At 38.0% G+C, this 72,089-nt stretch overlaps 3 protein-coding genes across 5 annotated transcripts; all 3 read left to right on the top strand.

The window, feature by feature from the left end:
* Nucleotides 1-49,081: 49,081 nt before the first annotated feature.
* On the top strand, nt 49,082-55,500 carry LOC104093877 (tRNA dimethylallyltransferase 2). 3 transcript variants are annotated; one of them, XM_009599707.4, is made up of 11 exons: nt 49,082-49,398; nt 49,478-49,532; nt 50,131-50,210; nt 51,324-51,392; nt 51,843-51,915; nt 52,008-52,129; nt 52,887-52,961; nt 53,736-54,134; nt 54,661-54,736; nt 54,870-55,027; nt 55,230-55,500. In XM_009599707.4, the coding sequence occupies exons 1-11, from the start codon at nt 49,195-49,197 to the stop codon at nt 55,341-55,343; spliced, it is 1,425 nt and encodes a 474-aa protein (XP_009598002.1). In that variant the 5' UTR covers nt 49,082-49,194; the 3' UTR covers nt 55,344-55,500. The 3 variants fall into 3 exon arrangements, with proteins under 3 accessions (XP_009598002.1, XP_009598004.1, XP_009598005.1); XM_009599709.4 differs by having other exon boundaries at nt 49,150-49,398; nt 52,011-52,129; XM_009599710.3 differs by lacking the exons at nt 49,082-49,398; nt 49,478-49,532; nt 50,131-50,210 and adding an exon at nt 50,931-51,228.
* A 7,264-nt stretch (nt 55,501-62,764) lies between these two features.
* Nucleotides 62,765-63,853, top strand: LOC104093876 (stress-response A/B barrel domain-containing protein At5g22580). Its single transcript, XM_009599706.4, has 2 exons — nt 62,765-62,996; nt 63,413-63,853. The coding sequence occupies exons 1-2, from the start codon at nt 62,875-62,877 to the stop codon at nt 63,615-63,617; spliced, it is 327 nt and encodes a 108-aa protein (XP_009598001.1). The 5' UTR covers nt 62,765-62,874; the 3' UTR covers nt 63,618-63,853.
* A 3,871-nt stretch (nt 63,854-67,724) lies between these two features.
* Nucleotides 67,725-69,214, top strand: LOC104093875 (uncharacterized). Its single transcript, XM_009599705.4, has 2 exons — nt 67,725-68,588; nt 68,692-69,214. The coding sequence occupies exons 1-2, from the start codon at nt 67,871-67,873 to the stop codon at nt 68,796-68,798; spliced, it is 825 nt and encodes a 274-aa protein (XP_009598000.1). The 5' UTR covers nt 67,725-67,870; the 3' UTR covers nt 68,799-69,214.
* The last annotated feature ends 2,875 nt before the right edge of the window (nt 69,215-72,089 follow it).

The following is a 72,089-nucleotide window of genomic DNA, read 5'->3' as shown; positions in this document are numbered from 1 at the left end:
GATTCTTGCCATATACAAATCCGCTAAAAATTCTCAGTTGCTACATATTAATCTTAAATCAATTAGAACTTACTCGATAGTCATCCACTCTCCTCAAATCTCAATTTCACCGTCCAAACGAGCCGAACTGCCTATGCTCAATTAGCACAACACCCCAAAAAAGTAAACCTGCCTTAACACCACCGATCAAGTTCATACTTCGTGTACACTACATCCTTCACAGATAACAACTTAATCATTTCATAATTTTTATATTTTCATAAAGTGCAATGTAACCCGTATCCAGGAATTTCTTTACTCGACTCATTCTCCATCTCAGCCTCTGCAAGTCATAACTAATCCACAAGTATACCTCAGACCAAAACCAATATAACACATAATCGTGCAATCAAATCGCAGATAGAAGACTCCCCCACTTGGCTCAAAGCCATTTAAAAAAAACACCTAATAACCCATCATACCCATACTCTACTATTGTCATACTCCCGCAGTCATTTCAACGAAAATTCTTCACAAGCTCAGGTAACGCAAATCATAAAATACCTTAAATCATCTGCTAAGCTCGCCTTCATCCTCGTGACGGTCAAATCAACTTTCTCAACCAATCCAAACTCGAATCTCAACACATATACCCCACTGTTAGAAAAGAAACTCCCCACACAACATTATAAGGAACACACCAACGTAGATTACTCCGTAGGAGATAACCCACCTGCTTAGTCTCAAAATGGCATCTTGCTATACCCTTTCGCAGCAACAATTTCTATGCAATCACTTAATCTTTATGAGTCCAAGCTCATTATCAAGACATGAGAATTTAATTTGTCCCCAATTTCACATCGTGAAAGACCCTTCAACACACTCATAACCCGAGACTATACGTCACATCAAGACAGAAATTAAACACCCAATAGTCCTTTTCACATCCCAAACAAACTCATCCCGTCATATTCAAACCATCTGGACACATTCTATAGTCACGTCATGATCATCATAAAGCTATCCAACCGCTCATCAAGCGACAAATTCCACTCATAGGGATACTACCTGACATATGAGTCCAAATGTATAAGTTAACACAAATGAAGCTACTGAGCCTAAGCTGCGGTCTAAATCTGGCCTCAAGTCCTCCAGACTGGCCTATCACCAAAACACAGAATACACATCTCGTACATCATGCCTGAAATCACAAGCCAGCGATACACAACTGATACCGAGCGCTCATATGCACTCACGGATGTGTGGAAGGAATTCAAAGAGTTATATTTCAAACTGAATCAATTTCGCACGATAAGGAAAGAAAGATGGAAATTATCCTAAATGCCTTGTAGCCTCTCGAAGATAAGTATGGATGTCATCATACCGATCCACAAAACTCTACAAGACACTTGCTCATGACTTGTAGAACCTATAAACCTAGAGCTCTGATACCAACTTGTCACGACCCAAAATTTAACTAGTCGTGATGGCACCTAACCTCACCCGCTAGGTAAGCCAAATAACACAATTTGATTCAATTAATAATTAACTGACTATAATATACTCCCCAAGGACTAGTAGTACAAATCATGAGCTTCTAAGAATAGAATTTACAAAGCTGATATGAAATAAATACATCTTCTGTTTGAAAAGTACATAAACAGAGTTTTTATAATCTAAGGCTACCATGAACAAGAGACAACTACCATAAGAACACAGGTACATCTTCAAATCCGGCAACCATCGAGCACAGCAACAACAACAACCAACATTTTGCACGTAATGTGCAGAAGTATAGTATCAGTACAACCGACCCTATGTACTGAGTAAGTAACATACCTAACCTTAGGTTGAAAACAGTGATGAGCTTTTACCAAGGTCGGATCCAAAACCAATAGTCCACCACAGTCCATAACAACGTAAAACAAATAGTACAAGAAGTAATTCAGAGGAAAATGCTCAGCTAAATCATAATTTCAAAAAAATAGTTCTTCCTTTCAAGTATATCAGTAAAACCCAAAATCGTTTACCGAAGTTGCCAAAATGTGAATAAGTTTGAAAATAATAATTTTCTCAAAATCCTTTCAATAATAAACAAGATGTTTCATTTTTCTTTCTAGATAACCAGTTTAAAACAAATGCATCACTATGCCCATCTGCCAACATGTGTGAGAAATCATGAATGATGTAATATCGTACAACATGAGAAGAAATACATCTCTATGCCTGTATATCATGTGTGCATGTCAATGCAATGTATCTAAGAGATGAACTCATATACATACTCTCAGAGTATCAATTCACTCAGTCCTCCCCATCACTCAGTCCTCACAGTCACTCAATCATCACAGTCACTCAATCCTCCCAATCACTCGGCACTCGCACTCGGCACTCGTACTCAGTAGGTACCGTGCGCTCACTGGGGGTGTGTACAGACTCCAGAGGGGCTCCTTTATCTCAAGCGCTATATATCGCACGGACAACTCACGTGTTGCATGGACAACTCACGTGCTATAGTATAAATATCTGGATCTGCACGGACAACTCACGTGCTATAGTATTAATATCTGGATCCACACGGACAACTCACGTGCTGCACGAACAACTCACGTGCTGCATGGACAATGCACGTGCTATAATAAGCTAATCTGGCCTGCAGCGGCGTGCATCCCGATCCCATAATTATCCTCACAATCAGGCCCTCGGCCTCGCTCAGTCATCAATCTCTCCAGTCTCTCGGGCTCATAATGTCATGAAAATCAGCCCAAAATGATAATACGATGAATCAATAAATAGCAACAGAGACTGAGAGATGATATAAAATGATTGAACATGACTGAGTTTTGAAATTTCAATTTAAATAAATTCAACAATAATATGACCTCCGTGGGTCTCAATAATACTGGCATATAGCCTCAACATGATTTTAACATGATTCTCAGCTCAATAGCTTTAGTACGTAGAGATTTCCATGATTTCAGATAAGTTTGGGCAACTACACAGTACCACAGGAATAACGGAATCACAGTTCACACAGTGCACACCCACATGCCCGTCAACTAACATGTGTGTCACCTCAACACCAAACACATAATACATATAATTCAGGGTTTATACCCTTAGCTCCAAGATTAGAAGAGTTACTTACCTCGAACAAGCCAAATCCAATACCGAGCAAGCTGTACAATACTCCAAAAATTCTATTCTGCACGTATCAACCTCCATATGCCTCCCTATCTCTGCTCTAAAAATTGACAGTGGGGCCCACATCTAGGAATCCGATGAAACTCATAAAATCCGAACACCCATTCCGATACGAGTCCAACCATACAAAAATTATCAAATTCCAACATCGGATTGACCTTCAAATCTTCATTTTACAGTTTTGAAAGATTTTATAAAAATCTGATTTTTCTTCCATATATTCACGGATTCATGATGTAAATGAATGTGGAATCATGAAATATAATCAATATAGGATAAGGAACACTTAACCCATTGTTTTCCAATGAAAATCTCCAAAAATTCGCCTAAACCGAGCTCCATAAACTCAAATATGAGTAAAAATGGCAAAAACCCCGTTTTACAGACCCTCTATTGTTTTCGAGCGCCACAGGTAGCGTGGGGCGCTGCCTATGGTGCAGTTTCCAGTATCCCAATAATTCCAAGCGCCAGGGCTAGCGCCCCATGCTGCCCTGGGCGCTGGCGGCGATGGAAAATCGTTTGTGACACGGAAATAGGCATAACTCTCTCATACAATGTCCGGATTCGACGATTCCTTTTGCTATGGATCCATAATTTCAATATGTATCTAATGCTTCCATCCGAACCGAATTTGTAGCTCATTTGCTTAATGTGATACCATAATACTCGAAGAAGTGACGTCGAAACATCCTGGGAATATCCAACTTAAGCTTTCCATTTAAGAGACTAAGTGTCTCATTTCACTTTAAATTCTCTCCGACCCGAACTAACTAACCCGATAAGTCATACAATAGCTATAAAGCACAAATAGAGCAGGAAATGGGGAAACGAGGATTAAATGCTCAAAACGATCGGCCGGGTCATTACAGATCCAAATACAATGAAAGGAAGGATAAGGAAGGATAAACAAGGACTGTGAACGCCAGGCAGCTATCTCGGTATCTCCAACGGTCAGCTACGCGAAATATAAACACTCTCCGCATCCAAAAACTCCTGGATCTGCACACGAAGTGTAGGGTGTAACGTGAGTACAACCAACTCATTAAGTAACAATAATAAATAAGGAACTGAAAGATAATGACGAGCTACACAGTTATAATTCATTTTCAGTAGTCTCAACAAGAAAAGTAAGCATGCTTTCAAATTCAGCAAATTAAGTCAAATCAGTTTATTTGTGCCAAATTCAAGTAAAAACCAAATAAAAGTATCCTTCAGAAGTTTTCCAAAATCAGTGATATATGGCAACTATGTGGAACAACAATGAAATCATATACAGCCTCTCAGGGGCAACAATCACTCATTCCTCTCAGCCACACAGTCACTCAGCACTTTCACTGAGTAGGTTCCTACGCTCACTGGGGGTGAATAACAGACTCCAGAGGGGCTCCTTCAACACAAGCGCTATATCAAGCCAAATCATGGCATAAATCAATGAAAACATGTTGCGGCGTGTAGCCCGATCCCATAAATATCCTCACAATCAGTCCCTTGGCCCCACTCAGTCAGCAATCTCTCCAGTCTCTCAGGCTCTCAAAAATCGGGAAAATCAGCCCAAACAACAATAATATGATGTATCAACAAGAATAATAGAGACTGAGATATGATATGTGAATAACACTGAGACTGAGTACAAATAGCATTTAGCAGGTAATCCAACTTGTAACACGGCCTCTGTGGGTCCCAACAGTACCAACACATAGCCTAATTATCGTCTTTAACATGATTCACAGTCAAATTTCTATAACACATGAAGAGCATATAGTTAATAACAAGTTTATTCAACTTCTCAATTTCACGGAATAAACCAAGTCACAATTCTTACGGTGCTCGCCCACATGCCCGTCACCTCGCATGTGCGTCGCCTCCAAAACAATCATATAACACCAAAATTCGGGGTTTCATACCCTCAGGACCAGATTTAAAATTATTACTTACCTCGATCCGAGAAAAACTCTACTCCAATATGCCTTTACCTCGCGAATCGGCCTCCAAACATCTCAAATCTATCCACAAGCAGTACAATACAATCAATACGGACTAAAAGAATCAACTCCATAAGAAAAATACGAAATTATAGGCCAAAATTCGAAATTGGTCAAAAGCCGATCTCGAGCCCACGTCTCGAAATTCGACAAAAGTCACAAAACCCGAAAGCTCCTTCACTCACGAGTCTAACCATACCGAATTTATCAAAATCCGACATCAAATGGCCATTCAGTTCCCCAAAATTAACTCTCCAAATCCCTAACCTCAAACCCCTAAATTTCACCTTAACACCACACCATCTACGTGGGAACAATAATGGGGAACAAGATTATTGATCAAAAACGAGTACAAGAAGCTTACCTAAAAAAACCCCTCGAAAAGTTCGAGTTCAAAATGTTAAAATGAGACTAAAATCGCGAACCCTTGTTTTTAAACATTCTGCCCAGGCTTTTCGCACCTGCGGCCACTTATCCGCACATGCGAGACCGCTTCTGCGGTTATTACTCCGCTTCTGTGGAAACCACTTAAGTCACTAGGCTCGCACCTGCGCTCCAGGTTTCGCACCTGAGGAGGCGCTTCTGCGGCCCTTTGTCCGCTTCTGCGGAAATAGCCAAACCTTCAAACTTCGCACCTGCGCCCTTCTCGCCGCATCTGCGTCCTCGCAGGTGCGGAAGGAACATTGCACCTGCAACCACTGGCTTCTCCACCTAGCCCGCTTCTGCGTCTCTCTTCCCACTTCTGCGGGCTCGCACCTGCGGTGCCGACTCCGCATGTGTGGTTACACCAGTAGCAACAATACTTCAGCTGCTTCACCAACTCGAAACCAAGTTCGTTGACCACCCGAAATAAACCCGAGGCCTTCGGGACCTCAACCAAACATACCAACAAGTCCTAAATCATGATAAGAACTTAGTCGAATCCTCAATTCACCTCAGACAACATAAAAACATGAATTACACACAGATTCAAGCCTAATAAACTTTGAAAATTTCAAATTCTACAAACGACACTGAAACCTATCAAATCATGTCCGATTGACCTCAAATTTAGCACACAAGTCACAAATGACCCCACGAACCTACTGCGACTTCCGGAATCAGAATTCGACCCCGATATCAAAAAGTCAACCCCCCGATCAAACTTCCCAAAAATTCGACTTTCGCCATTTCAAGCCTAGTTATACTCCCGACCTCCAAATCACAATCCGGACATGCTCCTAAGCCTAGAATCATCCCACGGAGCTAACGGAACCATCAAAATTCCAATCCAATGTCGTTTACATATAAGTTGACTGTCACGACCCGTAATTTTCACCGTCGGTACCGTGATGGCGCCTAATATTTCACTTGCTAGGTAAGCCAACGTTAGCCTCTCTGCTGCTGGAAGATATACTAAGCTCCCCAAACTCTCCACCCGGTGACTCAAGACATCAACCACCACATTAGCCTTTCCGGGATGGTACAAAATAGTGATATCATAGTCCTTAAGAAGCTCCAACCACCTCCGGTGATGCAAGTTAAGATCCTTCTGTTTGAACAGATGCTGCAAACTCCGGTGATCAGTGTAAATCTCACAATGGGCACTGAACAATAGCTGCTAACTCAAGGTCGTAGACATGATAGTTCTTTTCATGGGGCTTCAGCTGGCGCGAAGTATAAACAATCACTATGCCCTCCTGCATCAGAACAAACCCAATACCGATTCGAGAAGCATCACAATACACTGTGTAAGAACCAGAAGTTGATGGTATAACTAGAACTGGAGTCGTGGTCAAAGCAGTCTTGAGCTTCTAAAAGCTCTCCTCGCACTTATCCGACCACCTGAAAGGAGCACCATTTTGGGTCAATTTGGTCAAGGGCGATGCGATAGATGAGAAATCCTTTACAAAACGACGGTAATAACCAGCCAAACCAAGAAAACTTCGAATCTCCGTGGCTGAGGACGGTCTGGGCTAACTCTGAACCGCCTTTATCTTCTTCGGATCTACCTGAATAACCTCACTAGAGACCACGTTCCCCAAGAACGCCACTGAACTGAGCCAAAACTCACACTTGGAGAACTTTGTATAAAGCTTCTCCTCCCTCAACCGCTGCAACACGATCCGCAAATACTAGGCATGTTTTTACTGGCTACGAGAGTACACCAGGATATCATCAATAAATACAATAACGAACGAGTCAAGATAAGGCTGAAATACATTGTTCATCATATGCATGAACATTGCTGGGGCGTTGGTCAACCTAAAAGACATCACAAGGAACTCATAATGACCATAACGGTTCCTGGAAATTGTCTTAAGAATATCCGAGTCTCGAATCTTCAACTGGAGATATCCTGACCTCAAATCAATCTTGGAGAACACCCTCGCTCCCTGAAGCTGCTCAAATAGATCATCAATACACGGAAAATGATACTTGTTCTTGATTGTGACCTTGTTCAACTGCTTGTAATCAATGCACATTCTCATTGTACCATCCTTCTTCTTCATAAATAGAACTGGTGCACCCCAAGGTGACACGCTAGACTGAATAAACCCCTTATCAAGGAGTTCCAACAGCTGCTCCTTCAATTCCTTAAACTCCGCCGGTGCCATACGATACGGTGGAATAGAAATGGGCTGAGTACCCGGCACCAAATCAATACCGAAGTCAATATCCCTGTCAAGCGGCATGCCCGACAGGTCTGCACGAAATGCATCCGGAAAATCTCGTACCATCGGAACAGAATCAATAGCAGGGGTCTCTGCACTAACATCCCCCGCAAAGGCCAGATAAGATAGATAACCCTTCTTAACCATCCGATGAGCCTTCAAGTATGAAATCACTCTACTGGGAACATAGTCTATAGAGCCGCTCCACTCATCCCTCGGCAACCCCGGCATTGCCAATGTCACGGTCTTAGCATGACAATCCAGAATAGCATGACATGGAGACAACCAGTCCATACCCAAGATCACATCGAAATAAACCATACTAAGTAACAAGAGGTCAACTCTGGTATCCAATCCCCCAATAGTCACTACACACAACCGGTATACTCGGTCAACAATAATAGTATCGCCCACCGGCGTAGATATATGAATAGATGAAACTAGAGACTCACATGGCATATCCAGATAATGAGCAAAATACGATGACACATATGAATAAGTAGAACCAGGGTCAAATAATACAAAGGCATCTCTGTGGAAGACTGAGACAATACCTGTGATCACTACATCGAAAGCATGGCATCTAGTCTGGCGGGAAGAGAATATAATTGGGCACGACCGCCACCTGATCGGCCTCCCCCTCTACAACGACTTCTAGTTGGCTAGGCCCCACCCCGAGCTGGCTGAGCAGGTGGTGTTGCAACTAGTGCAGAAGATGTAGCCTGACTCCTCTACTGCGCTGGACCTCCCTGACGATGAGGACACTGCCTCCACACATGCCCAAACTCCCCTCACTCAAAACAACTCCCTAGTGCGGGTGATGAGGACTAAAGGGAGCACCGAGCACCGAGCACCAGGATAACTGGTAGAAGGACCTGGCATAGACGAGCCCTGACCCGATAGAGCACGGGGCAAACTCTGAGCTGGAAGGGCACTAAGAGATGAGTGACCCTGCTGATAACTGTGTAAACTAGGTGAGCCGTCTGAGCATGCCTGTAAGGACGACCTCTGTTTTGGTAGAACTGACCCCCAGAAGGAACACCGCTGAATCCACCTTGTTCACGAGGCCTCTTGTCCTCCCTCTCACCCCGCTCCTGGTTGCAAACCATCTCAATCTGACGAGCAATGTCGACAATCTCATCAAAAGTAGCACCAGACACTCTCTCTCTAGTCATAAGCAATCGCAGCTGAAAAGTGAGACCATCTATGAACCTCCTGATCCTCTCATGTCTGTGGGAACCAAGCAGGCAGCATGACGGACCAGCTTAGAAAATCTTATCTCATATTGTGTCATAGACATATTACCCTGACAAAGCTGCTCGAACTATCTGCGTAGCTCCTCTCTGCGGGATTGAGGCACGAACTTCTACAGGAAAAGAACGAAGAACTGCTGCCATGTAAGGGGTGCTGCGCCGACCGGCCTACACCTCTCATAAGCCTCCCACCAACTGAAGGCAGTCCCAGAGAACTAAAAAGTAGTGAACGAGACCCCACTGGTCTCTAGAATACCTGCTGTACAGAGTATCCTCTGGCACTTATCCAAGAAACCCTGTGCATCCTCTCCCTCTGTACCACTGAAAAATGGAGGCTGGAGTCTCCCAAACCTCTCCAATCTACGCTGCTCATCATCAGGCATGATAGGAACCACATAGTCCTGAACGACTGCAATAGGCTGGGCTGGTGGTACCCTCGGTGTCTGGAGTCCCTGTACCACCTGCTCTAGTGTGCGGCCAACGGGAGTCTGAGCACCTCCCTCGGCCTGAGAAGGGGTTGCTGCGGCCAGAACAAAGACTGTCTGAGCAAGACTGGTGCACGCGGTCTGAATCTAAGCTAAGGCCTCCTGAAGGCCTGGAATCACAATGGGCACAGGTAGTGCGTGAGCTGGTCCCACAGGCTCATCCACAACTGGAGCCTGCTATTGAACTGGGGCAACTGGTGTATCTGCAGGTGCTTCCCAAGATGTTGTACGAGCTGCACCTCTGCCCCTACAACAGCCCCTACTGCGACCTCGGCCTCTCGTGGCCCCGACTGGTGGTACTGGTGGATGTCCATCCTGTCCCGTAGTACGTGTCATCACCATCTGTGAGAGAATAGAGCAACAGAAGTTTAATTACCAAAATCAAAAGATTCACACGACAAGAATTCAAGAATGTGGAATTTCCTAAGGGTTCGACTGCCTATCGAAGATAAGTACAAACGTCTCTGTACCGATCCGTAAGACTCTACTAAACTGGCTCATAACTCATGGGACCTATGTAACCTAGGCTCTAATACCAACTTGTCACGACCCAAATCCTAACATGTCGTGATGGCGTCTATCGATGGTACTAGGCAAGCCGTCATTTCCAAATACTCCAAATATTTAACAGAAAAATAATTCAAGACATTTGAAATAGGCAAAGTTTTCATAAACAAGGGGGTAAAACCCAAAACACAAGTGTGGAAATATCTCCCAATATCGGGGTGTCACTAAGCCACGAGCATCTATACATGATCAGTCTAAAAATGAAACAACAGTAACAGTTTGGATCCAAATACAATGAAAGAAAGGATAAGGAAAGAGAAACAAGGACTGCGAACGCCAGACAGCTATCTTAGTATTTCCAACGGTTAGCTACGTGAAATATCAACACTCTCCACGTCCACAAACTCCTGGATCTGCACACAAAGTGCAAGGTGTAGCGTGAGTACAACTAACTCATTAAGTAACAATAATAAATAAGGAACTGAAAGATAACGACGAGCTACACAGTTATAATTCATTTTTAGTAGTCTTAACAAGAAAAGTAGACATGCTTTCAAATCCGGCAAATTAAGTCAAATCAGTTTATTCGTGCCAAATTCAAGTAAAAACCAACTAAAAGTATCCTTCAGAAGTATTTCAAAATCAGTGATATATGGCAACTATGTGCAACAACAATAAAATCATATACATCCTCTCAGGGGAAACAATCACTCAGTCCTCCCATTCACTCCAACCTCACAATCACTCATTCCTCTCAGCCACTCATTCCTCACAGTCACTCAACACTCGGCACTCGCCACTCTCAATCAGTAGGTACATGCGCTCACTGGGGGTGAGTACAGACTACGGAGGGGCTCCTTCAGCCCAAGCGTTATATCAAGCCAAATCATGGCATAAATCAAAGAAAACATGTTGCGGCGTGTAGCCCGATACCATAAATATTCTCACAATTAGTCCCTCGGCCTCACTCAGTCAGCAATCTCTCCAGTCTCTCGGGCTCTCGGAAATCAGGAAAATCAGCCCAAACAGCAATAATATGATGTATCAACAAGAATAATAGAGACTGAGATATGACATGTAAATAACACTGAGACTGAGTACAAATAGCATTTAGCAGGTAATCTAACATGTAACACGGCCTCTGTGGGTCCCAACAGTATAACCACATAGCCTAATTATGGTCTCTAACATGATTCACAGTCAAATTTCTATAACACATGAAGAGCATATAGTTAACAACAAGTTTATTCAACTTCTCAGTTTCACAGAATGGACCAAGTCACAATTCCCACTGTGCACGCCCACACGCCCGTCACCTAGCATGTGCGTCACCTTTAAAACAATCATATAACACTAAAATCTGGGGTTTCATACCCTCAGGACCAGATTTAAAACTGTCACTTACCTCAATCCTAGCAAAACTCGACTCCAATATGCCTTTGCCTCGAGAATCGGCCTCCAAGCGTCTCGAATCTAGCCACAAGCAGTACAATACAATCAATGTGGACTAAAGGAATCAACTCCATAAGAAAAATACGAAATTATAAGCCAAAATAAGAAATTGGTCAAAAGCCGGTCCCGGGCCCATATCTCGAAATCTGACAAAAGTCACAAAACCCGAAAGCCCTTCACTCACGAGTCTAACCATACCGAATTTATCAAAATCCGACATCAAATGGCCATTTAATTCCCCTAAATTAACTCTCCAAATCTCTAGCCTCAAACCCCCAAATTTCACCTCAACACCATACCATCTGCGTGGGAACAACAATTGGGAACAACAATGGGGAACAAGATTATTGATCAAAAACGAGTACAAGAGCTTACCTCAAAACCCCCCTCGAAAATCCTCTCCAAAATCGTTCAAGTCCGAGTTCAAAATGTTGAAATGAGACTAAAATCGCGAACCCTTGTTTTTAAACATTCTGCCTAGACTTTTCGCACCTGCGGCCACTTATCTGCACCTGCAAGACCGCTTCTGCAGTTATTACTCCGCTTCTGCGAAAACCACTTAAGTCACTGGGCTCGCACCGGCACTCCAGGTTTTGCACCTGCGGAGGCGCTTCTGCGACCCTTTGTCCGCTTCTGCAGAAACAGCCAAACCTTCAAACTTCTCACATGCGCCCTTCTCGCCGCATCTGCGTCCTCGCAGGTGCGGAAGGAACATTGCACCTGCGAACACTGGCTTCTCCACCTAGCCCGCTTCTGCGTCTCTCTTCTCACTTCTGCGGGCTCGCACCTGTTGTGCCCACTCCGCAGGTGCGGTTACATAAGCAGCAACAATACTTCAGCTGCTTTACCAACTCGAAACCAAGTCTGTTGACCACCCGAAATCAACCCGAGGCCCTCGGGACCTCAACCAAACATACCAACAAGTTCTAAATCACGATATGAACTTAGTCGAATCCTCAATTCACCTCAAACAACATAAAAAATATGAATTACACACGGATTCAACCCTAATGAACTTCAAAATTTCTAAATTCTACAAACGACACCGAAACCTATCAAATCATGTCCGATTGACCTCAAATTTAGCACACATGTCACAAATGACCCCACGAACCTACTGCGACTTCCAGAATCAGAATCCGACCCCGAAATTAAAAAGTCAACCCCTGGTCAAACTTTTTAAAAATTTAACTTCCGTCATTTCAAGCCTAATTCTACTCCCGACCTCCAAATCACAATCTAGAGACGCTCCTAAGTCCAGAATCACCCCACGGAGCTAACGAAATCATCAAAATTCCAATCCAAGGTCGTTTACACATAAGTCGATATTCGGTCGACTTTTCGAGCTTAAGATTTCAATTAAGAGACTAAGTGTCTCAATTCACTCTGAAATCTTCCTGGCCCGAATCAACCAACTCGATAAATCATAAAACAACAGTGAAGCACAAGAATGAGCAGAAAAGGGAGAACGAGGCTACAACTCTTAAAACGGCCGGCCAGATCGTTACAACAGCTAACAATAATTTATTTTATTTTATTTGTGTAATTGGTAGTTTTAAGAATCTATGCAACTTTTATTTTAATTTTAGGTTTTATTTTTCTTAGTCTTGGACATTGTTAATTTGATAAAACTTAAGTAATATTCATTGATAATATACAGTTAACTATACATCATATAGATTATTTGCTACAAATAAACTAAATTTATGAATTAAACCAAATGTATTTTATTTATTGGCGATTTACTTTCTCATAAAAAGAGGGATAATATCTATATTTATTATTAATTCGATAACTTCTTTTTTAAAAATTTATAGGCGGTCCTTTTGCCCAGATTCAGATCAAACTAAATCAGTTTGTTTAAGATTATTTGAGCTTTGAAGAGCTTATGTCAATTATAATGGAGCAATGACGATGCATGCTTCAAGGGCAAGACTTTTCAAGGGAGTATGATGAAGAAGTATAGAGAGAGAAATCTGATAATCCTAATATTCAAAGTACAACATTCTTACTAATTTTCCTTTCTTTGTTGCTTATTCCCTTTTCAATGATACTTGGAGATAATCTTTTCTACTTTGCCTACATGTTGTTGGTCACGATCTTAAGTTTCAAGAAAAGAAAATCTCGGCAAGTATAATTTTACACTGTAAAAAGGTTATTAGATATGTGAGTTGTGAATTTTAGAAACTGTGGCATAATTTTATTTGTCGAATGGTTGAAGACCTCATCTTTTTGTGATTTTTCTTTGAGAATTATATTTAAGTGTCTGCTTATACCAAAAGTGGCTTTGTTTATTGGAATATAAATTGTGTGTTTACCTTTAGCTATCAATTATTTGATTGTTTGATCTTTTTCTATTATTATTTATTTATTGTGCAATTAGAGAGGGTAATAAAAGTTGTAATTGTTGCTAATAAATTTTTACAATCAATCAATTAGAACTTCTGACTTCTCGTATATAATGCATAGTATCATCAAATTAAAGGTATAATAAAAAAATAAAATAAAATAAAAAACAGCAGGAAAAAAAAAGAGTGACAAGGTTCTGGTCTTTGATTTTTCAAGCAATCTAGATAGCCTATGTACCCTTTAACCGGTACCCTTCAAATCTTAAATTTGGCTCAATTTAGCGATATTTCTTTTGAGGGCAATACTTGGACATACTTTGGAAGGGGGTGTGTCTTCTTTTAAAAAACGGCTAATCTTTTATGTTGAAGAAATTAATTTTTTTAGTAACAAATAGTTGTAATGTATCTATGTCTGATCTGAGGAATTTAAGAATATTATTGCCGGGACGGTAAAGCAATTGAAAATCAATAGGAATATATCTATTATATTCTCTCACTTTCTTTTTATAAAGTTATGCTCACTCACTCTGTTCGTGTTATGTGTGAGATAATTTTTTGTTACAACTTATAACTTATATATATTTATAACACCTGGATTTACAGAAGTATTATGTGTATGCATCGGGTCAATGGGTTCCTCCCAATGTGTCAAATGCGAGAATATTTTTGTTTTTGAATGAAAATATATTGTACATCTTATTATTTCTCCAGCAAAATTAGAAAAAATGTATCATCAAATTGAGTCTATGTCATTACATGATGTGTTTGACAATTTTATTTTTGCTCTTTCTATGTTAGATTGCTATTATTTGTTGTTTTTAATTTTCCTAAAATGAATAGGCATGCTTAATGATTAAGAGATAAAATGGTCTAAATAGAGCAGAGTGAGAATTTCTCCTCCACCTCCTCCTCATCTTCTTCTTCCTCTTTCTGCTTGTTCTCCTTTTCTGTCTTCTTCTTTGTCTTTATTTTTTCTTTCATTTTTTAGAAATAATGTGTTTATGTGTGTTCGCCTTGATTGTTTGGTATAGATCATATTTTGTATTCTTTGTATTAATATAGTAAAAATATAAAATAATAGAAATACAAAGAGTTGAACTTTGATTAAATATTATAAAAGTGATATTTTCTCAATTTTCATTAAGTGTTTTAAAAGTTATATTTTCTATGTTTTTCCTTTAATATCTTATTTTAAAAATTCAATAATATTCCAAATACAAAAGTAGTGAAAAAGAATGAAATGAAGGGTAATGCAAAGAAATAGAAATACAAAAACTTAACCGTGTGTTGAATTTTATTTATTTATTACTCTTTTATATCATAAAATAGTACTGTAATACATAGAAGAACTATTTGTTGTGTTGAATTATAAATTACGGTATATATTACATATCTTTTGCAGAATTTTTGTTTAATAGTAATGTCATCGTTTCGTGGCATGACGTAGGATATCATTAAATATGACAAATATCACAATAAAGTACTAATATCAGTAGTTAATGTTTACTAAGTACATTGCCTTAATTAATTATTTTATTTTATTTTCATCTATAAAAGAAGATTTAGTCTCTCAATTTAAATCTTCAAATTAGCCCGATGAAGTTCTTGCAAAGGAGCAGAGTATATGCTTTCATGTATATAAAAAATAGAGAAAGCGAGTCCTGAGTGAGTCTTGAAAATTGTAGAAAGAAGTAATCAACCTTGAAAATATAATTAGATCACAATTATGATTTATGGTTGAAGAATATAAAAAAGATAAAATTGAATAAAGGTAAAGATTTTTTTTAATTGTCAAAATTTTAACAATAAATTTTCATTCATATTTTATCTTTTTAAGTCTGCGGGCAAATTAACTAGTTACTTAAATAAATGTAGTCCTTTTTATCATTCATTATTACCTAGATAACAATTTTTGGGTGATATCGACAATGAACAGTAAATAATATAGGTAATAAACTAGCAAGATGTATAAATGAATTAATCAAATATATGAACAAATTCTTTGCACCAGTTGGAAAATGTACTATTTTTTTTTGGATTTCAACTACACAAATCACAATTCGTTTTTTAAAACTTTATTTAAATGATACTTGCAAACATGTCGTTTGGGATGCCGCTATTTTGAATTTATCTCAAATGACATTTAAAACATGTCATTTAGACTATTAAAAATTTGATATCTCAACATATGAAATCCCATCTTATATTCAATGATATTTCAGTCCAAACAATATGGTGGCGTTTTAAGGAGCAACATCTTCACAAAATGAAGTTGCTTTTTAAAAAATGGTTCTTTTTTCAAAATCATGTTATTTTGTTTTGCAAAAAGTTTGATTTTTTTTTTGAAATTAACCAAGTATTAGAGAAGATATCCCTCCCCCCTCCCCCCCCCAAAAAAAAAGCTCTTGTTGCACTTACAAAAGACTCACAATTTTTTCACACAACAAATTTTTAAAACAAAATTTCAACAACAACGACCTAGTAAAATTTCACTAGTGGGGTTTGGGGAGGGTAGTGTGTACGCAGACCTTACCCCTACCCCGATGGGGTAGAGAGGCTGTTTCTGAAAGACCCCCAACTCACGAAAACGGGAAGAGATAATATATCAGTATCATCAACATAAACTAAAAGAATAATAACAACAACATAAAAGCCAGAAAATATATGAAAACAATAGCTATAACCTGTAAATAGACATGGCACTATAAAACGAAAGAGTAGCGAGAACACAATATTAACCACTAGCAGTCAAATAAAAGTCCTATCAGACTAGCCTCACATAGTTACGACCCTACCTACAACCCTAATGCTCGACCTCCACAACTTCCTATCAAGGGTCATATCCTCGAAAATCTGAAGTCGCGTCATGTCCTACCTGATCACCTCTCCCCAATACTTCTTAGGCCGCCCCTACCTCTTCTCATGCCTTTCAGAGCCGCTGCTCACACCTCCTCACTGGTGCATCTGAGCATCTCCTTTATACATGCCCGAAGCATCTGAGCCTCGCTTCCTGTATCTTGTCATCAATGGGAGCCACGCCCACCTTCTTCCGTATATCATCATTCCTAATCTTGTCTATTCTCTTGTGTCCGCACATCCACCTCAACATCCTCGTTTTCGCTACTTTTATTTTCTGGATATGTAAAATTTTAACTGGCCAACACTCACCCCCATACACCATGGCCGGTCTAACCACCGCTCTCCGAAATTTACCTTTGAGTAACGGGTGCACTTTCTTGTCACACAAAACTCCAAATGCTAACCTCCACTTCATCCACCTCACCCCAATATGGTGTGTGACATCCTCGTCAATCTCCCCATCCCCCTGGATAACCGATCCAAGGTACTTGAAACTGCCTCTACTGGAGAAGACATGAGATTCAAGATTCATGTCCATTCCCGCTTCCCTTGGCTCGACGCTGAACTTGCACTCCAGGTAGTTCATTTTGGTCATGCTCAGCTTAAAACCCTTAGACTCAAGGGCCTGCCTCCAAATCTCCAGCCTCTCATTAACATAGCCCAGCATCTCATCAATTTCCAGATAACAGTAGTCTCTATGTGAATCTCTTCCCGACCGGCCAAGCCGAATCGGGGCACCACTTGGGATCGGAATGGCTCAGCCCACATGCATCATTTGATGCACTCAAGTCGCCTCCGATGATTGGTTTATCAACCATGCTTTCTCTCCCTTAAAATAATGCTCTGAACACGAAAGTGTGCAGTTCCGCTCCCTTCTCCCATGTTGAGTCACAGGCAGCGCCTCGGAAAGCACGGACGAGAAGAAGTCAAACGCGGCCTAGAAAGAGGCTACGAATCGGTCGAGGGTTGAGTGAGGGTCAGTGGTTGCGTTGCGAATATTGGATTCCATGTGCTAGATATCCCTGCTTCTTTGAATCTGTTACTGGGTAGTCCATGTAACCATGCCTTTGGGTGCTCTTCCTTCTTCGTTACAACAAAAGATCAAGATACATGGGGAGATACCGTCTGTGATCCATGGATCTCCGATCGGGAAACTGTATCCAAGCGTAGTGGCTAGTCTGTGCTCTTTGGACTTTTCAAACTTAGCGAATTGAAACATCTTAGTAGCTAAAGGAAGGGAAATCAACCAAGACCCCGTTAGTAGCGGCAAGCGAGAGCGGATTGGGGGTTTGAAGAAAAACAAACAAATGGATGTCTCTCCTCTCTCAAAGCAGGCGAGTTTCAAGCTTGGAAAATCAAGAAAAGCGAGAACGAGAACTCCTAGGGCTGTTGGAGCGCCTAACCCGGCTCTTACCTCCTTCTACCGTCGCCCGCCTCTGATCAGCATTCCAATACTCCGAAGCACACAGAGTAGGGCTTCGAATCTATCTCTTCGAATGGGTTGAACACCGTGAAGTCCACCCTTTTAGCCTACAGAAAATTTTTAAGCAACTTTGTGATGAATTAACGGATGGCGGGACACAACCTACGGGCTAAGTAGTGCCTTAATGGGAGTATTTCTTTCCTCTGCGATAGTGTAATACCAAGACCAGTAAGAGAGAATGGACTTCATCCATTCAGAAAAAACTACCATCACAGGGAATCTCAAAGCTCCGAGCTCCGTAATAAGGCACATGTTCGAAAAAGGTGACATGTTGAGCTACAGACCCAGAGTAGGACCTAAACAATGAGACCTTCTCTTTGGAAACAAACAATCAAACTCAAACCTTTATGAGAAATGGGGGAGAAAGAAAATAAAGAGGTCTTTATTGAAGAGGCTTTGCACCTGAAATAAGACTAATGCAGATCCACAAGAATGGTCTGGGCTTTCGAAAAGATGAAGATGCAAGGGTTAAAGAGACAGTCTTTTGAACAAGCAAGTTGACATAAGGATTCTAGCTCACGCCCACTTAGAGCAGATGGAGATTCTCGGACGGGGAAAAGCGGCACCCGACATCTATTAAACAAGACCAAAAATAAAGCCATACCATGCCCTCGGGAGAAAGTAGTGATGATTGCCATGAATGCTGTCCTCGAGGACGTGTACAAGAAGGTCTTTGCTGATTCCTATCAACATGGTGCATCTCTTAGTAGAGGGGCGTGAAAAGTGGATTATCTTGGACCACGAGGACCCCAGTCGTGCTTCTGGTTTCCATTCCAATCATCATATTGATGATAAATCTCCTTGTGCTCTGCCATAAGAACTTGGAGTACATATCATGGTGAAGATAAGGTAAGACTGTGATTCTTGCTCAAAAAACAGACCGAGCGCCTTCGAGTTATTGGCTCGTCCAACCCGGCAGTATTCATGAGTCGCTAGTTTAACTGTCCCTCGGAGACAGGGTCGAGAAGTACCATGCATGGTTGCCCCCCGTCCTTTCTTTCGATCAATCTCACCCAGCAATCCACCCCAACCCTACAGCCAAAAAGGGTTTACATAAGAAAAAGTTCACGTAGAGAAAAGAGATTAGACTAGTCATTGCACTAGTAGCGTCTGCGAGCCGGCCGCTTCGGTACCATCTCCCTTTTTACCAGTCGAGCTGCCTTATCAACCCTTTGTGGTGCTTGCTTCCTAGCTAGAACTCACACAGCACAAACATAAATGAGAACTAAGCATAGTCTGACTCCCTAGCGCACAGAGCAAGAGTAAGCTACTCAACTCGAGAAGAAGAAATAGGCTAACGATCGGCTCAGATAAGGATGCCTCCTCTCTTTCCAAGCTAGCCCCTTCCATTTGGCCCAAGCTTTCTTTTGATTATGTCTGCTTCCAATTCTATTATTTCGTTAGCCTTAGTTAGTCGTTTAGTCAAAGCCATACGTATGCCCCTTTCGAATCGTTCTATCATTCAAAGTAGGAGCTGGGGCGTAATTCCCCATTCATCCGAAATAGTATTTTAGTAAAGAAGAGAGGCATTCTGGGCAGACTACTATGACTACATGCCCATATAGTGCAGTGGCTTGGAAGCAAGCTACCTTGACCATCTTCCGAAGTTATAAATAATTTACTGATCAAAGGTTGTAAGGGTGGACTGCTCTACATTCAGACGCTCTCTGCATCCGTGGGATCAACTCCACCTTAGAGATCTTCCAGATCTGCAACTATAAGCTCTCGAGTGGGAACAGGATCTCCTACTGCTAATAGGTATGCAATTGAAGGGGAAAAGGAATTACACTAGATCTTGGCAATGACACTCCAACAAGCTCGGCAGGGAGAGAAAGAAGAGAAGGAGAAGAGGGCTCTACTTCACTAGTTCAGTAGTAGGAAAGAAATGGACCTCTTACTCAATTCAATAATAGAACTATGTCATCCGCGAATAACATACACCATGGCACCTCTCCTTGAATATGGTGTGTAAGTGTGTCTATCACCAGGGCAAATAAAAATGGACTGAGCGTAGATCTTTGGTGTAACCCCATAACAAACGAAAAATACTCTGAGTCGCCTCTTACAGTTCTAACCTGAGTCTTAGCTCCATCATACATGTTCTTAATCGCCCTAATGTAGGCAACCAGCACACCTTTTTCCTCCAAGCATCTCCAGAGAACCTCTTTAGGAACCTTGTCATACGCTTTCTCTAGGTTAATAAACACCATGTGCAGATCCTTCTTCCTATCCTTGTACTGCTCCACCAACCTCCTAATAAGGTGGATAACGTCGGTAGTAGAACGACCTGGCATGAACCCGAACTATTTGTCGGATATAGACACCGTCCTCCTTACCCTTACTTCTACCACCCTCTCTCAAACTTTCATGGTATGGCTCAGTAGTTTGATACCCATATAGTTGTTACAATTCTGGATATCACCTTTTTTCTTATACAACGGAACTACCGTACTCTACTCCACTCATCCAGCATCCTCTTCGTCCTAAAAATAATATTAAACAACCCAGTCAGCCACTCCAAGTATGCTCTTCCCACACACTTCCAAAATTTTGCCAGAATTTCATCTGGCCTGGTCGCCCTGCCCCTACTCATCTTAAGCATAGCTCCCATGACCTCTTCAACCTTGATGCACCTACAATGTCCAAAATCACAGTGACTCTTGGAATGCTCCAACTCATTTAGTTCAATATCGCGATCCCCTTCTTCATTCAGAAGTTTATGAAAATAAGTCTAGCATCACCACTTAATCTGGGCCTCACCTATCAATACTCTACTGCCCTCATCCTTGATGCACCTCACTTGGTCCAAATCCCGAGCCTTCCTCTCTCTCGCCTTGGCCAGCCAGAATAACTTCTTCTCTCCACCTTTGTCCCCCAGTTCCTCGTACAGACGACCAAAAGCCACAGTCTTAGCTTCCGTGTCCTAGCTACTTTATACCTTTCCCTGCTTGCTATCCTCTCCTCCTCACTTGTGATCCCTACTTACTCCAGGTATGCCGCCATCTTCCCTTCCACTTTACCTTGAACCACTTTATTCCACCACCAGTCGCCTTTGTGCCAGCCAGAGTAGCTCGTCGAGACCCCTAACATCTCTCTCGCAGCTTCCCTTATACAGTCTGCCATCGTCGCCCCCATAACGCTTGCGTCCCCGCTACTACTCCAGGCTCCCATAGCCGCTAACCTTCCCTCCAGCTCCTGAGCTTTATCCTTAGTCAAAGCTCCCCACCAGATCCCCGATCGTCCTCGCACATGCCTTTTCTTCCTCTTTAACATAATATAAAAATTCAACTCTCATAAATATTTTTTTCCCTAAGATTTTCCAAAAGAACATTTTCCAAAGTTGTCAAAATAGCTCAAATAGCTTCTAAAATTAGGATGGGAGGAGTGAAAATGGATAGAAGTTCAAACTTAGAAACAAGAAAACCTAATTTTAGAAAACATAGAGCTAAATCTGCAACCAAAAAATAATTAGATGCTAAACTATTAATTACCCAAAAGAAAATGACCCAAAGAGTCAAAAAGCTTTTATTATTACTACTTTTCCTCCTCCGGGTTCTTGTTACCAAAACATTAAAGTAGCGCAGCAATGGAAGTTGGTGAAGAACATGAACAGAAAATGCAAAACCCTAACAATTGAGCAAAAGTGGCAGAAATAAACCTCAACCGCACATCAAATTCAAAGCCAAAAGTTGTAGTAACAATGGGAGCAACAGGTTCTGGCAAATCAAAACTTGTTATTCACTTGGTTTCACACTTCCCTATAGACGAGCTAAAAACACAACATAAAATTATGCTCGCTAGTCGAATATAGTATAGAAAAGATCGTATCCACAGGGATTGGATTTAAACAGTATTTTCGTAGCTTCTAGTTTTAAATGCTATCCAAGATGATCAACAATTTAGAGTTGTATGATTTAAAACTAAAATTTACTAAAAGTCTAAACTATTGGCTAATGACAATTACAACAAGAGTAAGAAAGAAGATATTATAGGGAGAAAATAGGGGTTGATTGGATAGATATAAGATACTTGTTTGGGAATTAACTCTAGTTACTTTACTTCTATGGTTCAAGTGAGTCTCTCGAATTCACTCTATTATATTCAAAAATTCAGTAGAAACTCCTCTCGATTAAGTCTCAACCTTACGATATGAACTAAGTTAAGCTTGGCAAAGATATGCAAGAATTCGTAGTGGATTGATCCTTAGGAGAACCTCTTTCGATTATCCTCCTAACTAGGTCTAATCATTAATTCAACTAGCCTATTTCAATTACTAACAAGAATCAATGAATTCAACCAATAATATAATGCAAAACATCACAAATTATGCCTCTTTCAATTACATAAACAAGTGAATATATATGCAACAATAAAAACATCCAAAACGCTTCAATGCATAAAACTAGAGTTAATATCCACAAACAATTCTCAAAACACCAAATCCATCAATCCCTAAGGAAGAATTACTCCATGGATATGGAGAAATTCATCACATTTAAGTTTAAGTCAAAGAAAAATATAAAATATCCAAACCTTTGTCTTGAGTGAGGATGAATAATGAAATCCTTGTGCTCTTGCTTCTCCTTCTTCTCCTAAGCTTCCTTAGGTCTAAATTATGTCAAAAGTCCTAAAAATATCATTTTTCTATGTATATATACCAATTAGGGTCGGGCCCAAACAAATACACATTCTCCTACAAGAAAAAAAAAGGACACTTTTCTGGAGTTGGACGTGCGCGGCCGTTCACCAGGAAGTGTGCTCGCGCACTTGATCGCGCACTTTTCACACTGTTCTACCCCATATGCACGGTCAGTACACGGTCGCGCACTTGCCACACACTTTTCACCCTATTCTGTTGAGAACTTGAAAAAATGTAAAACCTGAAAATTGTAGCCCCTTGAATTAGATTTTCAACAATATATTGTGGAGCCCATAGAAGTTCCAAGCAAAAAGTTATGTGAACTTTACTAGACACTGCACAATATGCCTGCTCGATTCTTCGTTCGTTCTTAACTATCATCCGTTGATCCCCGAACACGATCCCGGCTTAATTCCTTGGGATTTTACTCAGACTTCAAGGATCCAAATCACTTGAATTCATTCCATAACATCTACATAGCTCGGAATCACTCCTACAAGGCATAAAACATATAATTAGTGCAAAACACTAGTGATTAAAGCTCAAACTCAACTAAAGTGCAGTAAATTGGCATGTAATAATCAACTAAAACATGAGATTATAACATACCATCAACACCCCACACTTAAACCATTGCTCGTCCTCGAGCAATCAAACCACACTTTATATAGACGCAACCTTACTAAGCAACTCTCCTAACTCATCACAAAAAGAATATTTAAAATAGACTAAGCACAATAGTGTAATATCTTCACCTCAAGATTTGACTCACAAGTACCACGCATTATTCATAACTCACTCACTTACTCTAACATAGAGGTCAATTACATTACCTTTCCTTCATGAATCATGTTCTCTCACACAACAATAGAGAGTAGTTCCACACACAATAAAATTTAAGAACAATCAGGAACTCAAGATAGAAACAATTCACTCACTCTGAGAAACAATATTCATATGCCACAAAAGATTATCCATAGGCTTGACCTTAGTGTACTACTCTATTAATTGAGCTCATTTAGTCAATTATCAAATAGGACTTTTAGCTGGTTGTAATGTAGGCTGCGGGACGGGTATGATACATTTAGATATAAGAGTGACTACACCTCCCTAAGCACTTTAATACATACATTTCATTGTTCAAACTCCACATTTATGTCAAACCATACTCCACCTTGACATCAACATGCATTAACTCCCCAAATTATTTAAGCAACATTATATCAAGAGTTACCACTTATCAATGAATCTCGTTCACAACAATACAACTATTTTTTATTTTTCCTTTTCAATTCAAGTGGCTCTTATTTTTTTTCAATTCATTGCACCTTTCTCCTTATTTCAATAGTTCAACTCAAAAGCCAAACCAACCACCCCACACATCAACTTTTACTAAGTTCATAATAATTTCAAGTGCTCACGAGAGGTAATTGGTTCAAATAGATGATTAATTCAAACAACTGGGTAAGGCTTGTAATGTGGTTGCCAAAAAATAGGATTACAGGCTCAACGGGGTTAACTACGATACACAACAAGTTGGTGGGTAAACTATATAGCTGGCTCAACAAAGAAACACCTATATCACTTTCAAGACTGAACAAAACTACTATTTCGCTTTGCAAGTACACGGGGCAAGTTCTAGACATCAAATGCAATGAAGAGAATACATCAAACCTCTCACACACACATGGCACATAACTCACTCAGGATTGAATAATCAAGATACTCTAGTCAAAGTAGTTAAGCAAAGTTAAGATCATGCGATTTAAGGCACTCATACAAGAGTTAAAACTGAGCTTAAGCGTCACAACCAAAACACTCACTATTCTCAAGGCATGATCAAGTCAAGAGATATTGCTTCCATTTCAAATCATAGGATAAGGTTTTCCTTCTTCTAAAAATAAAAACTAACTATACCCGGTTCAAACAAAATCCTTGGAAAAGAACCGCGGCACAAAGAAAAACCAAGGGGGAATTATTACACGAACTACAAAAGAAAATCTTTTTGTCTTCTTCTTTCGACTTAATTCCCTCTAGAAACCCGTCGAATGATATCCATCGTCAGGAAAAAACAAAAAATATAAATTTTTTATGTTTTTTCAATTTTTTCTATCTCTAACTACTAAAATTAACAAAAACTAAAATACATATGCATACAACATACAAATATCCCCTACCTCATACTTTAAGTTGTGGCATGTACCCATGACACACAATTAAAAAGTATAAGGTAAAGGAAACTTTTCTCAATTTTCAGTCGGGGTCTGAGTCGAAGTCATGCTCCATTCCACGCACCCAAACTAGTGCACACATTCATGCGGACAACTTCTTCTCAACCTTCTTGGGGTACACCCCTACACTTGTCTTTCTCAATCACTGGAGCCTTCTCTTTTGAACTCTTCATCTTCCACTCAACATTTACAGCTAGTTTCTCCCTTTTCACTGCAGTTGCTACATTCATCTCAAAAGTCACAGTCTCCTCACCCATTCTAAGAATGAGTTTTCTATCATGTAAATCCAGTATATCTCTACCCGTTGCTAAAACTAATCTTCCTAGGATGAGAGGGACCTCCTTGTTCTCCTCCATATTCACCACTATGAAATCTACAGGAAATACGAACTTATCCACCTGCACCAAAACATCTTCTACTATCCCCTAGGGTGTTATAGTCATTTGGTCTGTCAGCTGCAAAGATAATTGCACCGACCTTGTCTCTCCAATCTCCTTCTCCAATTTCCTATAAATAGACAATGGCATGAGATTAATTGAGGCACCAGAATCATATAAAGGCTTATCAAAATTTAGAGTGCCTAAAAAGCAAGGTATAGTAAAACTCTCTGGATCTCCACACTTTTGTGGGAGTTTATTTTGCAATATAGCACTGCAATGCTCTGTGAGCTTGACCATTGAGGTCTCTTCTATATTCCTCTTCTTTGTAAGGATATCCTTCAAGAACTTTGCATAAGCTGGCATTTGTGAGAGAACATCAGTGAATGGAAGTTTTACATTAATTTGTCTTAGCATGTCTAAAAATCTCTCAAACTGCTTGTCCAACTTTTTTCTATAGAGCTTTTGAGGAAACGATAGAGCAGGCATGTGCTTGCTCCCATCATCAGTATCCTCCTTTCTTGAAGTTTTCTCCTTTTTCTTTTTCTCAACTCCCTTCTTGCCTTTCTTCTTCTCAGTCTTTTTATCATCTTCTTCAATTTTCAGCTCCTTCCCACTTTCTTTTTCAGGCGCAACTTCTTTTTGAATTGGAGTGGGATCCTTCAACACTTGCCCGCTTCTCAAGGTCACAACATTTACCATTTTTTTGGGATTCTTTTCAGTATCAGCATGCAGAGTACCTGGGATCCTCTCAGATAATACAGTTGTAATTTGTCCCACTTGTCTCTCCAAGTTACAAAAACTTGTCCCAAGTTCTTTGATAGCTGTCCCATGAGCATCTAATCTTTCATCAGTCTTGACAATGAAGGATTTCATTAGATCTTCTAACCCAGACCGAATTAGATGTTGAGGCTGAAACTGCGGCCTCTGCTGATTCACAAAACCAGGAGCTCCTTGAAATCTGAAGTTGTTTTGTTGCCATACATTTGCTGTACCCTCGGTGAACTCCATGAAAAATCGGGGTGCTTCTGACCCATTGCATTGAAATTGTAGTTACCCACAACATTAACTTTCTCCATTAAAGCTTGACACTCATGAGTAGGGTGTCCTCTTCCACATATGTCACATGTTGCATGAGGCTCATTATGTATTGAAGCTAAGGTTAGCTTCCTTATTTCCTTTGCCATGGAATCAAGTTGTACCTGCACCGATGTGTTAGTATCAACTTGGTGAACACCAGTTGATCTTCTTCTTTCAGCAATCTTTGAGGGCCACTGATTTGTATCTTCAGATAACTCATCTAGAATAGTGACTATCTCCTCTGAAGTCTTCTTCATTAACGGACCTCCAGCTACATTGCTCAATATCCTGCATGAGGTTGGTGTCAAACTATCCCAAAAGTCCTGGAGTTGCATCCAGAGTTCAATTCCTCTATGTTGACACTTTCGTATAAGGCTGTCCAACGGGATGGGTCGTCCCATCCTGTCCCATCCCGGTCCTATCCCACGTCTCATCCCATCCCGTCCCACTTAATTCTAAACATGATGGGCCCATGTTAAACGGGACACGAGATGGGACAGGATGGCCATTTCGTCCCGTTTCGTCCTGTCCCGTCCCGCGTCCTTTTTTTTTGAATTCTAGCCATTGGGCAACGGCCAAAAAAGGCTATAATTGGCCTCCCCCCCACCCACACCCCCAAACTTTAATATAGCCCCTAACTTTATTAAATTACACTTTGACCCTATTTTCTACTATAAATACTCCCCATCCTTCTTCATTTTTTCCCACAAAAATCAATCATTCTCTCTCAAATCTCTTACATTATATCTATATTATTCTCTTAATTTTCTCACTATCAACTATCAAGTGATAAGTTCCAAGTATTTGGGCAAATTTTTGGAGCAACTTTCAAGTTTCAAATTAATTCGTCAAGTATTTGGATGGGCCTACCGTCCGCCCCGTCCTGTTTGTTAGCGGGACGGGATGGGCCTACCATTTTGTCCTGTTTGTCCCGTCCCGTTTCGTCCCGTACCACAACTGTCCCGGCTAAATGTCATCCTGTCCCGTCCCGTTGGACAGCCATACTTTCGCACAATCTCTTTAAACCTCTCTCATGCTTCAAACACAGTCTCAATCTCATTCTGGCAGAAATTATGGATTTCTCTTCTAAACTTGCCCGTTTTAGCTGAGGAGAAATATGTCACGACCCAATTCCATATCAAGCCGTGATGACGTCCAGTACCGTTGCTAGACAAGCCAACAATGAAGAACCTAATGATTTTCCATTTTAACAATTTTTTCCACGTAGTGATCTTTTTATTTTACTTAAAATATTTAATGAAAACCGATTTAAATTATTAAATGAAAACAACAAGAAACATTAATAACTGTAAGAACAAAACCCAAAATCACAAGTCTACTATTACGTGCCAAGATCTAGTGTCACAAGTATATGGGCAACTTAGTAGAATATACAAAAGATATCTATCCTACTGCCTGAAAAGGAATAGACAGGAACAAGATAAAAAGAGGACTCTGGCATGCTGCTGAACGGCTCAGGAGGGCAGCTCACCATGGAATCTCGAACCTAGATCAAGAATGCACGCGGGATGGATATCCAGATGCACCTACCTCAGATCCTACACAGTTAAGTGCAAAAGTGTAGTGTGAGTACATAAAAAAATATGTACCCACTAAGTGTTCCACCTAACCTCGAAGAAGTAGTGACGAGAGGTCGACTTGACACTTACTAAGGCTAGTGATAATGAATTTAAAATTACAATTGAGCATAGATTACGATAAATATACTAAAACTCAACAGTAAGTGATGGAAAATACCCTTTTTCACAATTATAAATCCCAAATTTATCTTACATTTAAACATTGGAGTAATATCAGTTATGAGTATAGAATCCCAAAATATTTATGCGCAAATAATGCCAAGGACGTACGTCCCGAACCAACATAACGATATTTAGATTGTGCACTGCCGAGGGTCGAACGGCACGAACCATAGATACATCTATTTAATCTACCAAGGCGCTCGACCCGCTCCACTAATAGAAAACACTTAAAGAAACACAAGTTTTTCAATGGTAGTCAAGTGTTCTATCAATACCCTAAATTAAGTGAAACTTATCCCTTTGGTATCCTCTTACAACTATGGAAATTATGATTTAAGCAATTCAATTGACAAGTAAAGGCGCAATTATTTCAAGTATGGCATAATGGGGTCCTAGACTACCCGGACTTTAGCATAAGTAGTAGCTACGTACGAACTCTCATCATTTCGTATGTACGTAGCCCCCACAAATAGTCACATATATTAGTTAATTCGCCTATGGAAAAATTTTCCTCTTACAAGATTAGCAAGGAGACTTACCTCGTCTCAAAGCCCACTTCCCGATTCAAGAACGTGCTCAAACCTCCAAATTTGATGCCAAACGATTCGAAACTAGTCAAATATTATATAAATCAATCAATTTACGCTCAAAAGTTCATACCCCCCGCTATTAAAGATATTTCCCAACCCTAAATGCAGGATTCCTAAAATTCACTCTCAGGCCCACGTGACCGGATTCCAGAAATTTTCGAAGAACGTTATTACCCATAACCTCAGAAACATAAATATATGATTTTTATTAAGTTCCATAATCATTTTCGTTGTAAAATCCCATTTTAATCAAAACCTAATTTTTTTCATCTAACCCATGATTTCTACAAATTTTCATGTTAAGATCTACCCATAATCTATGTATTAAACTCATATTAAGTAGAAATTACTTACCTCACAAAGCTAGGTCAAAATCCCCTCCTTCAAAGCTCTTAAATTGCCCAAGAGTGAGAGAAAATGTGATAAAAATGGCCTAGGTCCGTATTGAATGAACCCTCACTGCCTAGCGACTTTCGCACCTGCGGTGGCTTGGCCACATCTGTGGTCTCGCACCTGCGGCAAATGCCTCGCAGGTGATGTTTTCCCTCACCTGGCCAGTCTCCGCATCTGCGGACAGAAGGGGCCTCTTCTGCGGGCCTAGTCGCACCTGCGACCAAAGCTCTCGCACATGCGGTCGCGCATGTGTGCCCAATCTTCTGCATATGCGGTTCCTAGGCTACCCTTGATCTCTCGCTTCTGCGGCTCGTGGCTCACACCTGTGGCTGGCCAAGCTCAGGTGCGATTATGATAGATCTGGGAGCTTCAGCTGTGGCTCCATTCTCCCAATTTGGTCCGAGCCTCGTCCGATCGACACTCGGGGCGCCCGGGGCCCCGCCCGAATATACCAATAAGTTTAGAATCATAAAATGGACTCGCTCGAACTCTCGGAACGCCCAAAACAACATTAAAACTAAGAATCACACCCAAAAACTAATTGAATCAAACTTAAGAACTTCAATTTACTTCCAATGCACCGAAACGTACTTAAACTACTCGGAATGACACCAAATTTTGCATGCAAGGCTTAAGTGACATTACGGAATTATTCCCGGTCTCGAAATTCCGTTTGGGCCTCGATATCATCAAAACCCGCTCCCAACCAAATTTAAAGAACTTCTTAAACCTTCAAGAACCGACTTTCACTATTAGGCGCCAAAATGCTCCCGGGTCATCCAAAATTCGATCCGAACATATGCCCAAGTCCTAAATCATCATACGAACCTATTGGAACCGTCAAATCTCGATTCTGATGTCGTTTACTAAAAATGTTGACCGAAGTCAAATTTAGCCTTATTAGGCCAACATAAGGAACCAAGTGTTCTGATTAAATTCGAACCCTTCCAAATCCCGAATGAACCATCCCCCAAGTCATAAAGCAGTAAAAGCACTTATGGGAAGTCTTATTTAGGGGAACGAGGTTCTAGAAAGGAAAATGACTGGTCGGGTTGTTATATTTTTCACCTCTTAAACAAACATTCGTTCTCGAACGGCTTTAGAATTATACTTGCAGTGCTGAATAAGTGAGGATATCGGCTCCGCATGTCCTCCTCGGACTTCGAGGTCGCCTTCTCCACTAGTTGGCCCATCCATTGAACTTTTACCATAGAAATCCTCTTGGATCTTAACTGGCGATCCTGCCTAGCAACAATGGCAACTGGCTCCTCCTCATAACCCAGTCTCTCATCTAACTGAATCGTGCTGAAGTCTAACACATGTGACAAGTCGGCGTGATACCTCCGGAGCATAGACACGTGAAAGACCGGATGAACTCCCTTTAGGTTGGGAGGTAAAACAAGCTCATAAGCAACCTCCCCAACCCACCTCAACACCTAAAATGGGCCTATAAACCTTGGGCTGAACTTGCCCTTCTTCCCAAATCTCATGATCCCCTTCATCGGCAAGACTTTCAAGAAAACCTTCTCGCCTACCATAAATGACACATCACGCGCCTTCTGATCCGCGTAACTCTTCTGTCTGGACTGTGCTGTGCGAAGTTGCTCCTGAATCAACTTTACCTTGTCCAAGGCATCCTTCACAAAATCAGTACCATATAACTTAGCATCGACGGGCTCAAACCACCCGAGAGGAGAATGACATCGCTGACAATATAAAGCCTTAAATGGAGCCATCTCGATGCTAGACTGATAGATGTTGTTGTAAACAAACTCGGCCAAAGGAAAGAATCGATCCCACTGCCCTCCAAAGTCAATCACACATGCCCTAAGCATGTCCTCCAATATCTAAACTGTCCGCTCCGACTGACCGTTGGTCTGCGGATGAAATGTTGTGCTGATCTTTACGCGGGTTCCCAACTCACTTTATGCCGCTCTCTAAAAATGTGAAGTAAACTGAGGACCTCTGTCTGAAATGACGGAAACGGGCACACCGTGTAGCCGAACTATCTCCTAGATATAAATCTGGGCCAATCTCTCTGAAGTGTATGTAGTCATCACAGGAATGAAGTGTGCCAACTTGGTCAATCTGTCTACAATGACCCAAACTGCATCAAACTTCTGCAAGGTCCGCGGCAATCCAACTACGAAGTCTATAGTGATGCGCTCCCACTTCCACTCGGATATAGTCATCTGCTGGAGTAGGCCTCCTGGCCTCTAGTGCTCATACCTAACCTGCTGGCAATTCAAGCATCTAGCTACATACTCATCTATGTCTTTCTTCATCCGCCGCCACCAAAACTACTGCTTTAGGTCGCGATACATCTTTGTAGCACCTGGGTGAATGGAATATCGAGAACTGTGCGCCTCCTCTAGAATCCTCTCCCTCACGTCATCGACATTAGGAACACAAAAATGACCCTGGAGTCGCAGAACACCATCCTCGCTAATAGAAACCTCCTTGGCACCACCCTGTAGTACCGTCCCTCGGAGAACTGCCAAGTGCGGATCATCAAACTGTCGAGCCTTGATCTGCTCCAAATAGGGGTGGGCATAAAATCCAAAAAATCGAATTCCGAACCGAACCGAATTAATTTGGTATTTCGGTTTATGTTTTTTCGGTATTTTGGTTTATTTCAGTACAAATATTTCGGTAATTCGGTACGGTATACGGTATTGGATTTTTGATATTTTGGTATTTCGAAAATAGTTTATAAATTAAGATAGTAATTGATGCTTGCGACAGTTATGTTTATTTGAAAATATTATGATCTTTTCTTTGTACTCATTTTGTTTGGTCTTCCTTAATAGGCCTAGTACACAATATTACTCATCTTTTAACAAGTACCAAAATTTAAATAATGTAGTGATTGAGTAATAATAATAGCAGTAAAACTAATATATTAATTGCGAAATACAAGTAGGAAAAAATCAAGATCGTCCTTGGAAAATTTAAAAAGTTGATAAAACTACCTATTTAAACTTTCATTTTCACTGGTTTAAAGGCAAAAGATCAAGCAAAAAGTGGATCAACCATACTAGCAAAGGTTCTAACAGTTACCAAAAGCATTACAACACAAACTAAACGTTCTGCTTACTGAACACTCCTCTAGCTACACCAGACAAAACCTATACCTTTGTTGTGGTCCATGAAACAGAAAATGGTTTAAACCAAAATCGTACCGAACCAAAATAAGAAATACCGAACCGTATCGAAATACTTTGGTATGGTATTTGGTATACACAATTGATAAACCGAATACCAAAATACCGAACTGAATTACCAAATGCCCACCCCTAGTTCAATAGTGAAGACTGGGCAACAACACGTACAAGAACTCAGCTGGGCTCTGAAATATCCAACCTCACAAGTCTATTAGCCAAGGACCGAATGTCCAAGGCTAGTGGTCTCTCCTCTACTGAAATGAATGCCAAGTTACCCATACTCTCTGCCTTTCTGCTCAAGGAATCCGCGACCACATTCGCCTTGCCCGGTTGATAAAGAATAGTGATGTCATAATCCTTCAGTAACTCAAGCCATCCGCGTTGCCTCAAATTAAGATCCCTTTGCTTGAACAAATATTGCAAGCTATGATGATCAGTGTAAACCTCACAAGACACCCCATAAAGGTAATGCCTCCAAATATTAAGAGCATGAACAATCGCGGCCAACTCCAAATCGTGCACAGGATAATTCTTCTCTTGGGGCTTCAGCTGACGTGAAGCATATGCAATAAATCGCCCCTCCTGCATCAATACACAACCCAAGCCAATGCGTGAAATGTCGCAATACATCGTATACATCCCCGAACCGGAAATTAACACTAGAACTGGTGTTGTAGTCAAAGCTGTCTTGAGCTTCTAAAAGCTCGCCTCACAATCAGCGGAGCAACGAAACTGAACACCCTTCTGGGTCAATCTAGTCAAAGGTGCTGCAATAGATGAGAAGCCATCTACAAACTGGCGATAATACCCTGCTAACCCCAAGAAACTCATGATCTCAGTCGCCGAAGTAGGACGAGGCCAACTCTGAACTGCCTCGATCTTCTTGGGATCTACCTTAATACCCTCTCCTGATACCACATGCCACAAGAATGCCACGGAATCTAACCAAAACTCACACTTGGAGAACTTAGCATATAACTTATGTTCCCGCAAGGTCTAAAGTACCACCCTCAAATGTTGCTCGTGCTCCTCCATGCTACGTGAGTAAATCAAGATGTCATCAATGAAGACAATAACAAAGGAATCAATATGAGTCCTGAACACCATGTTCATCAAATCCATAAACGCCGCTGGGGCATTGGTCAAGCCGAAAGACATCACTAGAAACTCATAATGGCCATATCTAGTACGGAAGGTAGTCTTCGGAACCTATGAGTCCCGAATCTTCAACTGATGGTATCCCGATCTCAAGTCGATCTTAGAAAACACCCTAGCACCCTGCAAAAGGTCGAACAAATCATCAATACGCGGCAACGGGTACTTGTTCTTAGTGGTAACTTTGTTCAACTGGCGGTAATCAATGCACATCCGCATAATTCTACCTTTTTTCTTCACAAATAACACGGGTGCACCCCAAGGTGATACAATCGGCCTGACGAACCACTTTGCTAGCAACTCCTCAAGTTGTTCCTTCAACTCCTTCAACTCTTTTAGAGCCATACGGTACGGTGGGATGGATATAGGCTGGGTACCCGGAGCTAAGTCAATATAGAAATCAATATCACGATCTGGTGGCATGCCTGGAAGGTCAGAAGGAAACACATCGGCGAACTCTCGGACTACTAGCACTGAATCAATCGTTGGAGACTCTGCGGTGGTATCCCGAACATAGGCTAGATAAGCCAAACAACCCTTCTCGACCATATGTCGAGCCTTCAGAAAAGAGATAACCCGACTAGACGTACTGACATGCAAACCCTTCCACTCCAATCTAGGCAACTCTGGCATTGCTAAGGTAACAATCTTGGCATGACAATCAAGGATGGCATGATATGGGGATAACCAGTCCATGCCCAAGATGACCTTAAAGTCAGTCATATCAAGTAACAGAAGGTCCGCTCTAGTCTCGTAACCATAAAATGTGACCACACAGGACCAATAGATCCGATCCACAACCACAGAATCACCCACAGGAGTGGACACATAAACAGGAGTACCCAAGGAATCGCGAGGAATCTCCAGATAATGAGCAAACAGGGATAACACATACGAATAGGTAGATCCTGGATCAATAATACTAAAGCATCCCTACCGCATACAGAGATAATACATGTGATCACGGCATCTGAGGCCACTGCATCTGGTTTGGCTGAAAAAGCATAAACTCTGGCTAGAGCGCCCCCCGCCTGGCCCCTGCCTGCCTGACCTTCACCTTTGGGATGACCTCTACCCACTTGCCCTCCGCCTCTGGGTGGTTGGATGGATGGTGCGGCTACTGGAGCTGAAATCATGGGCTGCTGGCCTTGCTGCACTACCTTACCCCGAAGCCTGGGGCAAAATCTCTGCCCATGACTAAGATCCCCGCACTCAAAACAACCTCTTAGTGCGGTGATCTGATACCCTGAAGTTTGATCCTGATGGCTTGAATACCCACCGGAAGAACCCTGAATAGCTGGTGGGCGATATGGACTCTCTGGAATGGTACTGAAGTAAGCACTAGAAGAACCCTGATGACCTAAGTACCCACTGGATGGACCTTGAATAACTGGTGGGCGATATGAACTCTCTGGCATGGCACTGAAGTAGGGTCGCACTGGAGCACCCCGTGGAGGCACCTCTGAACTCCCTGGAGTAACAGACCCTCTTGTCCTGTTGCATCTGCTCCCTACCCCTCTGGCGATAGCCCTAGATCCTCCGAGAAATCTCTACTACTAGCTGGTAAGAAGTTCCCATCTCTACCTCTCGGGCCATACTAGCCTGAATACCTGAGTGCAACCCCGCAACAAACCTCTGCACCCGCTCCGCCTCAGTAGGGAGTATCATGAGTGAATGGCGAGATAGCTCAGAGAATCTCGCCTCATAATCGGTCACGGATATCTGACCCTGCTAGAGCTACTCAAACTGGGATCATAACTCTTCCTTCTGAGAGTGTGGAATATATCTGTCCAAGAATAGGCCTGTGAACTGGCCCCAAGTCATGGGAGGAGAATCTGCTGGTCTACCAAGAAGATAAGACTGCCACCACCTACGTGCTCTACCCTCCAACTGGAAGGTACTGAAATCCACCCCGTGAGACTCCAATATCCTCGTGTTGTGCAGTCTGTCCCTTCACCTATCAATAAAGTCCTGAGGATCCTCATGTCGCTCACCCCCAAAGACCGGAGGGTGAAGTTTAGTTCATCTATACAAAAGCTTCTGCGGCTTGTCGGCCGCAACTAGTCTAGGCTCAGGTACAGCTACTGCAACTGGCTGGGCTCCGCCTACGGGGAGAGTGCTCGGGGTATGATATACAACAGTTACATGCCTAGGAGCCTGATCGGTCGGGGTCTATGCTCCCTCTCCCGCCTGAGATGTGGCCGGGTCTGTTGGAAGTAAACCGGCCTGGGTCATAGAATCCATGAACCATAGCATACGGTCCATGACCTTCTGGAAGCTCGGTGCTGTCATGAAATTGACCGGGGCTGGCTCTTCTGCGGGCGTCTCGCCCTGCTCCTCGACTATAGGATCCTCTAATGGATCCGCTGGCGGTGCAACTGGCGTAACTCTGGGATGTCCTCACCCCCTACCTCGAACCGGTGCCCTCCCACAGCCTTTACCTTGGCCTCTAGCAACAGGGGGCAGCCCCTCCCGGGTATGGAATGTCTATTGCGCGCATTCTCACCATCTGTGAGAGAATAAGAGGAAGAAACTTAGTATACCATCAATTGCACGATAGGAAATGAATAAGGAGTAGCTTTCCTAACATCCTATAACCTCTCAAAGATAAGTACGGACGTCTCTGCACCTATCCACAAGACTCTATTAGACCTGCCCATAACTTGTGAGACCTACATGAACCTAGTGCTATGATACTATATTTTCATGACCCAATTCCATATCAGGCCGTGATGGCGTCTAGCACCGTTTCTAGAAAAGCCAACAATCAAGAACCTAATGATTTCCCATTTTAACAATTTTTCCCACGTAATGATCTTTTTATTTTAATTAAAAGATTTAATGAAAACTAATTTAAATTATTAAATTAAAACAGCGAGAAACATTAATAACCGTAAGAACAAAATCCAAAATCACAAGTCTACTATTACGTGCAAAGATCTAGTGTCACAAATATATGGGCAACTTAGTAGAATATACAAAAGATATCTATCCTACTGCCTGAAAAGGAATAGACAGGAACAAGATAAAAATGAGACTCTGGCATGCTGCTGAACGGCTCAGGAGGGCAGCTCACCGTGGAATCTCAAACCCAGATCAAGAATGCATGCCAGATGGATATCCAGATGCACCTGCCTCAGATCCTGCACAGTTAAGTGCATAAATGTAGCGTGAGTACATAAAACAACATGTACCCAGTAAGTGTCCCGCCTAACCTCAAAGAAGTAGTGACGAGGGGTCGACTTGACACTTACTAAGGCTAATGATAATGAATTTAAAATTACAACAGAGCATAGATTACAATAAATATACTAAAACTCAACAGTAAGTGATGGAAAATACTCTTTTTCACAATCATAAATCCCAAATTTATCTTCCATTTAAACATTGGAGCAATGTCAGTTATGAGTATAGAATCCCAAAATATTCATACGCAAATAATGTTGAGGACGTATGTCCTGAACCAACATAACGATATTTAAATTGTGCACTGCCGAGGGTCGTACGACGCGAACCATAAATGCATATATTTAATCTGCCGAGGCACTCGGCCCGCTCCACGAATAACAAACACTTAAAGAAACACAAGTTTTTCAATGGAAGACAAGTGTTCTATCCATACCCTCAATTAAGTGAAACTTATCCCTTTGGGATCCTCTTTCAATTATGGAAATTATGATTTAAGCAATTCAATTGACAAGTAAAGGCGCAATTATTTCAAGAATGGCATAATGGGGTCCTAGACTACCTGGACTTTAGTATAAATAGTAGCTACGCACGGACTTTCGTCACTTCGTACGTACGTAGCCTCCCACAAATAGTCACATATATTAGTTAATTCGCCTATGGGGAATTTTTTCACTTACAAGGTTAGAAATGAGACTTACCTCATCTCAAAGCCCACTCCCCGATTCAAGAACGTGCTCAAACCTCCAAATTTGATGCCAAATGACTTGAAACTAGTCAAACATTATATAAATCAATCAATTTATGCTCAAAAGTTCATACCCCTCGCTATTAAAGCAATTTCCCAACCCTAAATGCAGGATTCTTAAAATTTACCCCCGGGCCCATATGCCCGGATTCCGAAAATGTTCAAAGAAAGTTGTTACACATAACCTCAGGAATATAAATATATGATTTTTACTAAGTTCCATAATCATTTTCGTTTTAAAATCCCATTTTAATCAAAATCTAGGTTTTTCATCTGACCCATAATTTCTACAAATTTTCATGTTAAGATCTACCCATAATCTATGTATTAAACTCACATTAATTAGAAATTACTTAACTCACAAAGCTAGGTCGAAATACCCTCCTTCAAAGCTCTCAAATCGCCCAAGAGTGAGAGAAAATGTGATAAAAATGGCCTAAGTTCATATTAAATGAACCCTCACTGCCTAGCGACTTTCGCACGTGCGGTGCCTTGGCCGCATCTGTGGTCTCGCACCTGTGGCAAATGCCTCGCAGGTGCGCTTTTCCCTCACCTGGGCAGTCTCCGCATCTGCGGACAGATGGGGCTGCTTCTGCGGGCCTAGTCGCACCTTCGACCAAAGCTCTTGCACCTGCGATCGCGCAGGTGTGCCCAATCTTCCGCATCTGTGGTTCCTGGGATGCCCTTGATCTCTCGCTTATGCGGCTCGTGGCTCACACCTACGAGCCCACACCTCCAGCTGGCCAAGCTCAGGTGCGATTATGACAGATCTGAGAGCTTCAGTTGTGGCTCCATGCTCCCAACTTGGTCCGAGCCTCGTCCGATTGACACTCGGGGCCCCCGCCCGAACATACCAACAAGTTTAGAATCATAAAACGGGCTCACTCGAACTCTCGGAATGATCGAAACAATATTAAAACTAAGAATCACATCCCAAAACTAATTGAATCAAACTTAAGAACTTCAAGTTCTTCAATTTACTTCCAATGCGCCGAAACGTACTTAAACTACTCAGAATGACACCAAATTTTGCGTGCAAGTCTTAAATGACATTACAGAACTATTCCTGGTCTCGAAATTCCATTTGGGCCTCGATATCATCAAAACTCGCTCCCAACTAAATTTAAAGAACTTCTAAAACTATCAAGAATCGACTTTCACTATTAGGCGCCAAAACGCTCCCGGGTCATCCAAAACCTAATACGAATATACGCCCAAGGCCGAAATCATCATACGAACCTATTGGAATCGTCAAATCTCGATTCCGAGATCGTTTACTAAAAATGTTGACCGAAGTCAAACTTAGTCTTTTTAGGCCAACATAAGGAACCAAGTGTTCTGATCCAACCCGAATCCTTCCAAATCCCGAACTAGCCATATCCATATGTCGTAAAGCAATAAACGCACGTATGGGAAGTCTTATTTAGGGGAATGGGTGTCTAGAAAGCAAAACGACTGGTCAAGTCATTACAAAATATTTAGCAAGAAACTTTGAGGTCATCTCCCCCCATGTTCTAATTGATCCCTGGGGCAAGCTTCGAAGCCAGTGCTTTGCATCATCTTTTAGAGTGAAGGGGAATGCCCTTAAGTATACTGCATCTTGTGACACACCATAGTATTGAAATATATTCATGATCTCCTCGAAGTCCATTAGATGATTGTTTGGATCTTCGTTCATCTTTCCTCTGAAGACACAATTGTTTTGGAGGGTTTGAAGCAACCCTTGCTTCAGCTCGAAATTATTGGCTGCAACTGGAGGTGGTCTCGTACTTGATAAACCTTGGTTGTAGACCGATCTAGCATAATCACCAAGTGGTCTCCCTTGGCTGGGAGCTACGTTTTCGAACTGGTCTGCACCCACTAGCTGATTCTGAGCTATTGTTCGAGCTCTTTCCTCCTTATAAGCAATTTGTGCATCTCTGAGTGCTGCTTCTTCAGCATCTCTTGCAGATTTCTCTCTGAGTTGGGCTACCTCTCTCGTAGCCAAATCAACATTATCATCATCACCCGCCATCTTTTCTTTGGATGAGGATTGCCCAACCGTTTCTATATTCTCGGAGAGATTTCTTTCCTTCCTCAACTGTCGCAGATGTTTCTCGATTTCTGGTTCGTATGTTTGCAATTCCTTCCTAGAAGATCGGGTCATGCACCAATCTAACTTGTAGCATGCGCACAGTCAAAGAACACCCAAATGTAAAAAGAGAAAAATAAAATAAAAATAAAAACAAAGATTCCTGAATTAGCACTACAAACTATTTCAAACATTATTGATTGCCAATCCCCGGCAACGGTGCCAAAATTTGACGAGCTAAAAACACAACACAAAATTATGCTCGCTAGTCGAATATAATATAGAAAATATCGTATCCACATGGATTGGATTTAAATATTGTTTTCGTAGCTTCTAGATTTAATTGTTATCCAAGATGATCAACAATTTAGAGTTGTGTGATTTAAAACTAAAATTTACTAAAAGTCAAAACTATTGGCTAATGACAATCGCAATAAGAGTAAGAAAGAAGATATCACAGGGAGAAAATAGGGGTTGATTAGATAGGTGTAAGATACTTGTTTGGGAATTAACTGTAGTTACTTCACTTCTATGATTCAAGCGAGTCTCTCGAATTCACTCTATTATGTTCAAAAATTCAGTAGAAACTCCTCTCTCGATTAAGTCTCAACCTTACGATATGAACTAAGTTAAGCTTGGTAAAGATATGCAAGAATTCGTAGTGGATTGATCCTTAGGAGAACCTCTTTCGATTATCCTTCTAATTAGGTCTAAACATTAATTCAACTAGCCTCTTTTGATTACTAATAAGAACCAATGAATTCAACCAATAAGATAATGCAAAACATCACAAATTATGCCTCTTTCGATTACATAAACAAGTGAATATATATGCAATAATAAAAACACCCAAAACGCTTCAATGCATAAAACTAGAGTTAATATCTACAAATAATTCTCAAAACACCAAATCCATCAATCCCTAAGGAAGAATTACTCCATGGATGTGGAGAAATTTATCACAATTAAGTTTAAGTCAAAGAAAAACATAAAACATCCAAACCCTTGTCTTGAGTGAGGATGAATGATGAAATCCTTGTGCTCTTGCTTCTCCTTCTTCTCCTTAGCTTCCTTAGGTCTATGTTATGTCAAAAATCCTCAAAATATCATTTTTCTATGTATATATACCAAGTAGGGTCGTGCCCAAATAAATACACCTTCTTCTACGCGAAAAAGGACTCTTTTTCGGAGTTGGACGTGCGTAGCCACGCACCTGGAAGTGTGCCCACGCACTTAGCCGCGCACTTTTCACACTGTTTTGCCCCATATGCACGGTCAGTGCGCAGCCATGCACTTTGCCATGCACTTTTAACCCTGTTCTGCTGGGAATTTGAAAAAACGTAAAACTTGAAAGTTGTATCCCTTTGAATTAGATTTCCAACAATTTATTATAGAGCCCAAACGAAGTTGCGAGTGAAATGTTATGTACATTTTACTAGACACTGTGCAATATACCTGCTCGATTCTTCGTTTGTTCTTAACTATCATCTGTTGATCCCCAAACACAATCCCGGCTTAATTCCTTGGGATTTTATTCAGACTTCAAAGCTCCAAATCACTTGAATTAATTGCATAACATCTACATAGCTCGAAATCACTCCTACAAGGCATAAAACACATAATTAGTGCAAAATACTAATGATTAAAGCTCAAACTCAACTAAAGTGCAGTAAATTAGAATGTAATAATTAACTAAAATATGAGATTATAGCCTACCATCACCTATTTAAATCATCAACACTGATTCTATGCATGTATAGCTATTTATATACTATTGCAAGTCCAATAATTTGTGTATATACTTTTATCTTTGCTATTTTTTTTATCAATCTTTTATCTCTGCGATTTTTTTGGATAGGTTTATAGTGGATTGAATGTTATGTTTGGATAGGTTTATAGTGGATTGGATGTTATGACCAACAAGGTGACTTCCCAAGAGAAAAATGGTTCTTTCTTATTTGTTTAGTATAATTAATGATCCGTTTAATTTGATGTGCCAGTGTTTGAATGTACATGAAGTCTAAGAAAGGAAGAGAGACAGTTAACAAATAAGTGATGGGTCCATCGCAATTCCTATGTTCCATGTGAAAGGAAGACAATCTTCTTTTGTCTTGAATTGTCGAGCCAACTGAATCAACGGTGAAAAAGCGATCATTGCTCTGAATTCACAATATGACATTTGACTTTTGCTTACATTATGATATCATCAATGACATTAGGATGAGCTTTTCTAACACTATAAATAGAGAGCTCAGGTCCTGACTCATTTGTAAGATACACCAAACATAGAGGGTAAGAGGGCAATCCACAGAGTAAGAAAAAAAATACTCTGGGAGAAAAAATAGAGAGTTTGAGCGGTATTGTAGTAAGGTGATAAAATCAAAAGAGGGTTATTTATTTTGAGTGTGTAGTGATCTTGGAGTATTTTACTCGGTACCATAAATTATAAAATTCTTGCTAAATTATTGGTAAAATAAGCCCCACTGAAATAATATTAACGGTATACGACTCTAATAAATGTGGATTACTAAAATATAGTAACCAGTGGCATTTTGGGGGGAGGCAACTCAAAATGGCAAATTCTATGAATGGAGATTATTTGAGATATGACAAATAGAAGGTTGTTGCTGTCACAAAAGAAGTACATTGAACGTGTGCTTAAACGCTTCAACATGATGAGTGCTAAACCAATTAGCACGCCTCTTGCTGGTCATATAAAGTTGAGCAAGAAAATGTGTCATGCAACAGCGAAATATAAAGATAGCATGGCTAAAGTTCCATACTCCTCTGCCATCGAGAGTTTGATGTATGCAATAGTATGTACATGTTTCTTGTGATATGCAATAGTATGTGCAGATATCTAGTAAGGAGTATGTTGTCTATTGTGATAGTCAAAGTACAATAGACTTGAGGTCAAGAGGATTCACATGAGTGAGAATCCTAATATATTGACTAAGGTAAGAGATAAGTTCGAACTATGCAAAGAACTTGTTAGCATTAGCTCTATACGAAAAACTATGGATACCTCTACGGGATTGGAGGGAAAGATTTGATGAGCCCATCCCATGGCCCATGTGAAAGGAAGACAGTCTTCCTTTGACTTGAATTGTCAAGCCAACCAAATCAACAGTGAAAAAGATTTAGCATGCGATCATTGCTTTGAATTCACAATATGGAATTTGACTTTAGCTTACATTATGATGTCATTAATGACATCAAGAGGAGTCTTTCTAACACTATAAATAGAGAGCTTCTGGCTCATTTGTAAGATACACCAATCAGAGAAAGTAAGAGCAATTCATAGAGTAGTATGAAAATACTTTGGGAGAAAAAAAAGAGAGTTTTAGTGTTATTGTAGTGAGGTGAGAAAATCAAAAGATGATTATTTCTATTGATCGTGTAGTGGTCTTGGAGTATTTACTCGGTATCATAAATTGTAAAATTCTTGCTAAATTATTGAAAAAATAACCCCCACAGAATTAATATTCACGCTATACGACTGTAATAGATGGGTATTACTAAAATACAATAACCAACGGTAATAACAAGAGAAACATGGGCACGCTGATTTTTATGTAGAAAACACTTCTGAATAAGGGAAAAACCATGACCCGAGAGTAGCAATTAATTTCATTATAGCAATGATTTTATAATCTGTGGTACCGAGTAAAATACTCCAAGACCACTACACGCTCAAAATAAATAATCTTCTTTTGATTTTTCCAGCTCAGTACAATACCGCTCAAACTATCTATATTTTTCTTCATAAAGTATTTTTCTTTTTATTATGTGAATTGCTCTTATACTTTCTCTATTTTGGTGTGTCTTACAAATGAGCCATGAGCTATCTATTTATTGTGTTAGAAAGACTTCTCTGATGTCATCAATGACATCACAATGTAAGCAAATGTCAAATGCCATATTGTAAATTCAGAGCAGTGATCACCTGCCAAATCTTTTTCACTATTGATTTGGTTGGCTTGACAATTCAAGCCAAAGGAAGATTGTCTTCCTTTCACATGGGTCATGGAACCATCAAATCTCCTCCTCCAGTCCCATGTACCTAAATGAGGTATCTCTAGTTTTTCATGTAGAGTTTATGCCGACAAGTTCTTTGCATAGCTCGAACTTGTCTCTCAGTATTACCTTTGTCAATATATCTGCAGGATTTTCACTCGTGTGAATCTTCTTGACCTGTAAAGATTCGTTTTCCACATGCTCACGAATCCAATGATATCTCACATCGATATGCTTTGTTCTTGCATGACACGTATAGTTCTTGCTCGAGTCTATTGCACTTTGATTATCACAATAGACGACATACTCCTTTTGATGCAATTCAACCTCTTGAAGATATTGCTTGAGCCATACCATCTCCTTGCCAACTTCTCTAGCGGCAATGTATTCCACTTCAGTTGTTAAAAGTGCAACGCACTTCTACAATTTAGACTGCCATGATATATTCTCCCTCCCCCCCCCCCCCCAAAAAAATAGTAAATAGATATCTAGTAGTGAATTTTCTATTATCAGTATCACCGACCATATCAACATATGTATAGCCCTTCATGATTGGATTTGATCTCCCAAAACACATGCATTCATTCGAGGTTCCTTTTAGAAACCTGAATATCCAATTCACAGCTTCCCAATGTTCTTTCCCGGGATTGTCAAGAAACCTGCGAACAACACCGACAACATGAGCAATATCAGGTCCGGTGCATACCATTGCATATATCAAACTCTTGATAGCAGAGGAATATGAAACTTTAGCCATGCTATCTTTATCTTCCTTTGTTGCGGGACACATTTTCTTGTTGAATTTCATATGACCCGCAAGAGGCGTGCTAACTTGTTTAGCACTCATCATGTTGGAGCGTTTAAGCACACATTCCATGTACTTCTTTTGTGACAACAACAACCTTCTATTTGTCCTATATCGGACAATCTCCATTCCTAGAATTTGTCGTGCTGGACCTAAGTCTTTCATTTGAAATGACTTAGAAAAATCTTCCTTCAACTTGGCAATCAACTTCTTGTCTTGTCCTACAATCAGCATGCCATCCACATACAACAACAAAATGATAAAGTTATTATTAGAGAATTTCTTATAGTATACACATGAATCTGAAAAGGTCTTTGTGTACGTTTGACTTCTCATAAATGAGTCAAATTTCTTGTACCACTGCCTTGGTCTTATTTCAGCCCATAAAGACTCTTTTTCAATTTGCACACAATGTGTTTCTTTGCCTTTACTTCAAAACTTTTTAACTGCTTCATATAGATCTTTTCTTCTAAATCTCCATGTTGAAATGCAATTTTTATGTCTAACTGCTCCACTTGAAGATCTAGGCTAGCTGCCAAGCTCAACATTGTTCAAATAAAGGTTATTTTGACAACATGTGAGAAAATTTCGTCAAAATCAATACCTTTCTTATGTTCGAAACCTTTTACCACAAATCGAGCATTGTATTTGACCACCTTATCATTTTCGTCTTTCTTGAGCTTAAATACCAACTTACATTTGAGTGGTCTTTTGCCTTTTGAATGTTCAACCTATTCATACGTGCCATTTTTTTTTGAGAAGTCATCTATTCTTGTATGGCTTCAATCCACTAGATTTGTTCTGATGAGACAACACCTCCTTGAAATTCTCTGGCTCCCCCTCATCAGTGATGAGGATATGCTCTGAAGAAGGATACCTCGTGGATTCTACCTTCTCTCTTTTAGATTTTCTCAAATGCTTTTGTCCTTCTTGTTATTGTTTCTTTTTTTCTTTCTCTTATGGACTAGGGTCCTCCCCCTGCTCAGCAACCTCTTCATCTACACCTTCCGTGTTCTATTCTTTACATGTGGAAGAATTACGTATAGGTATAGTAGGAGAGGTAACAAAGTTAGTGACTGTACCGTTATCATTTTTGGTCTTTGTTGATTGATCACTATCAATCCCGACCATATTTTCTCTATAGATCATATCTCAACTTCTGATGATCTTCTTCCTAACTGGATCTCACAATCTATTGCTGAACTCTTCTTCTCCATAACCGATGAAGATGCAAGGAATAACTTTGTTATCCAGCTTCGTTCTTTGCGCCTTTGGCACATGTGCAAAACCTTTACATCCAAACACTTTCAGATGGGAGTATGACACCTCTTTGTTTGTCCAGACTTCCTCTAGAATGTCAAACTCTAGTAGAACTAATGAATTTCTATTAATCATGTAACATACTGTGCGAGCTGTCTCACCCCAAAATGACTTAGGTAGTTTTGATTTTGAGCATACTTCTCACTTTTTTGATAATGGTGCGATTCATACTTTCAGCTATGTTATTGTGTTGTAGGATTTCAAGAATTGTCTTCTCCTGTCTAAATTCATGGCTTGAGCATGAGTCTTCAAAATATTCTCCTCCATTATCAGTACGGAGACACTTAAAATTTTGGCATGTCTTTCTTTCCACCAAAGCATAAAATTTCTAGAAGACTTAAAATACACGGTCTTTCGTTCTCAAGAAATAAACTCACAGTTTTCGTGAAGCATCATTAATAATTGTGAGAAAATATTTGTTACCTCCTATTGATTCTACATTCCTTGGACCACAAATATCAGAGTAATACTAAATCAAGTATATTCGACTTTCTTCCATGAGTTGCTTGAAACGATACCCTATGTTGTTTTCCGTATAAACAATAATCACGGGGATTCACAGTTGTACCTTTTTAAAAGGAGATAAGTGGCTTATTGGCTAGGATATGCCATCCCTTCTCCATCGTATAGTCTAATCTTTGGTGCCATAGATTAGCAAACGTGTCATCTACAGCTGTATGTAATTCATATTTACATATCTCAGCGGTTGTCTTGTGCAATGTGTATGGAGCAACTCCCTTAGCAATCATCAATGATCCTTTGGTGAGCCTCCACTGTCTATTGGCGAAGTAATTCTCGTACCCGTCTCGATTTAGAGCAATCCCTGAAATTAAATTTATTTTCAAATCTGGTGTGTTCCGCACATCTTTTAGAACTAATGTGTATCCGACATTTGTCTTGATACAAAAGTTACTATTCCCCACAGTCTTTGAGTGATTGGTATTTTCCATCTTTACCTTCCCAAAATCTCCTGCTTTATACTTAAAAAAGAATCCTCTTACTGGTGTGGCATGGTTGGATGCTCATGTGTCAACCATCCATTTTGAATCTTGACTTGCTAAGTGCATGCATTTCTCCTCGTGAACGAAGAAAACCACTGCAACAATTGTGTTTTATCATTCTTTTGGTCACTGCTCTCGCCTCGACCTTTCTTAGAAAAAATTCTTTTGAAGTGACCAGGTTGACCTCAATTGTAGCCATTTCTACCTTTTGACCGATTTCTGGACCTTCTACGACTTGCCTTTAAATTTATCACGGCTACTCGAATCTCTATAAAGGCTTCTTGTCTGCCCCTGGTTTTCAGGCTTCTTCCTCATCTTATCATTGAATAAGATGGCTGATGTGGCCTCTTTTAACTCGATGGTGTCTCTACCATGCAAGATGGTTGTTGTCAAGTTATCATAGGAAGATGACAACGAGTTTAGAAACAAGATAACTTTATCTAATTCAGTGATTGTTTCTTAGAGATTTGCCAACTGCGTGACTAATCCAGTAAACATATTTAAATACAGGGACAGAGCTAGATATTAAACCCTTATTCAACCACTTTGAATTATGAACATAACTTTTTGGACCTTTCTTCATCTGCATCGTTGGAGCCTTTTATATGCAAATGCACTTTGAAGAACTCAAGAAATGAAGGTCAATCTCTATCTACATCATCCACATTGATAAACCCAAGAAAAGAAAGGTTAAATCTCTATAAGAATAAATGATACAACTTGTTTATTTTTCTTATCACTTAGATCTAGGTATTATTGGCAGCTTTTTAGAATAGTAATGGATGAAGAAGGTGGGTTTCTTTCTCATTATTTATCCAAAAATCCGAAAATAAACCATATAATAATAAGAAGAAGAAATCAACATAAATTCAGTACGAGAATTTAATTGTTGAAAATTTTGTTGAAGTAATATTACGAGGAATGGACGGTGTAAGCTTGTGCAATAATTAGAATTCGGGCAATATGTGGAGAAGAAGATGTTAGCTTTGAGAACAATTTAGAGTAAAAATAATGAGAGTGGCAGTAGCACTAAATTATTTAAAAGGGTATTGCCAAGAAATTCAAGATCAACTGTTTATGGAGGTTGATTGGAAGATATTACAGAGTTCTTTGGTAGTAGAATATATGAAGCCTATGCAGCTAAAAGATCTGAAGGTATGGTTATGTTTGTTTGGATTGAAAACTTAAAACTTGGGGCAGGGGTCACTAGGGATGTTGAATAAGGTTTTAATTTCTAGGGTGGATATTTGGTATCAGGTCGGATTAGTGTTAAAATAAACTCGGATGGACTAAATGGCTTAAGTGGCTGCCACGTGGTCTCTTCGTTAATTTGGGGGTATATTTATTTAATAGTAGGACGGTAGGGGTATTTTTGCTCGATTAGTATAACAGAGGGTAACTTTAAAGAATTTTCGATAATAAATGGGTATTTTTGACCCTTATCCGTAGCAAATAATATACGTAAAATATTAGTAGCAACGAAGGTGTACATAAATATATAAATAAATCCTTTGCACTAGTTTGAAAATGTACTTAAAAAATTTCGATTTCAACTACATAGTACACACTCAAATTAGAATTAATTTCTTTCGATTCAATTAAATGGCACTTGAAATAAGAATGTGTTTCTTTTGATTCAATTAAATAGCACTTGCAAACATGTCATTTCGGAGGCCCTTATTTTGAAGGGCGTTTTTCACTCTTAGTCCGCGCTTGAAATTATTTATATTTGGTAGCTGAAAAAGTATATACAATTTGTATAATTTTTGTATATAACATATAGAATATATATATATATATAAACAAAAAAAAATATTTTTTCGGTTATTATTTTTTAGAGTGGCTATACAATGTTATTTTCCCTATTTTGAGTTCATTGAAAACATGTCACTTGGAATATTAAAAGTTTGACATTTCTACATATGAAATTTCATCTTAATGTTCAAGAATATCTCAATCAAAACAATATAGTGGCGTTTATCTGAGCAAAGTTTTAACAAAATGAAGTTACTTTTTGAAAATGGTGTTTCTTTCAAATTTTTGATTTTTTTAATAAAAAGTTAAATTTTTTATCTCAAGTTGACGAATTGTTGAGATATTTTTCATACTAAAATTTCGACTTACAAACACTCACAAATCTTAAAAGACTAGTACAAAATTTTCAAAACAAATTTCAGCTTACATCAAAAAATTTCTCCAAATAAATCAAAGAACTTTTTCCAAAGTTTTATCCAAATGGCTTCTAAAATTAGGATGGTAGGACTTAGGAGTGAAAATGGATAGTAAAACACAAGAAAACCAAATTTAAGAAACAATATGGACTGTAGTTGCAACCACAAAACATTGAGATGCTAAACTACTTATTGCCAAAAAGAAAATGACCCAAAGTGACAAAAGCTTGTATTATTACTTCGTTACTGAAACAGCAACCAAAAGAGAAGCGCATCAATGGAAAGTGGTGAAGAACGAACACAGAAAATGCAAAACCCTAACAATGGAATAACAGTGGGTGAGATAAACCTGATCCCCACATCAAATTCAAAGCCAAAAGTGGTAGTAATAATGGGAGCAACAGGTTCTGGAAAATCAAAACTTGCTATTGACCTGGCTTCACACTTCCCTATTGAAATTATCAACGCTGATTCTATGCAGGTATATAGCTCTTTATATACTCTTACAAGTTCAATAATTTTTGTATAATACTTTTATCTCTGCTATTTCTTTTGGATAGGTTTACAATGGATTGGATGTTCTGACCAACAAGGTGACTCCCCAAGAGCAAAAAGGTGGTTTCTTGCTCTGTTTTGTGTAGTATAATTCTTCAGTTATTTAGTTTTATGTGCCGGTGTTTGACTGTACATACACCGTTAAATACATACTGCATAGTATCCAAAGGTAACCTCTAGTCTTTAACTTGGCATGTCAATACCTATAAACAGAGGCGGAGCTACGAATTGAAGTGTGTGAGTTCTAAATTTTAAAATAAAACACTGTTTTCAACGAAAATCGAACCCTCATCCTTCCCGGCGAACCCACAGCCCTTACCGTTGAATCAAGACCCCTTTTGTTACTGGGTTCGGCAGTATATATTTATATAGATTTAGTAAATATTTCAATACAAATACAGGATTCCGGAAAAAGTCACTGGGTTCGCCCGAACCCGCATCCACTACTGTAGCTCCGCCCCTGCCTATAAATATGTTATTAATGGTAAAATACAATTAATATTTAAGAGTTTTCAGATGTCTTTTTGGAGCGGACCAAAAAAGATAGGTGTCGGATGAAATGGACTAATATAAATATGGAATGCCGTACTATTTTGCTGTGTAACTTTGTGCATATAGAATCAAGTATCTACATTTTGATTTTGGGTTGTTGTGACAGGTGTACCTCATCATCTTCTTGGTACTATCAGCCCTAGTATTGAATTTACTGCAAAGGATTTTCGTGACTCAGCTATCCCTGTGAGGTCTCTTTTCCCGGTGATCTCAATCTTATGTATATCAGGGATTACACAAGGAAAAAAAAAATATACAGGTCTATTAGAATGTCCATGGGCATTGGATGATGTAGTTCTGATATTCCAAGTCACCATCAAAGCTGCATCTTCAATAATGGCTCTAATGATTTTGTCTTTGTTGGAAATGGGTAAATATGGTGTTGCTTTTGCCTAAATGGAAACTAAGAACCTATTAGCGCTTGAAGTTTCTTCCGAGGTTCGATAACCTCTTGAAGCCTCTAGTCTGGGCACTAGGATGATCAGTTATTATTTGTTCTATCGAAGGTTCTTCATATAAGCCTCTTAGTTTACCCAGAAGTGTGAACTCTACGGTATAGAATGCTGTAATAATAGTTATGCATGAGACACTTTTTCAAGTATTGCAAAAAGAAGGGCACACTGCTTTTTTCAATGGGGAGGCTATAATTGTTGTCAGGTCAGACAGAGGCCTAATCTGTAAGCTGGTCCACTTAGTGAACTCCTAAAATCTTGGGAATACCTTTCTTTAATCTTCTTTTGGGATAAGGTGACTATAACTTTTTTAATTAATTATAGCAAACAATTAGTCATAAACTTATTGAACATATTTCTTCTAGTATAGAGTGAATCTCAATTGTACGAGTATACTCCAATTTTCTGACTAATTAGATAATGAAGAATCTTCTTTTAAATCACTAAGTTTGGTGTGTTGAGGGATGGTGGTGGCGGCATTGATGAATGGGATATCTACATCTATTAGCATGTACTGAGGATTTCTGTGTCTATCCTTTGACTCCTGATATTTGGTGAAAATTGTGAAAAGAATGGATGCAGTCAATCCCCTCCTCTCCACAGTTGAAAACTTGAAACCTCTATTCAATGACCAACAACTCTGGAGCAATGAACTTTGGTTGCTTTTGTCACTAGGCGACGTACCTAACCTATCTTTCCCTTTAGCAATATTGATTAGTGTCTTTCAGCCGTCTTCTATAGGAAAATTTGAAGTAAGCTCTTGAAAGTTGAAACGTTATAACCATCAACAATCATATCTATCCACTCTTTCTACTAATCTGGTTTCTTATTTTATTTGTAATTTCAGATCATAAATGAGATATGGTCCCGCAAGAGGTTGCCAGTTATAGTTGGAGGAACAAATTATTATATTCAGGTACTTTTTGGCTCTTCTCCACTCTCCATTTTTTTTGCATGTGTGCATGTCGTCACTCGTCCGTCATAATAGAAATTTCCGAAGACACTAGGACCAAAATGACATGTGATTATAAAAGTTGGCTACCTCAATAGTCTGATTATTCAGAAAATTACTTTTCTCCTGAATGGTTCACAAGGTCAGTTAGAGAGTTAGATTTGCTGGGTGCTGCCCTTAACACTTAGTAGCATCCTTCTCTTAAATTATGAGATGTTCCAAAATCAGCAATAGACTTGCGCATCTACTTTTATTTTATCTGTTTGAAGCTAGCAGCTAAATCTGTTGGTTTCTCTTTCACTCGTGACTATTCTGTTTTTCTATTAAACTAAATTCTGTTTTCAGTTCTTCTGAAAGTCTTCCCAGCTGGTGTTGTTAGTCATCTTTTTCTTGATTTGATTTGTTTGCATTCAGGCTCTTGCGAGTCCATTCCTTCTTGATGAATCTGTTGAAGATTCAGAATCAAATTGCTTAAGCGACTCTCAAGGTAAGCAATCAGTTCTGTCTGTGTTTTTTTGTCAAAATTTATTTATTCAAGACCAAAGAATTATAGGTATTATTATCTTCCTTTCTCTGCAGAAGATGAACAGCCTGATCTTGAAGTTGAATTTACGGACGAGGAATATGATTGTGCTTACAACCGTCTTAAAGATATTGATCCAGTTGCAGCTAACAGAATTCATCCAAATAATGATAGAAAGGTATGGTGATGTTTGGCTTCATATGATTTCTAGTTTCTTTGCATGATGCAATCAGCTGAAAACCTTTCGGATGGAGGGTACTATTTACAATGAATTGCTTTGTTTATTCTAAGATGTAACAACTACAATGACATTGATTTAACACAAATTGCTCTTTTATTCAAAGATGTCACAGCTATAATGATTTTAGTTGAGACATTATATTGGTCAGTTTGATTGTGCATGTTGCTTCAAGTTGCAAGCTGCGGATCCACTTGTTAATATGTCATTCTTCTTCTATCACTTACCTTGAGCCGAGGGTCTCCCGGAAATAGCCTCTCTACTCCTTCGGGGTAGGGGTAAGGTCTGCGTACACTCTACCCTCCCCAGGCCCCACTTGGTGGGATTTTACTAGGTTGTTGTTGTTGTCATCTATCACTTACCTAGCTTTTCCTCAAAGTTATTTTCCATTGTTAAATGTGTTCGTAGTTCATAGGACTGAGTTAATTTGTAATAAAAGTTCTCTGTTCTTGAATTCACCTTGAGCATTTCTTGTGATTTCTGGTCTCTGACACTACATATTCAGAGTTGTTATGTCAATGCTTCTTTGGTTTGAGCAGATGATTATTAGGGGTAGAATTGTTAAAATAATTGCTTTTATCCTACAAAAGGTATAATTTCTGAGGTGGAATGTGATGTGACGATGTTTTATACAGACTTGTGATTCCTATCTATTGTTAGAGGTTTCAATTGATGTATCTGTTGCCATAAGCTGCAGATCAACCAATACCTGAATCTGTATGCACGATTTGGTGTTATTCCAAGCAAACTTCTTCAGGAGAGAACCGTAGAGGTGCATTCTTCTTGTTCACTCATTTATTGTATTAACATAATTTTCCATAAAGTTAACTGTGTTAATTTCTAATGATAGTAAGATTTGGATTTTGGAAATAGTTGGCTACTACATGATGGAATCAGATTGTTCCTTTACGATACTCTTGAGAAAATATTTGCATTGAAGCCTTTCTACAGAAAAAGGGAATTTAGTGCAGGGAACTCAAATATCTATGGAGATATATGCATCAATCCATCATATTGGATTCCCTGTCTATCAACCGCCTTTCAAGTGGCTGATAGATCTTGTCCTTCACTTTGCTAAAGCTCAAATTTTTGTCAGTTTAAGATTCTCTTGCTTTTACATTCTTCCATTCTTCCATCTGTTTATTTTGATACTACTGGAAATTGTTGCAATACCATGTTTGATGTAAGATAAAACTAGTAGTTGGTACACTAGAATGGTCGAAAGAGATTCCATTTATACTTAATAAGCAGAAAAATGAGATTGTTTTTTAGATTAATTATTGAAAAAAAAAAGAGAACAATTAGGAAGATTCACTCTTAATGGCTGTAGGAGGATAATCCACATTATTAACTCATAGAAAATGCACAAACTAGTGTAAGACATTTACATATGCCCAGTCATCTGTCAAAAGAATTCTTGAGAAATCTGGACAGGCTCAATTTATTTATCAAGGACACTTAGATAGTAGCTATAGGCTGTTGGATTTGTGATGTGAATTGCCATAGCATGCCTCTTCATGTTATTTTGTTGCTTGTGGCAGGGCAGAACTGGGGTCGAGTTGATAATTCAAGATATGATTTCTGCTTCTTATGCGTGAATGCATCTCTTTCCACTATGGATCCATTTGTCAATAAAAGAGTTGATCACATGGTTGATGCTGGTCTACTTATGGAAGTTGTTGACATCTATACACTGGATGCAGACTATACAAAGGGCTTGAGGCAGGCCATTGGTGTTAGGGAATTTGAGTTTTTCCTTGGACGTCACATACTGGAACATCAAAAACCCTGTGATGAATCTTACCTTCAGGCACTAAATGATCAGACATTGAAGCAGAATATACATCATATCATGGATTCCCCTGACAACAATGAACAGAAAGCTCTTTTAATTGAAGCAATTGAAAATGTCAAACTGAACACACGAAGACTTGTACGGCGTCAAGTAAGTGCTGTTTCGTTTTAAAGTAGTTAGTTGTATGTTTAAACAAGGTATAACCAAGTAAGAAATGATTGTGTGGAGAACATTTGGTTTTTCAAGTCTGCCTCCATGAGGTGGGTAAGTGTTCAGTTCTTGCAAAACCGGATGTAATTGAACTGTACATCGAATTTGGTTAAACTCTATGATCAAAGGTGCAGAATTTGGTTGATTTGTATATGACACGAAGTTCTTGAAACCAATTGCTGTTGTTTTATAGTCTAGGAGTAAATATACATGACATATAAACAATATCTGGAAGATATATAGCTTATCAAAGTTCATAAAAAGATGCAGAGCATGAACTCCTAATGCTCTTCCCCTTCATTAGTGAGAGAGGAGCCTTCTTAATCTGAACTTCATTATTTGATATTAGAATGAGGAAGTACTTGCAAGTTTTCTTGCTTTCGGTGCACTAGTTGTTACTGATCCTGAGATTCTTTGAGTTAGACCTTTTGGAAATGCCTATTGCTGATTGTCTGATTGTTCTCAGAGGAGGAGGCTTAATCGGCTGCAGATGCTGTTTGGATGGAACATACATTATGTTGATGCTACAAAGTCCATAATAAGTATGTGACTCGGCTTTAAACTTAAATGAAATTTCACACCAATTTCATAGTCCTTTCTTCTTAGAAGGTATATTGACCTGGTTTTGGCTGTACTTGCAAGTATTATCTGAATTAATTGGCATATTTTACACAGGTGGCTCTGATGGTGTATGGGTAGTGGAAGTGGTCGAACCCTCTGCGAGAATAATCAAATCCTTTCTCACTGGAGAATGCAGCACAGAGAATGGCAGCAATGCTTCTGAAGAAATGAGGTTGATGCAAAAGGATCTCTGGACTCGGCATGTATGCGAGGTTAGTGTTAGCTGCTTCATTCCTCCCGGGCCCCTTTTCCGATTCCCGTCAAATAATAGGAAAGGAAAATGGAAGGGTTAAAAGTAAAAATGAAGATAAAACCGATGTATCCAACTATTGGTAATTTGGTGATAACTACCAATCATGCAACATTTATATAGTTGTCCTGATATATGTGCTTATCATTTTGGTTGCTTGTCAGGCATGTGGGAATAAGGTCCTCAGAGGTGCGCATGAATGGGAACAACACAGAGAGGGCCGTGGCCATCGAAAACGAGTTTCTCGGCTTAAAAAGTCTGGAAACTTGTGCTCGTGAAGCTATATGGATACCTCCCCCGCTTCAAGCACAGTTAGTTACTTTTTAACTGCCATGTGAAGTATCGTCATTTTTTTTTTTGTTTCACATGTTTTAGTTGTCAAAAACTATTGCACTCATTTTGCTCAGTCTCTTATGATTGTTGCTGTTTCTCTAATTTGCTGAACAGTTTTTCAGTCAAGTTAAATGAAGCAGTTCATTCGATTTTCTTGCAGAAAAAATTTAATTGTCAGTGTTGCTTTTCGTTCTTTTGTGCTCTAATTAGACTGGCTCCAGGATTTGCTTATAATCTTCTTTATTGGTGAGGGTTTAGACTATTTTCTGCAGCACAATTTTTCTTACAGCCATTTCATTAAGTTAATCAGATACATGCCTATGCTGCATAGACTATGCAGAAACTAAGGGGTCGTTTGGTTACCAGGTGAGATGGACAAGGATATCCCATGGGATTAGCTATCTCATCTTCTATATGGGATAGGTAATCCCACCACCATTTGGGTATAAAATTTATCCCATCACTAGCTAATACCTATAACCAAATATTGGATAGATACAATCCCATATTCTATGCCGGGATTACTGTCCTTATCCCGATAACCAAACGACCCCTAAGTGTTAACGGTGGTTGAATAATAGAAGAGCACACGTGTTTAATCAACAACTTGCATCATTAGTGTGGTAAATCAGTTGGCAACAAAATAGGTGGTTTAGTTAATTTTCAAATGAGTTACAGGCTTACAGCTTCTGCTGTTGCGCAGAGTTTTTTTTTGGGTTCCCATTAGACAATAGTATTCGGTATCAGCTTTGTGGTCCGATTAAATTTGAATTCGTGCTGGAAAGTTTCATATTGGGGGTTAAAGCTCTCTAATTAATAAAAACGATTTCATACATATGGCTCGAACCTAAAATCTCTGATTAAGGATGGAGTGCTTACCACTTCACGACTAATCCCTTGTTGGTAGTGAAGAGTGATTGAATTCTATAACATAGCTAACAATATCCTTCATACATCTGATTGTACTGTTAGATGCAATCAATGAATAATACAATAACAATTGTTCTGTTTTCTCTAATCTCTTTCTTTGTTGTTCTTCATTTAAGCTACGTCCTTTAGAAGACATTCCAGAAGAATGTTGCAGAAAGAGAACTTTCCTTTTACAACATAGGAGGAAGGGCTTCGCTAGTTTACCTAAGAATCTAGTTATTTAGTCAGTTTATAACTATCTTTTATCTCGGTAAAGCAAGGGTAACGTTTAGAGTTTAACATAACTCCTTCCACTCCTAAAATAGACAAACACAAATGATTAAATTTTTTCACCTCTTCTATCTTATTTGAAATCAAAGAAATTGTCAAAAAGAGAAAAAAGGAAAAGCAAATTACCAATTATAGGACTAAGGAAGATGTGGAAAGGTCTTGTGTTCATTCCATTGTCATTCAGTCATTTGTCAGTTTACCCTTTTACTATAGGCTATAGACCTATAGTTGTTGTTTTCTTTTGTGGCTCAGAATTGGCAGGCCTAGTGGAATCCAAGCAGGTTGATGCAACTTTTTTTTGGGGGCCATTGGGTTGCAAGAGTTAGTGGACTGTTTGTACTATAAATTCAGAGTTGCACGTGGATATGCACGAGTGAAAGTCGATTCTGTCGGACAACAGATTCGAATTGTTTGGACATGTGCCTCTTTGACTCTACTTTTGTTGTTTTTATTTTTTATTTTTAATCTTAATATCTGATATCAAGATTTAGCTAGCGTTTGATTATAAATTCTCAAATTTATTTTAAACATGTGATTTATGTGAAGTTTGGTTTGAAAATCAAAATCCGTTTGAACATTATTTTTCAAAACATATTTCACTTTTTGTTTTTGAAAAAAAAACATGCAATGTGACTTATTACCGCTAAGTTTCAAAAATTATCAAAAATACCCAACAATACCAAACTATGCAGAAACTTCATTGATGTCATTCATTATCATATCACAAATCATAGTCCTGAACATATATAAGTTTGGCACAAAATTATTATTGAACTACATGATACACTGTCCTAAAATCATAACCTGATATTTTAATAGCAACTGATAATAACACAATTACTAGTTACTACAATTTGTCAAATTGCAATAATATTATAAGATCCATTAGTCCAAAATAATAATAATAATAATAATAATAATAACTAGCTGGTGGATTAGTCGGGTCATAATGAATGGTGGGCTTTTTTTTTTTTTTTATAAAATATAAATGTTTGGAGTAATTTTTAAAATTGTTAAAAATTTCTACGGTAATATTTTGACCCAAAAACAAATCTAGAGCTAGTTTTGGGATTTGAAAATTTTGTTTTTAAAATCTGCCAAAATATTGATAAAATCTATAAACAAACAGATTTTACCAAAACAATTTGAAACAAACTTGCTAAAATCTATGATCAAATGGGTGCTTAATCATTTGATAGAGCAAAAGCATTTGGATTTTTACCACCGCCAATAAATGATTTAAAATTCATTTTCAAAGAACTTATTTCACCTAACTCCTAAGTAATGCTGATTTTTGTTTTGGGTAGAATAGCTTTTCTGTCTATAAATGCTCGAGCCATATTTTTAACCATGATAATAAAAGATATGGGGCGGGTCGGATAATAGAATGGTTAATATTATCCATATTTGATGACCAAAAGAGCCACGTGGCCGAGTAAAAAGATGCCAATACATTAAAATCATAGCCCGCAACTTTTGCTATTAAATTGAGGGGCAATTTTAGCAATAAAAATTACGATGGGGTAATTTTTGGACCAAAAGATGGACGAAGAATAATTTTAAACTATTTAACAATTGATATGAGTAATTTTGACCTTTTTCTGTAAAATAAATATCAAAATTTGAAAACGGAAAAGGGCCAAAAATGCCACTGAACTAGTGAAAATGGAGCAAATATGCCCTCCGTTTGCTATTGGGCACAAAAATACCCTTACCGTTAGTACATATACCATTTTCCACTAACAGACTCGACATCAGCTATAGATTCACTTTCAGAAGTATTTTCTTTGCTGATTTGGAGCTCCTACTTGGAAAACAGTACCCTCCATATAATTTCTTAATTCTCCAATATTAGGAACATCTTGCCTCCACCCCCTCACCACTTTTCTCAATTCTTCATCAATCATCACCCCCCTTATGTAGCGGACTTTTATCCCAAAAAACTTAACCTGCGAGCTCCATCGGACTTCATCGGAAACTCCTCCAGTAGTCCATTTTTTCCTGATATGCCTTTTTTTTCTTTCAAAAATATGTATAGAAAAACCCCGAAAGAACCTGTATAGAAAAATCCAAGTCTAGATCTGAACCTCTGCAAATGATTTCAAAATGGGAAAAGATGATATAGAGACTTGAAAATTAAGGTTTGTGAAGAACGACAGCAAAAAAATGGAGAGAAATGCAGAAGGATTAAACAAAATAAATGTAAAAAAGAATCGAATTAAGTCTCTAACACCAATTAATCTCTCTCTTTCTATGTTAATCTCTCCAGGTGGTCATGTAATAATAAAATGAAGTTGAACTCTGGAATGGCTATTTCGACGGTGTTTATGGAAGTTTGATGAGTTAATAGTGAAACAAAGCAAAAATAGGAACAATGAAGAGCATAATTGATTATACAATCGATCTTTGATAGGATTCGTTGATTGCGACATTTTAACCGTTGATTGTGGAAAATGGAAAAAGACATGGGTAACTTGGATGTAATTAATTTTCTTGGATAAAAAAAACAAATATGATGTGGAGCTCCAACTCAGCAAAAAAAATCTTTTTAATGTGAATTTATAACTGATGCGGAGTCTGTTAGTGGAAAAAAGTATATATACTCCACTCGATTAACGGTGATGGTATTTTTGTACCCAATAGCAAACGGGGGTATATTTGCTCCATTTTCAATAGTTGAGGAGCATTTTTGGCCCGATTCCGTTTTGAAAAAGCAAGAATTTCAATTTTTCTTCAGATGGATTTTATTTCCAACTTTTCGTTCCTTAGTGAGAAAATTGGTCCTTAGGGATTTTTCTAGGGGAAATTATCAGTTACATCCGCCCATAAGCAAATAAATATAAAAATTAGTCAATTTATAAAATATTACCAATGTTAGTAAAATATTATCATATTAGCCAATTAGCTATTTGTAGCAAAAAAAGATCAAGTTTTTATTTTCTTCTGAGTGGGTATTGTTGGAATGGATTAGGTACATCTTAAGGAATTTGAATCTCCGTTTTGGGATGATTTGGTAGAGCTTTGAGGTTGTTTGAATTGAAAATTCGAAGTAGAAGATGAATATAGAAAAAGATGATATGTGTATCACATATGTATGATATTTATATCACATATATATCCATGTATACATATGTGTAATATATATGCATGATACATGTACTGTAGAAGAATTTATTAAAACTCGATTTTAACTACGAATTTTGATACCAAAGCAGTCCAAATCACCTCCAATCTTGCTCAAATTTTATATATTGCCCCATCTATATGTTTTCAATGAATTCCAACCGTACCCATTGAAATAAAATTCTTTTTGCCTAATTTTGCCTAATTGTTTTTTAAATATTGATATCATTGGTAATCAATTTTGACTCCAAACTAGTCTAATTCATCTTCAAACTTTCTCAAATTTGGTATATTACCTCATTTATGTGTTTTCAACTAATCAAAACAATACCCATTAAAAAAAAATTGATTTGCCTATGTTTTTTGAATATTGTATATCATTAATAATTTTTTGAATTATTTTTAATAGCATGATTAAAATGGCTAATTATTGATAAATAGTATCTTTTTTGTTACATTTCCGTAATCCAGTATTGATGAACCTTAGTCCATAGAGCATGTCGAATATCTTTTGGGATTTGCTCCTTCAAAAATAACAAGCGCTTTTCACTTTTATCGTATGTGACAATTGTTGGCGCCGGTTTGAATTTATGGGGCAAAAAACATAACTAGACAATATTTAAAGAAAATTTGCATATCTGTAGCCGCATAGTTAATTGTCGACACCTGAATATTAACATAGCATAGCAGATTCAATAAAAATTCCTAAAATCAAGCTAGATAATAATCAACCCTAACATATTATTCCTATTTTTTCGCCCATAATTAAATCCCCAAAGATTCCTTCTCAAACAAAGGCAATGAATCATACACCTAAATTTAAGGATCTGTTTAATTATTTTCTAAAGAAAATGAAACATAATGGCCTATAATTTTTTCTTTTATAATTCAAATTAGGATATTACACATTCTGTTTTAACATGTTATAAATTTGTTGGTGGACCGAGAATCACGTTTGTAACTATCCAAATAATCTCTTCTTTTTTCTTGCTATAAAATATTCTCCTTATATATTTTCTTTCATTTTGTATCATTTATAAAATATGAAACTAATAAATCTAGAATATATAATGTATAATAATATACATATGAAATCAAACAATTATAAAATAATATCAAATATTACTCTTATATATATTGAGGATAACAGTTAAAACAATACTACAACGTTGAATATACCACGTATTTTTAAAAAATAATTACATTGAAATATATACACTGTGTATATCATTATGAAATATATATTATATTTTATTATGTTTGCAAAGACATGGAGAAGTCCAAAAAATATTTCATGTCGAATATACATAAATTATATTTAGATTATACCCAAAATACATAAATGATACATTTTTTTTATATATGTGCTTACAAGTCATATATGCGGTAATGTATAAATTATAAATATAAATGTATGTATATACAAAGAAGAAGTAGCGTGAAGGCAGAAAAAAATTGGAATAACAAAATTATTAGGTAAAATATTAGGTAAGATTTGAAAAGAATTTATGTAGATTAAAAAATAATCCCACCACCCAAACCTAACGTGAGATACAGAAAAGCCAGTTATATTAAATTTCTTATTTAGTGGCATTCCTTAATTTGTGCATTCATTAATTGTGGCATAATCTTTACAGTATTCTAAGATTGTAAATTTTTTTTGCTATTTATGGAATAAACTAAAATTAATATCATTTTGTTAAATAATTTTTAAAAAATGCTCAGCCATGTAAAAATCTCGAATTGAATTGTTCTTTGATGGTTTTCATTTTATGCTAAACATAGAGATAATTGATGCATTATTTGGTTACTGAATTGGTTTATGACTTTAATGCAATAATCACTTAGTTTGACGCGGGCTAATAATGATAATACCCCTTAAAATATCAAGGGTTTTTTCTATAGACTACTGCCAAATCAAGGGTTCTAAATAGATGAAGATTTATTTTTAATATACGGTCAATTGTTCGCTTTCTTGTACTAACATTACTGTAACATATTGGAATACAAGCATATGATACTGAAAATCTAATTTCGAGCATAATAAAGAACATGGAAAATCTCTATAGTGTATAACCTTTTAATAATTCAACAACATACCAATTATTTGAAAGAAAAGCCTCAGGTCATATTCCTTAAATTAAGTGATGTTATGTCAATGATTTCCATATCAAAACTCAATCATAAATTAGATAGCTCAAAGAAGGGCCATAGAGAAAAGTCCAGTAAATGAACATGGCATGCTCAACTTAAAGCAAAAGAAAAAATGAGGACTAAATGAAAAGAGAATAGCTTTCACTTTAGGTCCGTTTGTCCATAATTTTTTTTCTTTTTTTCAATTTTCTTTTAAAAAAATGTGTTTGTTCATGAAATTTTACAAGTTTTAAAATTTTTTTCGAAAATGAATTTTTCAACAAAATTTTCAGAATTTTTTTTCTCCACCCACAAAACTGAAATATTTTTTCAAATGAAACGCATCTCCAAATATAATTTTAAATTTTAAAAATTATTTTTCAACTGAATTTCAAATACTACTTTTTTTTTAAAAATTATAATACAATTTTTATGTCCAAACGCCTGAGAAATAATAATAGCAGTTGTTTCTCACTATGATGTTGCATTTTGAAAACCAGTCCTCAAATTCCAAGAAAAATGGTTCAGAGTGACCCCACTTCTTTTTGAAAAGCAAAGGTTAGGACAATTAGGGTGAAGACATGAAAATTACAGGTTAGTTGGACTATTGTCCCATGCAGCTAATGTACCTTTTTCCATATATTGTTTTGCAGATATTGTCTTGTAAATGAGAGACTTGACTTCATGGTACAAAAAATGTGTATGTCATGAGTGTACATAAAAATACAAGATTTAAGTTTTATGAGTTCAACTTTTAAGATTCTTAGTCTTAAATCTATTATATTTTTAAAGATACGGGTTCGTATATGATATTTACTTTAATTTTAGTAATTTTTACATATAGATTTATACTCTGCATCAAAGGTACTGAATTTAAATGAACTCGATACCTATAAGCTACACTTGCCCCTGCATGAGTGGTGACAGACTGTTGAAGTTGACAGAAAAAGAATGTTGGGTGTATATATAGGTGTCTTTTGGTGAACCATTTTGCTTCATTGGTTTACTAATTAACTAGCCATGGCTGATGAATTCAAGCATTTGGTTTTGGTGAAGTTCAAGGAAGATGTGGTGGTGGAGGACATTCTAAAAGGATTGGAAAAGCTTGTTCAAGAAATGGATATTGTCAAGTCTTTTGTTTGGTAAGTCATTGAATACATTTTTTATGGTAATTTTTATATATACTGATACATTATGTTGCACGGACTCTTCAAAATATTACCGCACTCGTGTCGGATTTTTCAAAAATACACTACTTTAGGAGGATCCGATATGCAACTGGAAATATTTAAGGAGAGTCCGAACAACATAGCTGATACATAGAAGGTAAGTCTTGGCACAACGGTAAAAGTTGTCGTCGTATGACCGGGAGGTCATAGGTTCAAGTCCCTCGTGCATAAATGCAAGATAATGTTGCGTACATAAGATCAAATGTGATCTTGGTCTGACTCTTTTTCGGACTTCGTACATAGCGAGAGTTTAGTATACCGAGCTGGTCTTTTACTCGCACATTGTTGTGATGATTGTAAATTAAAATGGTTTCTACAACTTGTGGCAGGGGAAAAGATGCTGAAAGCCATGAGATGCTAAGACAAGGTTTCACTCATGCTTTCTTGATGACATTCAGTAACAAAGATGACTATACTACATTTGTTAGTCACCCAAATCATGTGGAATTTTCTGCTACTTTCTCCACTGTAATTGACAAGGCTGTGCTACTGGATTTCCCTGCTATTTCTGTTAAAGTTCCTGCTCCAGCTTGACCATATGATCATTGTCACAAAAAAATAAAAAAAGCTAGTTGTATGTGTGCATCTATGTTTCAATATGGTTTGATTTGTTTAGGATGTTATTTGGCTGTTTGAGGTTCAACTGTTCAAGTGTGTGCAATGTGAACAATCTATTATCTTTGCTTCCCAAATTGTGGATGGTTAAGACATGTAATCTATCATGTCTATGAAGTATCTTGCAATAAAGGCTTAATACATACTTCCCAAAATTGTGGATGGTTAAGACATCTAACATATCATTGTGAAGTATCAACAAGGAGTGTTTTACCCTCTTATATGGGCCCACTTGGTGTTAGTGACGGAGCCAGAATTTTTATTAATAGGGTCAAAATATAAAGAAGTAAACCTACGATGAAGCCAAGGGATGTCAATATGCACTCCTTCTTTTTCAAAAACATTGACACTATTTCCTTATTTTCTTAATAAGAAGCATTTATAGTCACACAAATGATATGACGGGCTTCATACCACAGATTTCAAAAGTTTTACAATCACACAAATGCTATGACTTATTTAAGATCACATATCTCAAAAGTCTTCTCTTCTTTATTAAATTTTGTGCCAATTCAAACAAAAATAATTTTTTTGAAATGGAGGAAGTAGTATATATAAAATTAAAAAAAACAAACTATACGGTGTAATTTTTTGACTAAGGAGTGTCACTAATACATGTGGCTCCGGCACTGCTTGGCCCAAATCTAACTTAATCCGGCTAGTGAGTTTTGGGAAACAGAATGAATAAACAAAAAACGGAAGATCCGCGAGTTGCAAACCGCATATCAAACATTAAACAACTAAAAACAATAATGTTGTATATTATTGAACCCATAAATTAAATTTTTATTAAAATGTGTTGGCATTTGAGATTTTTAAGCTTTTTATTGGCATTGATATTTCACTATGTTCATTATATATTCGGGAAAATACATAAATACTCCTTAATAAGATTTGTCTTGGATTTGCAGTTATACACTTGTATTTTGCCCTTTGGTTATTTCGAACTCTACTTAACTATTTAGTTTCCAATTAAAAAATGACACTTGTGCATATTAGTTAACTTTATCTTACTTTTTGCATCTCATATGCCTCCAAGAGAATAACCATACTTTCTGTGCTACATCGACACTGAAAGGTGCATTCAGAAATTTTCAGTAATAATAGAACCGCCATAAAATATAAGTGTGAGAAATGACAAATACCTGTGAAAACATATCATGTCTTATCAAGTGACTAATTGGCCAAAAAGATTAAGGGCCTGTTTGGCCATAAAATAAAATTTACTTTTTTCGAAATCTTTTTACTTTTTACGGAGTATTTGTCCATAAAAATTTTAAATTTTACTTGAAGATGAATTTATGAATTTTTTAAAAATTTAAAAAACTCCAAAAAATTATTTTTCTAAATTTTCATTTCAAATCATTCATAAAGATTTCAAAAATAGCTCCAAAATGTATTTACGTCCAAATACAACTTCTACTTTTTAAATACCATTTAACTTGAATTATTTTTACTTATTTTGAAATTTCACAATTCTTATATCCAAACGCCCGCTAAGTACTTAGCTAAACACTTACCTAGATTATCCTGTATCTTAAATCAAAACACAAGTACACCTCAAGGACATCTCAACTGACAACTGCATGTGCAATGTTAGTCTGAATACATAGAAGTATTCATAAACAATCTTATTACTAAATCAAAATTAATTAGTACACATTCTCATGACTTAACCATAATAAATTATACTGTAATATCGGGTTCATCTGAATTCAGTACTTTCGACGCGAAATATAAATTTATAGGTAAAAATTTATTAAAATTATAATAAATAGTAAATATGAACTCATAACTTTAAAAATATAATGGATTCAATACCAAGACTCTAAAGTTTTTACCGTTTATGTATAGGCGGCTTTGGGAGGCCATTTTTGTTTCATTGGTTTACCAATAACTAGCAGCCATAGCTGATGAATTCAAGGATTTGGTCTTGGTGAAGTTCAAGGAAGATGTGGTGGTCGAAGACATTTTTAAATAGTTGGAAAAGCTTACTTTAGAAATGGATACTGTCAAGTTCCTTTGTTTGGTAAGTCATTGAATACATTTTCTCAATAGGTCATTTTAGTAAGCGTTTCGACATAAAGAATTATAATTTTTGAAAAAAATAGTATTTGGGGTTGAGTTACAAAATAGTATTTGTAATTTAAACTTGTGCTTGAACATGCATTTCACTTGAAAAAATATTGTAGTTAGGGGTGTTCATAAAAATCCGAAAAAGCGAACCAAGTCGAAAACCAACCCAAACCGGCCAAAAAAATCGACACCTTTTTAGTTTGGTTTGGTTAGATTTTGGTTTTGAATTTTAAAAACCGATCAAATTTGGTTTGATTTTGATTTTAATAAAAAAATAACAGAAAAAAATCGAACCAAACCGACTATAGAATTACATATTTAAAATTTATTATTACACCTATATACATTCTAAAATTTTATGGTATATGTTAATAGTTTGCATTTTTAGTCTAGTTCTTTGCTATTATAATAACCTAGTTCTTTTTCTTTACATTTTAGTTTGATTGATAGTTTTCTTTTGCTAAGTACAATAATCTATTTCATGATAAAAATAATCTATTTTTACTTGAGTCTTTAAATTATTCATCAATATTTGATTCAATTATCATCAATATATCTTGGGAAATGATACATTCTCAAAGAGCAATTAGTTTGATAGTGTTATGTTAAAAATATAGTCGACGGAATATGTGTTTGATAGTGTATGTCTCATATTTAAAAAAAATAATAAATAATCGAAACCGAAAAATCGACATAAACCAAATCGATAAAAAAATGACTTAATTATTTTGGTTTGGTTCAAATATTTAAAAAAACGGCTTACTTGATTTGGTTTCTTTTTAGGGAAAAATCGATCTAAACTGAACCATGAACACCCCTAGTTGCAATATTGTAAGTGAGAAAAAAAGTTTTCCTGAATATTTTAAAAAACGCATTTTCGAAAAATTCTCAAAAAATTACAAAATTTCATGGACAAACACATTTTTGAAATTTGTTTTTGAGAAAGAGAATTATTTTTATGGACAAACGGATATAATCACACATTTTAATGTAGTAAAATTAAAATGGCAGGGGAAAAGATACTGAAAGCCATTAGATGCTTACATTCATGCTTTCATAATAACATTACTCTAAAACTTATGTTAGTCATCTAATTTATGTCGAATTTTCGGCTACTTTCGCCACTGTAATTGACAAGGCTGTGGTATTGGATTTCCCTACTATTACTTTCAAGCTCCTCGGATCAATGACACAACAAACTAGCATTATGATTTTGATTCAATATGGTTTGATTTTTTAGGATGTTTTGGGGCTATTTGAGGATCAAGTGTTTGTATTGTGGATGGGTTAAGACATGTATTCTGTAGTCTGTACTATGAAGTATCTAGCAATATCTGATATCCTTTCATGAGTCTTTTTCAATATCTTGTGACTAATAATGATTATAAAATAATCACTGAACTAGAGAACAAATTTAACTTTTGACTTTTCATTACCTATGCTAGCTATCTACATGCTAAAATTTATCTTCTAATATATCATACTGACCCCATTATACCAAAGTTTGTCTGCCATATGTTGCTTCTATTATCACTAATCAGAAAATACAACAACACAAGTGAAATCCCACAAAACTTTTAACTATAATGTGTACGCATACCTTACTCCTATCTTATAAAGGTAGAGAAATTATTTTCGATGGACCCAACTCAAGAACATTAAAAATAACATAATTAACAAACAATAATAACAATAAGGTAACAAGGCAACGGAAACATCATTAATCAGAAAATATCCATCCAAAAATCATGTTTTAGAAAAAGAGAAGAAATCTATGTCCAAATTTAGATGTGGAAAGGAAAAGGGTGAAAATTTTTGTTGTGAAAAGGAAGTATTACCATGGGCAGGTCTTTAAGGTCAACAAAGCATTTCAGATAAAAAGGTGATAATATTTTATTCCAGAATTTTGTTTAGCTCAAAGAATATCACAGTAACAAAAGGTAGAATTTTTTTCCAGCAAAGAGGAAAAGTTAGATTCTTTGATTCCTCCTTTTACAGCCTTTCATCTATTTTGCATATTCTCATTGTCAAAAACTCCATTTTTGAAGCTGCAGTACAATAGTCTTTTCAGAGTAAGAAAAGAAAGGAAGGAAAACATGGAAATCTTGATCAAGAAAGTTCATTTTATAGTCTTTTTCCTTTCTTTGAACTTTTACATGTCTCAAGAAGCACAAGCAGCAAAAAACTACTGTGGTAATATTAGAATTGAAGAGCCCTTTGTTTCTCAAAACTCAACAGATTCATCTTTCTTGAAAAATATGGTCTATTGTAGATCAGAGATTTTATACTATAGAACTTCTCTTGGCCTATTCCAAGTTTCTTCAATTGATTACAAAAATAAAGTGCTTACTCTTTCTCATAGTTCTTGTTCTACTTCATCTCATTATGTATCTCCAAAAGATTTATCTTTTGGATTTCCTCCTCCCCCTAAGCCTAACTCATTACTCCTATTCAACTGCTTAAATCCTAAGGGAAATACATCAACTTTTCAAAATTGTCCTTACTTGAAAAATGAGAAAGATTCTTCTTTAAAGTTGTGTAAAGAAGGTCTAATAACACAAAGGTCATCTTCTTGTTTGATGGTTGATGATGTTCAAGATTTGGGAAATGAGTTTCATCCTAAAGATTTGAACTGTTCACATTATAGAAGAGTTTATAAAAGCAATTCTCAAGATGGGAAAAGTGAGAAACTTGAGTTAGGGACAAGGATATCTTGGGATATTGACCATGTACCAAATCCTTGTGATGAGTGTAGAAAGCCTTATGGTAATTGTGGAGTTGGATTGAGATGTCTTTGCCATGTAACCCAATGTAGTAAGTTCTCTTATCTCATAAATCAGAAGTTCTTACACTCAAAACTTCCTTTTTTTCTAGTCAAATAATTGTGTTGGCTCTTATTTTGGTGTTTTTTATGCAGGGGTAGAGGTTTCTGCTGGTCTAATTCCAAAACCTAGTGGTATTATGCTCTTCTCTTTGCTTTGCTTAATTGTTGTAATGGATCTTCTCGAGTCAGTCGTGGTGTAATTGGTAAAGTTGCTGCCATGTGATTAGGAGGTCACGGATTCGAGTCGTGGAAACAGTTTTTTGCAGAAATGCAAATTAAGACTGTGTACAATAGGCCCTTATGGTCTGACTCTTTCCCGAATTCTGCGCATAGCGGAAGCTTAATATACTAGGTTGCCTTCTGTGGTTTTTGGATCTTCTTGAAGTGGTTTTAAGATAACTAAGTTCTTTCCTTTGTTGCAAAAACAAGATGTATTTAATTTACTTTCATTTCCAAAGAATGAGAATTTGTAATGAACAATATATTTGAGGATGTACATTGTACTATATGACATTGTGCAATCATTTTGTACTAAAAAGGGGATGGAGATTTCCTGGATAATACTTTATCAATATATGTCTACTGAAAATTACTAGTGGTGTGTTGCCTTTTTCCACTTATTGTGTCTAAACTTTTTGAATTGAGCAACTTATGGAACATGTAGGGACATTTACAGCCCTTTAGATGAATGCATTGTTGAATTTAAGCTTTTTCATTATGCTGTAAAGTCATGTCATTGTTTGCAAAAAGTTATATGAATCCACATTTTTTCTAGAAATATGCATGTGGTAGGGACCAATTTTGAGGCAACCAAAATATGGTATCCTATCTTGTGATTATAGAAGAGTTGTCTTCTGGAGTGAGGTGAGAATTTGTTGAGATAAATACCAAAGGTTACATTAGTTCAAAACAGTGAAAATATGATGAAATATTCTTGTTTAGAAACAAGTTCTTTTAGGTTGAATGACCAAGAGACTCAAATGTTTCATAGTACTAGTAATTTAATGCATGTACTGATCCTTTTGCATCTCAAACGACAATATATTTTCGCTTTGGCTTCAGAGTTTTCTCGATTAGGGATAGCATAATCGATTATGGACCCTCTTTCTGATAGTATGTTTCTGAAGAAAAGGATTATGCTGTAAATTTCTCTTTCTTGGCCTCCTGAAATTGGAGTTCTGAAGTTGATTTTTGATTATTTTTCGCCTTGTTGAAACATCATTACAGCTTTGATGGGGTAAAGTGCAAAAATTTAAAAATTTACGTAATCAGGTTTTTTATAATGTACTTACAAGCTAAGTTGCTCGGACATGGATGCGGGTGTCCGACACGGGTGCGAATCTAGAAGTCAGATCCTTCGAGATGTAAATTCTAAGATTCAGGGATATGGATCCTAGTACGGATACGAGTGCGGGGATCCGGCTAAAAATAATTTAAAAAAATAAAAATATAAAATATCTCTAAATTATAAGAAATTTTGTGGAATACTTATGTATAGATTATAAATTGTGGACTTATTTTTTTATTTTCAAGTTTTAGATAAGTAAAAGATTGATTTCCTAGATAAGGGAATGTTATTTTCTTCAAATTTACCCTAGTTTTGGTTCTGATTTCAAGAATCAAATTGTATCTCGTCTCAAAATTTTCCATCCGTCGTGTTCAAAGTATCCAAAATTATTTAACCAGATCCGGTACGGATCCCTTACCTACACCCATACTAATATTGTATCGATATGGCTGCGGCACCTAAACTGTCGTGTCGGAGCAACTTAGCTTACAAGTAGATCTCAATGATAAATATTAATCAGTAACCTGATAAAAGTAGTAAATGACTTATTATAATTAGTTGAACTGACTTCACTGATTGTGTAGAAGATCTTTGCACTGCCAAACATATAGACAGTGTAGGAATACTTCCTTCAGCATTGAATTCTCATGTACCTCATTTTGAACTTGAATGTTTTAAGCATTGGTGCTGAAGTTCGGAATTGCACAATGCTCTGTCACAGCTAAGCACCTTCTTCTTGCAATATTTTTTTGCCTGCTTCGTAATCATATTGTAGAAGAAATGAGCTGTAGAAAATGAAAGAAACTGAATTTGGGGGAGAGTGATGAGCAAAGAAAGAAATCACTGTTTTTGTCCTCCTAGGATTATTATAGTTGTGTAGGGGAAAAAAAGGGGGCAAAGTTTTTTCCGATTCCCCAGTAAGGGAACAACAGGGTAGCATGGTTCGACGTGACTACAAACAAGGCCGAAGGACCCCTCGTATCGGGACTCGGGAGGAGTGAACGATGTATTTAGAATCGGGCACGGCAAAATAATGGACCTAGATCAAGTAAAGTTTCTAAACCACGGGAAAAGGGGAACGATTATGTATCGGGACCCGGGAGGAGTGAACGATATATCTGGGATCGGGCACGGCAAAATAATAGACCTAGATCAAGTAAAGTTTCTAAACCACGGAAAAAGGGGAACAATTATGCATGACAAGTGGAGAGCCGTAATATTCGCCCTCAACCGGATATTACGGCGTGAATCCCGCCCGATATCAACTGCGGATCGGCATTTACCGAAAAAAGAAGATTTTTACCTTATTTAGACTTGTACAAGGACTAAAACTCTCCTACTATATAAATGAAAAAGTTTCTTTTATTTTGACATACCGTTGACATGCGAACCAAAGCAATATAAAAGTTCATTTTTGTCTTCTAGCTACTATTCAAAATGTTCTTAAGTTATCTCTTCTTTAATCATAACCGAGCTTATATCGAGGGTCCGATCGAGGTCGAACTTCAATATTCAACTTAGGATCAGGCTTGATCACCACATTACAATTGATTTGATCGTTCATTTTTTTTTTAAATTTATTACTTGCTACTCTTAGATCATTCGTATTAAATTAAATCACATATCTTTTAACCGCGTACAAATTTAATTGTTACTTATTTTTTAGGGTAAACAGTTTGGCGCCCACCATGGGACTAAGGATAATAGTGGTGATTTGATACGAATCTCCATAATACATCATAATTTACGCGTGTTCTTTGAAGTTTTGATTCCACGTTCGCCTAAGGATGTCAAATGCTCAGTTTTCTCACTTAAACGTTGACGCTGAGTCAGGCCATTACGGCGAGAACAATAACGTGATACCTAGCAATGGTGTGCCCCTTGTTGATCCCAATAGTGTCCCAGCCACCGACCCGGTCAATGCTAACTCACAGGTTGCCATCAATATCAATCTACCGACTGATCCCGAAAACAGCGTTCTCGGGGGACCCCGACCAGCGGTTCGGGAGGCACCTGAAGGTAAAGGTGATGAGGTGAGACTCCGATTGATTTTTGAAATGTTGCAGGCTCAGCAAGCGGCGATAGCGCAATTACAGAACTAGAGCCATGCCCCTAACAGGGTTGAGCCTGAGCAATCCCGGGAAAATTCTCGAAGGGATGAACAAGTCGCAGTGGAACTAGATGAGTTCGGTCCCGGGAAACT

The sequence above is a fragment of the Nicotiana tomentosiformis genome, chromosome 11, assembly GCF_000390325.3.
Source record: "Nicotiana tomentosiformis chromosome 11, ASM39032v3, whole genome shotgun sequence".
Classification (NCBI taxonomy): Eukaryota; Viridiplantae; Streptophyta; class Magnoliopsida; order Solanales; family Solanaceae; genus Nicotiana; species Nicotiana tomentosiformis.
The sequence above is the reverse complement of the archived record's forward strand: the minus strand, read 5'-3'. Positions and strand labels throughout refer to the sequence as shown.

What these genes read in the sequence shown, in the direction of transcription:
- LOC104093877 (XM_009599707.4), top strand. Translation starts at nt 49,195, where the DNA reads ATGGAAAGTGGTGAAGAACGAACACAGAAAATGCAAAACCCTAACAAT. An exon ending in TTCGTGACTCAGCTATCCCT is followed by an intron (nt 50,211 to 51,323) that starts GTGAGGTCTCTT and finishes TTGTAATTTCAG; the next exon opens with ATCATAAATGAGATATGGTC. An exon ending in TTGCTTAAGCGACTCTCAAG is followed by an intron (nt 51,916 to 52,007) that starts GTAAGCAATCAG and finishes CTTTCTCTGCAG; the next exon opens with AAGATGAACAGCCTGATCTT.
- LOC104093876 (XM_009599706.4), top strand. Translation starts at nt 62,875, where the DNA reads ATGGCTGATGAATTCAAGCATTTGGTTTTGGTGAAGTTCAAGGAAGAT. An exon ending in ATTGTCAAGTCTTTTGTTTG is followed by an intron (nt 62,997 to 63,412) that starts GTAAGTCATTGA and finishes AACTTGTGGCAG; the next exon opens with GGGAAAAGATGCTGAAAGCC.
- LOC104093875 (XM_009599705.4), top strand. Translation starts at nt 67,871, where the DNA reads ATGGAAATCTTGATCAAGAAAGTTCATTTTATAGTCTTTTTCCTTTCT. An exon ending in TTGCCATGTAACCCAATGTA is followed by an intron (nt 68,589 to 68,691) that starts GTAAGTTCTCTT and finishes TTTTTTATGCAG; the next exon opens with GGGTAGAGGTTTCTGCTGGT.